The 64,897-nt window shown below is 56.9% G+C and overlaps 7 protein-coding genes across 7 annotated transcripts in view; 4 read left to right on the top strand and 3 right to left on the bottom strand.

Annotated features, from left to right (window-relative positions):
* Nucleotides 1–1,703: 1,703 nt before the first annotated feature.
* NCLIV_035910 (hypothetical protein) lies at nucleotides 1,704–4,040 on the top strand (the record flags this gene model as incomplete). The annotated part of the gene is made up of 1 exon (XM_003883793.1): nucleotides 1,704–4,040. The coding sequence occupies one exon, from the start codon at nucleotides 1,704–1,706 to the stop codon at nucleotides 4,038–4,040; it is 2,337 nt and encodes a 778-aa protein (XP_003883842.1).
* Nucleotides 4,041–7,522: 3,482 nt separating this feature from the next.
* On the top strand, nucleotides 7,523–12,539 carry NCLIV_035900 (putative RNA binding motif-containing protein; the record flags this gene model as incomplete). Its single annotated transcript, XM_003883792.1, has 4 exons — nucleotides 7,523–8,204; nucleotides 8,438–8,514; nucleotides 8,858–11,932; nucleotides 12,243–12,539. 4 exons carry the CDS (start codon nucleotides 7,523–7,525, stop codon nucleotides 12,537–12,539), a joined length of 4,131 nt encoding a protein of 1,376 aa, XP_003883841.1.
* Nucleotides 12,540–19,815: 7,276 nt separating this feature from the next.
* Nucleotides 19,816–22,047, top strand: NCLIV_035890 (conserved hypothetical protein; the record flags this gene model as incomplete). Its single annotated transcript, XM_003883791.1, has 2 exons — nucleotides 19,816–21,500; nucleotides 21,918–22,047. 2 exons carry the CDS (start codon nucleotides 19,816–19,818, stop codon nucleotides 22,045–22,047), a joined length of 1,815 nt encoding a protein of 604 aa, XP_003883840.1.
* Nucleotides 22,048–23,385: 1,338 nt separating this feature from the next.
* NCLIV_035880 (putative ATPase, AAA family domain-containing protein) lies at nucleotides 23,386–32,543 on the bottom strand (the record flags this gene model as incomplete). The annotated part of the gene is made up of 12 exons (XM_003883790.1): nucleotides 23,386–23,791; nucleotides 24,184–25,211; nucleotides 25,461–25,714; nucleotides 26,128–26,862; nucleotides 27,124–27,169; nucleotides 27,557–27,701; nucleotides 28,175–28,294; nucleotides 28,741–28,971; nucleotides 29,347–29,753; nucleotides 30,148–30,391; nucleotides 30,720–30,890; nucleotides 31,501–32,543. The coding sequence occupies 12 exons, from the start codon at nucleotides 32,541–32,543 to the stop codon at nucleotides 23,386–23,388; spliced, it is 4,830 nt and encodes a 1,609-aa protein (XP_003883839.1).
* A 2,549-nt stretch (nucleotides 32,544–35,092) lies between these two features.
* NCLIV_035870 (putative glycerol-3-phosphate acyltransferase) lies at nucleotides 35,093–38,943 on the bottom strand (the record flags this gene model as incomplete). Its single annotated transcript, XM_003883789.1, has 4 exons — nucleotides 35,093–35,260; nucleotides 36,238–36,613; nucleotides 36,889–37,224; nucleotides 37,772–38,943. 4 exons carry the CDS (start codon nucleotides 38,941–38,943, stop codon nucleotides 35,093–35,095), a joined length of 2,052 nt encoding a protein of 683 aa, XP_003883838.1.
* A 3,244-nt stretch (nucleotides 38,944–42,187) lies between these two features.
* NCLIV_035860 (uncharacterized protein) lies at nucleotides 42,188–43,942 on the bottom strand (the record flags this gene model as incomplete). Its single annotated transcript, XM_003883788.1, has 1 exon — nucleotides 42,188–43,942. One exon carries the CDS (start codon nucleotides 43,940–43,942, stop codon nucleotides 42,188–42,190), a length of 1,755 nt encoding a protein of 584 aa, XP_003883837.1.
* Nucleotides 43,943–48,462: 4,520 nt separating this feature from the next.
* Nucleotides 48,463–64,897, top strand: part of NCLIV_035850 (hypothetical protein) — a gene marked incomplete at both ends in the record, with an annotated part of 17,111 nt that continues 676 nt past the window's right edge. Inside the window, 20 exons of the mRNA XM_003883787.1 lie at nucleotides 48,463–48,726; nucleotides 49,348–50,452; nucleotides 50,670–50,929; nucleotides 51,247–51,510; nucleotides 52,035–52,207; nucleotides 52,645–52,964; nucleotides 53,298–53,829; nucleotides 54,287–54,463; nucleotides 54,738–55,518; nucleotides 56,129–56,299; nucleotides 56,645–57,048; nucleotides 57,600–57,924; nucleotides 58,498–58,689; nucleotides 59,191–59,596; nucleotides 59,871–60,046; nucleotides 60,782–60,916; nucleotides 61,286–62,052; nucleotides 62,242–62,462; nucleotides 62,739–62,908; nucleotides 63,234–64,897. The exon at nucleotides 63,234–64,897 is cut by the window's right edge and continues 676 nt beyond it. Coding sequence (XP_003883836.1) covers nucleotides 48,463–48,726; nucleotides 49,348–50,452; nucleotides 50,670–50,929; nucleotides 51,247–51,510; nucleotides 52,035–52,207; nucleotides 52,645–52,964; nucleotides 53,298–53,829; nucleotides 54,287–54,463; nucleotides 54,738–55,518; nucleotides 56,129–56,299; nucleotides 56,645–57,048; nucleotides 57,600–57,924; nucleotides 58,498–58,689; nucleotides 59,191–59,596; nucleotides 59,871–60,046; nucleotides 60,782–60,916; nucleotides 61,286–62,052; nucleotides 62,242–62,462; nucleotides 62,739–62,908; nucleotides 63,234–64,897 — 8,507 coding nt within the window. The remainder of the gene's footprint in view (nucleotides 48,727–49,347; nucleotides 50,453–50,669; nucleotides 50,930–51,246; nucleotides 51,511–52,034; nucleotides 52,208–52,644; nucleotides 52,965–53,297; nucleotides 53,830–54,286; nucleotides 54,464–54,737; nucleotides 55,519–56,128; nucleotides 56,300–56,644; nucleotides 57,049–57,599; nucleotides 57,925–58,497; nucleotides 58,690–59,190; nucleotides 59,597–59,870; nucleotides 60,047–60,781; nucleotides 60,917–61,285; nucleotides 62,053–62,241; nucleotides 62,463–62,738; nucleotides 62,909–63,233) is intronic.

The following is a 64,897-nucleotide window of genomic DNA, read 5'->3' as shown; positions in this document are numbered from 1 at the left end:
CAGGCAACGGTGGCTGATGTGTGAGTCTGTAAGAAAAACGGTCAGTCCGTCCGGTTAAGTAGCCAGAGTGACAGTCCGGCGCTGTCGCCAGCAGTCTGGAGTACTCTTTTCCGTGTTTGCTTGAAGCGGGCGTTACTTCTTTTTCCTCGCTTTTTGTGTCTTTCCGAGTTTCCGGCCCGCTCTCTAGCTTTGGGCGTGGAATCATCGCCCGTGTTGGGGTTTTACGTCGCCACAGACGTCCCTCAGCCAAGTGGGGGTAAACACGGCAGCAAAATCAGTCGCGATTCATCAGCTCTTTTTAAGCGAGCGAGACAACATGTAGCGGCCCTTCAGGGTGTTGGGTGCAGTTTTGTAACGAAAGATGTCATGTCGCCGGCTGCCTGTCTCGAGTTTCACGGTCGGTCTCCTTCCAGAGTCTGCTGATACGAAGGCATACACGGGGGTTTCAAACGGAGCACGGCTGAAACTCACTCAGTAGATACACACGGCATTTGACACATTTCACAAGTATATATATTGTATGCAGTTCACTCAGCCCCCTGCGACATCACTCATCATGAGAGAGGAGACCTGCTGTACTCTTTTCTTACGGCCCAGGACGTCGTCCGTGCCTTCGTCGAGATACACCTGACAAGTGAACTGCTGGTGATGGCGACGACTGATATTTTAAAAGCGTAACTTTTCGACGCCGCATGTGTACGAGTTTCCGAAGGACTGTGTAAGGCGAAGGGGGTGTGCACTCCCCCCACAACGTTTGTGGGCGGCGCCCCACCGGACTGACGACCGCGACGCGCTCTCGTCGCAATTCCACACGGAAGGCCAAACGTTGCAGACACTGCTCCCTACATCATCCGCGTCTGGAGTCCGCGAGATCGGCATCCCTGGTAGTAGCCCCTTGCGCATACCTAGGAAAGCAACCTGCTTCAGTCTGAGCGTTTCCTCTTTTACCCCACACAAATACTCCCGCAATGTTCACCGCGGTGACAGTCGGGTTGTGGATCTTGTTATGGCCTCACCCAGGACCGGGACGGCCTTCGATAGATCGGTTGGCTGTACTGGCAGGCAGCGCTCGATAACGGGGCTGGAACGGATAAGACAGAACAAGGATTTGACGATGGACTCAGTGACGAGAGGAAGAATCGTAGGACAGAAGGAAACCCGCACAAAATGTTGACATTTTTATGTTGTGGTTTTCTAGAGTTGCTTATTTTCCCCCGTGTCATATGTTTTCTTGTCACTTCGGGCCGTACCGCGAAGTCATCGTGCACATTGGCGATATATATACACTACACGTTGCCGTTCGCTGTCATTTGAGAGAGTCTAGTAATAAGACGAAAGGGGGGAGAAATGCACCCAATTTTAGGAGGCGGCGACTCTGTCTCCGCGTAGTAGTGCACTGCTGCCTCCTGAGGTGTCCGCCTAAAAAACACGGAGTCCAAACGCTTTACAAAGTACAGCCTTGGTGAACGTCAAACATCGGCGCCGTCTTGATGTAAACGAGCCTTGTCCCCCGGAGGATTTGGTAGTGTGGTGGTAGGGAGAACTGTGTCGCTGTGTGGTGTCCTCGCGTTGATGTCCCAGGCAGCAAAACAGTTGCCGGTCGTGTGTCTCTGTTAAGCGTATTTGTTCAACGGCTCAGTGAGATGGGAAGGCCTCCCGTCTTTTCTTCTGTGGGGTCTGATTAGCCGTCGTACGTAAAGAATATGGGGGATGATAATATGCATACCCGCAGGGTAGGGCACTCGCCCGGACAGCTGCGTCATCGTCTGGCTTTTTCGAGGGCCCTACTCAAGGAGTTGCTCCGCCATTCGCTTCTGGTGACGCTTCTTTGTTGCTGCGAGAGGCATTTCTCTCATGGCGGAATACAGGAAACATTCCACCGTTTTGTCTCCTGGCCTCACATGGACAGCAGCCGCAACGAATTCTACAGTAGCACTACTCAGACGGCTGAAGATGGGCTGCCGAATCTGCTGATGGTTCCGCCTGCAGAAGTGGAGCCTCAGCAGGCGCCGCTCGCCACAGTTGGTCGTTCTACTGTATGTGCGCTTCCAATGATGAGGCTTTGTCCTCAGTGCGACTGTCGTCGACTTCTCCAGGGTTTTGCAGAACTCCCTGACGGGGACACGACAAGGACTCACGGAGAAACAGCCATGAGGGGAAATGGTGCCACTGGATCAGAGTCACGTCCGGCACCAGGCACGGAGTCTCGCACAAACCCAGGTGCACGTCCTAGGGAACTCTCCACGCGGCAGTCTCCCTCTCCGAATTCGATAAGTGGAGCGGATGGGTCACCTCCTACCTCACCGCCGAGCACGCCTCTATTGGGCCGCCAGCGGCACAACAGCTCCGGCAGAGAGGCTGTTCCAGTGCCGCCCCGCACGGCCTCTTTTGGCAGCTGGTCTTCTGCCCTACCGCCGAGAGGACCTCTACTGGTCCGCCACTGGAGAAGCCTCTCCGCGAGAGGAGGCCGTCTGCGGGAAGAGGCCACTTTGAGCGTTTCCGCCGGATGGAGTGCGCGGTCAAGGCGTAGAGATACGTTGCATGACATCACGGGGTCCGCGCCGTCACACACAGCAGACGGCACTTCGCGAACCGCTTCGGTGGACACGGGAGTACCGCACTCGGAGAGTCGAAGACAGCAGTCAAGTACGGTTGGAGAGCGTCCCGACAGAAATGATGAGCAAGCGCCGACCCACGGCGGCAGATCGTCGCTGTTCTCCCGAATTAATGACGCTGTGCTATCATCAGCCAGAATGGCTGGGGCAATGCTTTCCCGGCGCCGGTCGTCCTCCATCTCACAAGCATCGGATACTGGGGGGGCTCGTCGCAGGGAGGCATCCGCGACTCGTCCTGTAGAAATTTCGAGCCCGATTATACCGTGGATAAACTCGGATAGAGAGAAAAAAGGTGAAACAGGTGTCAGTGGTCTTTCATCTCCAACGCGTCTGTCATCGCCGAACCCAGCAACCCCTCCTTCCGACCTCACGTATATGGTAATGTTACCCATTTCTGTCGATCCCCCTGAACCCCGCGATACCTCAGAGTATGTACCATTTGCACCTGGTGGCACACAGGAGACTGGCACGGTATTTGGTGCCTCAGGAGGAGGTGCTGAAGGTGCGCCAGCTGGCGAGCATGTGATGAAGGCGTCTTACGAACCCCAGGTAGATTTGTCGAAGACAACATACGGCGATAAACTGCACACGTGGCGAAGGCCCTTGAGCACTCTCAGAGAGAAGCCGCCACAACCAGAAGGCGCCGCTGATCTCGAACATCTGTATGAGGAGGTTGACGAACTCTTCGAAGATTCAGAGATGCGAGGATACGCCGCTGGGCGTCCAACGCCGCGATCGCGCGAGGGCTCTAGCAGCGGGGAGCTGCCACAAGCAGGAGCGACCCCTGATCCCGAACATCTGTATGAGGAGGTTGACGAACTCTTGGAAGATTTAGAGTTGCGAGGATACGCCGCTGGGCCTCCAACGCCGCGATCGCGCGAGGGCTCTCGCAGGGGGCGGTCATACTCATATCCAGGAAACGCACGTGGTCCCCAGCCTATTTATGACACGCCCCGCTCAACACCCGCGTTTTCAGTGGTGCCTAACCACTTCCCGCGCCGTCCAACGCCGCGATCGCATGTGGACTCTCGCAGGGGGGACCGGTCATTATCATATCCAGGAGGCGCACGTGGTCCCGAGTCTATTTATGACACGCCCCGCTCAACACCGGCAGTGCAACGGGTACCAGGACACAAGCCGCGCCGTCCAGTGCCGCAACCGCCATTGCGGTTTGGACGTGGTTCCCCTCTACGTGCGGGACCGTCCCCTCTTCCACATCCAAATCATCAGTTGCCCGGCGCAACACTGCCAGTGTCGCCGGTACAAGAACACATTCCAGGCCCTCCAGTGCCACATTTAGTCTCGGAGTTTCAACCTGATCCCGCCCCACCTCCACGACTTCCCCCTGTTGCAGAGGCAGTTGAGCCGCTGCCCGAGTCGCCCCGAGGATCCGCCGGTGATGGCGGAGACCGTCCAGCGTCGTGATGTGTTCGGGTCACCCTTGGCTTGTATTTGTGAGTTGCCTCCACCGGGGCCTGGCACCCGTCGTGAAACAAAAACTCGGTTGATATTTTTCGTACGGCCACAGTCGCTCCGGTCACCATAATTGTGGTATGGTCCTCCGGGTCCTCGCGGCTTCACGTTGAGCGAGGATATGTACGTTGATTCATGCTACACAACCAAGTTAGTTTCCGGCTTCGAGATCATGTGCTCATTTTCATACGTTGTGTAATTGAAAGCTGGAAGATGGCGTCGTTCTTCGGCGCGAGGGAGTCCTGGATACTGAATCCACGAGCCTGAACATCGTAGTTCTGTTGAATAGATTTCCACGATTTGTGCCTCACATTTCTTTGGTAGCGCCATCAGAAGCAAGGTTTTATCGAGGTTTCGGCGTATACCGTCGAACCGGGACGGCGCTCTTGGATCACCCCGTGCCCATAGGCTGCTCGCGGATGTAGAGTATCCGATGCTTTCCCCCGGAAGACAGCTTGTAGCTCTACCCGATCTGCAGGGGCGCGAGAAGTGCAAAAACCAAGACATTGTTTGTTTTGTTCATGTGCGTTTCAGGTGACTCGACACCTCAGTGTCTTATTTTTGCGATTTTGCAGTTACGGCTGCTGGCCCGTAAATGCGGTGCCATCCGCTCAAATGATGCTGCCCGTACGCACTGTGATACTGTCACCTTGTCCTTGCGACCTTTGTTTCTGACTGCGCTCACACGTGTTTCCCCGACAGAATGTGTCTGTGCGCGGAGCATGAAAGAAACCATACCATCGCTCCTCATATGTCCGGGCGGTTGAGCGCCGAAACCGGCGATCATCTGAAGCTGGGCGATTGTAGAACAAGGTGTCGGGCTATCGTGTGGCGGTGGTACCCCTCAGATGCGCGTTGCCCGAAACTCCAGTGTATGTGATGGTCCGACTACGCGCTTCTGAAAATCTGAACGATGCTCTACTAACACAATGGATTTTGAATCCGGTAAACAAAGGCATTCAAGATATAAACCAGCAGTCCAACGTGTACTATATACTTCCCAGAAAAAGCTTATAAATTGTCCTGACTCAGAGATTACCACTCCCAGTACGATGGTTCTGACCATACTAGCTTGTGCCCCTATTGTAGCAAACAATAGTCCGTGCATGATTTGTGAGAAGGAATGCGATGGTGCGACTATGCTTTTGTAAATCGTAAGACTTCCTCAGTAACTTACATTGACCTCCTTGGCGACGCCGCTGTTGCATTAGCTTCATAATCTTGTATTCTCCAAAGAAAGGCACAATTTGAACGTGGGCGCAACTGGTGGTGCTGTAGGAAGGAGTCCGGCCTCCTACTGAATCGACATCTGTTCAATGCCAAGTCAGAACCTAATTATGTTTCTACACTTGCGTCGCTGGTAACAGGGATGCGAAGTGATGGGTTTTCGGCAAGATTAGTTCGCCCTTTCTTCATCGGATGATTTGGCACGTGCGATCTGTTACCCGTTGTCAGGCGATTGATGGCGGTGGTTCATTCGAGCAGCTACTGTACGTGACCCTAGGCGCAGTAGAACACGCTGCACCCAAAACCAGCAGAGAATGCGAAGCGCAGGCCACCTGAAAAGTCTGTTACCTGAACTCTACGAACACCATATCTATAGAGGCCATATAGCGTCTACGTCGCATTCACACACATCGGCGCCAGGTTCATATGTTACTCGATACCAGGGAGAAACATACCCCTGTAGGCTTCAAACGCCTGCAGACATTGTCGCTGACGCGTGCTTCAAATTGAAAACCAGTATGACTATCTCTTTGTTCTCTCTGAAGCACAGAGTTCGGGCCATCTTCATGCCGAGAACTCTGTGGTTATGCTGACGCTTATTCCCACTACACTCGAAGTTTCGACGAATTGCAAGGTCGATGGGTATCAATGCCACCGCGTCTGACGCACAGATCCCTGGTGCACGCGCAGCGCTTAAGATGGTTTTATCCGTGGAGACTTGTTTCTGGAGTGGAATTCTGTCAATGTTGAGGGTCAAAGCTGTGGAACTGATGTAAGAAACCTCGTCGTTGTCTCTCGCTCGCTCTGAGCGCGCCCGTCTACCGATCTCTATACATCCTTGCAATCACACCATCTAAAGCGCCGTCATCTGTCTATTCACTTGGTCGCGTGAACCAATGAAAGAAGAATGAAATTTCGCCCGGCGGCCCTCAGCCAATTTTGGAAACCCAGTCACCGCCAACGCATGCCGTTGAATATTCGACCCGCAGGGGTATCATTAAGACGAAACACACGAGAAAAACAAGCGAAGATGAGGCACCCACACACTAGAAGCGTAATGTCCCATTCACGCTTGCATGAAGCACACGCCTTGTCGGTTGGACACAATCTCACTCATTCCCTCATGTTAGTATCGACCCTTTAAGGACAGACGGCAGGCGGTCCCCCCTTCAATTCGACTTGCGCCCACGAGACCACCTGCATGCAAGACTGGTTTTTGGACCGCCTCATTGGTTCATGCTTCAACTACACCGCCGTGCTGGCAACAGAGACAGCACCGGCGAGCGCCGAGAGAGCGAAGTACCGGGTGTAATCTCTGTTTCCTCGCTGAAATGTCTCTTTTTCTCGGGTCACCTAGAAGGTCGTCTTTTCCTATAGCATGAAAACCACGCCGGAACAACCATCGCGTCGTCCCAGCGGTGTGGGGGTTCATACGCCAGTGTGCGGGTTTCGTCTGCCACGTCTCTTAGTGCCCATCGTTCCGCTCCTGTCCTGTTTCACTTTACGTTGTCATTTAGTTGCCAGCTTTGTCAAGTCGCTTCCCAAGACTTGTTTGCACAAAAGGTGTCGGTGTCTGAAGCTGTATGCTCTACACGGGAAGGTTCCGGCGCCGTTTTCTTTCTGGACGCCCTCGTCGTGCCGCGTTGCCCACCGAAGTCGGTTGTGTTCGTGCGTTTGAGCCGGCATCCCATTCCTGATGGTTTTGACTTGGAAAAATTGCTGCTTTGTGGAGCCTGTCTAGAGCCGAAGCTTTCCTGCTTCAACGCTGTTCTCTTTGTGGTGCGTGCTCCGAACCGGACGCTGCGGGCCTCATGTCACATGCCGTGGACCGTGCGCACGCCGGGAGTCGCTGCCTTCTTTGGTGTGTGTGTGTTATCAGCCGTGTCTACGGAAAGGGAGGGAAGATAGCGGAAGCGTCGTCGCCTAGGCGAGGCGTCTGTCTTCTCGGCTCCAGGCGATAGGAACCCCTTGGCCGGTCTCACCGCACTTCTTCGCCATTCGAGGCCGTTCGGCCGCGTCATTCGGCGACTCCCACCAAATGAGGCAACTTTAGGAAGAGTGCTGGGAAGCGCACAAAGTCCAGATGGTAATGCATGCATCTGTCGCGTTTCAGAGGTAAACCCGTGCTTTTTTTGCGAGGTTTTTGGAGACAGCAAAGGCACGCGAACCTGGAGAGAGTTGACCCGGCCCGAGACATAGCTCAGGAAATGATTCGTGTCTCCGCCGCTGGGGCCACGAGTGCGGAGCACTGTGGTGACCCTCCAGAGGCGGAAGATGTGGCAGGCGGCGAAGAAGGCTTCTCGCATTTTGACGCGGCGCACGAGCACTCGAACTCGCGGAGCGATCCAGACGATGGTCTAAAGGGAGACGACGACGTGGCGTACGATGAAGAAGAACTAGGGTCGGGTCTCCCCCTGGAAGAGGACGGCGGTTTTCCAGCAGGAGACGAAGACCGACATGGCGAGGAAGTGGCCGACTACTTTGGAGACGGAGAAGGCTCGTGGGGCGCCGGGGACGATGTGGGTGTCGGCGGAGAAGGCGGAGACGAAGCGAGGCACGACGACTTTTCGAGTGTTGACGAACCCTGTTCTGCAGAGTGTGCAGACTCAGGCGAGGACTTCCAGCAGACAGCCGAAGACGACGAAACGGAAAAGGAAGGACAAAACGGCGGAGATGGACTTGGGGAGGCCAGCGAAAGCGCTCAGGAGCGCGAGGAACAAAGTGAAGCGCCGGGAAACGAAGAAGGAGACAGGGACGACGACCGGGACGGCGGGGACGAGGGAGCAGCAGGGAAGAGGAAGAAACGCAAGAAATCGAGCAAAAAGAAATATCCCTTTCCGTCAGGAGCGGCAACAGGCGGCCCATCCAGGGGACCTGTTGTTATCCAACGTAAGAGTGAAAACCGTCCCAACTTCGCCCGTGAGAGTCTAGCGTGTTTTGTGCGCCTGGGTTTGCACCCGTCCTGAGGAATGAGAACGACCGTTCACACATTTCACCTTTTCAGTTACGCTCTGCCACGTTTTCGCTTGTCCTTTACATGGATGCGGCATTCCTGTGATTCTCCGCGACCTGACACATCGCCTGTCTGCATGCGTTGGCCGTCTGGTGTCTCTGTCTCGCAGCTCCTCCTCCGCCGCCGGCGGGCAACACTGGGACGCCTGCTCCCCCTCCGATGCCTCGGGTGATTCATCCGAAGCGGGTAAGAAACTTCCGTGGTCGCTGCCGTGCACGTCCAGATCAGCTAGGTGTGTATCTGCAGCGCAGAGAAAACCGCCTTCTCCGCTGTGCATCTGGTGGTGTGAAGCGGGGGAAGAAATTGTGTGTGGTTCGGGTCCGTCCACACTTTGTCTCGCGGGGAGGAGCCAGGTGTATTCAGCCGGACCAGTCCGCGTGGCGGCGCCGTTGACGATGCGTTTACGCAGAGCCAGTCGGGCCTCTTGGGCGGTTGCAGAACCGAAAGGAGAGCTCTCGCTTTCAGGGATGGCGACACGGCACACTCTGTTTCCTTCCTTTGCCTCTTGATTTGTTCTTGTACGTCTCAGCACCCGCCGCCGCCTCCGTCGCCCCAGGTCGGCAGTCCCCCGCCTCCGGCAGGCCCGCAGATCTTGACGGCTCCGAGTTGTCGGCCGTCGCCCATGGCCCCTCGGCCGCCTTCGGGGAGGGCGACCGCGCCGTTCTTTGGAGGGCCCTCTGGTACGCCTCCCACCCGCGCGTCCACGCCCGCCTCCAGCGTGGCCTCGCATCCCGGGGCTCGAAGCAGTCCTGCGCCGGCCTTTTCTTCTCAGCAACAGCCGCCTCCTCCTCCCCCTGCTGCTGCTAGCGCACCCGCCGCCTTGGGTGCGTCTCCGTCGCCATCGCAGGTGCGCCAGGCGAACGGGCCAATGCCTGAACCCCCGCCGTTTCCCCGGCGACCGCAGTCGGTGCCCAGGCCGGGGGCGTCGGGCGTGGACGCGAGGGCGGGCGGTCCTGCTGCGCTGCGAGGCCTGGGGCCGCAAGGCGTTGGGCACGCCGTAGGAGGCGCTCCACCGCCTCCGCCTTCGGGGGCAGTCGGACCAGCTGCGCTTCCTACAATCATCAATCCGCCGCATTCTGTGTCTCCTCAAGCGCGGGTGGGGAATCGCGTAGGCGGCCCGATTGTGTTGAATCCCCCGATCTCGACAACGCAGCCGGACGGCGGCTCTCCGCTCCCCCCTTACGTGGGTGAGGCTCACGGGGGCGGCCTGTCGCCAGACGCACCCTCTGCGTCGAGTACCTTGACTGGAGGCCTAGGCCGAGGTCCACGTGGCGCGGCCGGAGCTCGATCAGGCTTTTACCGCTGTCAACACGAGGAGCCGATGGTGGCGGGTTACGCAGGGCCGAGTGCGGCGCCTCCAGCGGGCCAACCGTTGCCGGGGAGATTCGGCGACATTCGCATGACAGGCTGGACGGCTGGGGAGCCCCCAGCTGCGGCCGCATCAGCTTCGGAAGGCGGGTCGGGCGTCTCGCGGGGTCTCGAAGGCGCCAAGGGGAAGCCAACGGGGCCGTTTCTCGCGTCCCCCGCCCCTCCGTATCCACCGGCGCAGCGTCGCGAGGAAGGGCACGTGGGCGAACGACCGCCTTCTTACGGCTACGGCCGCGCGCGTTTAGATGACTCCGGTCAGAGCGCCCCCGGAGGCGGCCTGCAGAGGCCTGTCCGGCGCCCGGTCATTCTGTCGGCAGGCGCAGGCGGCAGGGCCGGAGGTCCAGGCGTGCCGCATGGTCGGGATTGTCAGATGCTGGCCGAGCAGCCAGGGTACCGAGGGGGCCAAGGTTGTGTACCTCAGGAAGCGGGCTCAGGAGTCTTCTACGAGTCGGCTCACGGGGCGTACGGATTTCCAGGCAGCCGCGGAAAGAGGGAGAGAGACTTGGCTGCGCCTGCGGGTCCGCCCAGATTCGAGACAGGCCCTGGCGGCAGACCTGGCGCGGAAGGAGTCAGTGGGGTGGAGACAGGCGCTGCGCCAGGCTTCCCGCGGCCACTGCCTGGACACGGTCGCGGTGCACCCGGAGACACGTCGGGCAGTGACTCTGTGTACGGCCCCATGGGTCGAGCGATGGGCTCAGCGTCCCGCCCCGACTTTGCGTCTCCGATGACCGACATCCGAGACATCCGAAGACGTCCAGGAGGCCTGCCTCTGCCTGGGCACCCCGTACACAGTGGGGCTACAGGCTCGCACCCTGGAGCTTCCGCGGGACCGCCCTTCGGTGAGTCGGGGCGAGCAGGCGGTCCGTGGGGCGGCGGGAGTCCGCGAGCAGGCGGTCCAGGCGTCAGTTCGCTCGACGGAAGGCCGCAAGGCTTCCGACGGGGCGTCCCCGACGATCGCGGAGGTGCGTATGGAGGCGAGGGTCCGGCTAGCGGCGGCGTTGCTGCCGGTCCGTGGGGAGGCCCAGTGGGTGGAGAGTCAGAGCGAGGCCGCGACTTCGCGTCAGCAGAGGCCTCGGCAGGTTTCTGGAGCAGGCCTCAGCACCCGGGCAGTGCCCAGCAGAGTGGGAGCGGACCTTTCTGTGGCGGACCTGAGAGTCCCGGACGCCCGCTCCAGGGTGGAGGCTGGCGCAACGAGGCCGCGATGGGGCCTCGCCCCGCCGACTCGATGCCGCCTCGGGGGGCGAATCAGCCAGGTACCGGGGGAAGTGGAGGCGCGTCTTGGTACCCGGCGAATCGCGAGTTCTCGGAGCAGTCGCATCCATCTCGCGGGGCCGGGGTGCACGCCCAGAGACACTTGCATCTCTCTGGGCCGTCGAACCTCGCCGCTTCGCAGGGCGAGCGAGGTCAGCCAGGCGTGACGGCGGACGGGGGCCGAGGGCCGCCTGGCCAGGCGCAGTTCGGGCCTTCGTACGTCTCGCCTCACACGCATGCAAGCTCACCACCTTCGGCGTGGCAGCAGGCGTCTCGGCCCCCGCAAAGCGAGGAAGCACACTTCCGGCACAGCGGCAGGCCAGCAAGAGGACAGCCTGGACAGGGCTACGCGCAGGGGGATTCCGTGTGGGGCGGCGGAAAGGAAGAAGTCTCCGAGTATGCCCCTTCGTGGGAGCCTTGGCAGGCGTCTCCGGCGGGTTCGAGTGGCGCTACACCTGGAGCGGACCAAGCGTGGTACGAGAGTGCGGATCTCCCTGCTTCTGCTCCGCAGGCGACAGGTCACCTGGGTCGGAGCCGAGACGTGGAGGGCGAAGCGAGCTCTCCGCCGGACCCTTCCCGTCGCCGCGAAGACGGAGACAGGGGCCAAAGGGAGTGGCAGCAGGCGGGACCGGGCTACTCTGCGGGCCGAGCCGGCGACGCTGGTCAGCGGCAGAGCCTTCGGCAGCAGAGCGTCAAGGGAAGTGAGCGAGAGACTGGCGGCTGGGTGCCAGGCGGCTCAGGTTACACCGAAAGAGACTCGAGCGGCAGGCGAGGGGACGGCGTGAATGGAGGGAGGGGCAGGGGACACGGGGCAGCAAGAGGAACGCAAAACCACGGGCGAGACGGAGAGTATGGACGGCCGGGAGGCAGAGGAGCTGCCGAAGGCTACGGGGGCGAGGCCGGTCTCCCAGCGACTCCACTTCGGGCGCATGCGACGCCTGGGGCAGAACCCGAGCAGAAAGGCTTCACTGTCATTGTCACAAATGTGAGTTGGAGAGAGGAGCAACTTTCCGAGAATCTCAGCGGACTGTGCTCGGCAGCGTGTCTCCAAATGCCTGTCGAGGCGATTTTGTCGGTGGCAGTCGCGCAGAACCTCTCTTTCTGAATTCCGTCTGTGTTCGGTAGAGGTGCGAGACGAGCACAGACACGCGCTGCCTCCCTGTGCGGAGGATTAGCGACGGTTTCAAGCAAGTGTGACCCCGCGCGTGTTCTCGTGTAGACTTCACTTTGGATCTCCAGGGTTGTTGAGACTGTCATGTGCGCTGGCCCCTGTCGTGCCTGTTTTTGTCGCTCAGGTTCCCGTCGACTTGTCGGCTGCAGATCTTCACCAGGCGTTCAGCGCCGTTGGGCCTTTGCTGCGGACGGATATTATGCTGAGTTCTTCGGTGCGTGGTTTTCTCACCTTGTCCTCGTCGATCGATGTGCAGAGTGGAAGCGTGAAAAGGCCTAGTGTAGCTGCTGTGAACGTGTGTGTCCCAGACCCGCAATGTGGAGGGCGAGAGAAGAGCGACACGCGTCTTGGCGTCTGTGGAGGTTGCTGTCTCGTCGTCCGGAATCTGCGTAGAACCGGATACCGCAGAGAGGTCTTTTAGCTCCGTTTTTCTGTTCTCGTGTGTGCATCGCGTTCTGCAAAGGTCGGCGTAGGAGCCTTACCACCAGAGGATAGACAACTGTGCAGGGAGATCGTCTTCTTGCGCCCTAAAGTGTCCGTGCCTAATGCACACAGCCTTACGCCGTCAGGGCACCGGCACGTCTCAATTTCTTTTTCGTTTCTGTAACGGTTTTTAGTTAGACAGGTAGTTAATGTCTCTTCCATCACTTCCTTCGAGCTAGGCGAGGCCGCTGGGGCTTCTGGGCAAGGCGGGCGGAGCCTATGTTTTGGCCCCGAATGTTTTTCCACATGAGAACACTTGACGGCAGGCCGACACACCCGCTTCCACTCCCTGTACGTATTTCTGTCATGTGCATATATCTTCATGTGTTTACACGCGCATCTATATATGTATCTGTATAGAAGTGAAGATGGTGAATAGAGAGCGACGAGCAGTCGAATTCGTTTTGCACATGCCAAGCGAGAGTGGGAATGCGTTTGCTTTAGTGACGTATACGGCCGCGATATGTGCCACCAAACTCTAGGTAATACCACACCCGCTCCGTATGTGGCGTGTCGATTGGTGACGGTCCAGAAAAAATGTTATGTGAATGGCTGGTCTTTCAGTGAGGCCGACCTAGCTTTCGTTGCGTTGTGGCGCGTAGTACACTGAACGAAAGAAAAGGCTGTAGAATGCGTCGCGCACACTCGTTAGGGTGGCGTACAAGGGTAACGGTTCTTCCTATCTGTTTCTGTGGCTCCGTCACGTGTAGTAGCCCCGCATGCCTCTCATGGGCAGTGGTTCTTCCCTCTTGGCCTGTTGGAGTCTCGCGACAGGATAGGCAAGGACACGAGCACTGGAGAGATCGTCTGCGGACTGTCTTAGTTGTGTGGAAGAGATGGCAGATCCGGGCTCCATACATTGGGGGGTGTTGTAGTGGAACAGGTGCCGAGCCCAGATTCGTGCGCGAATCCGCTGTTGTTCTCGTTAAGGAATTCTTGGGCAGGGGTGATGTCACGTCCATTCACCTCATGGAAAGGTGTACCCTGTGCGTGCATGTCTCGCGTGATATACTGACAGATATATATGTACCTCTGTGCATGCCGACGGCGCGCATCGAACTCGGAAGACCCGCATGCCAAAGGCGCCCACCGTGTGTTTTGTCGATACGCATGTTTCGCTTGCGAGGTGTTCCGTGAAATAGGAAGTCACGCCTAGTGGGTGACGCTTCTGTGGTGCTGTAGTGTGCCGGACTCACCGAACTGAGTCCTGTTTCGGCTGCTGCGACAGCGGGTGTCGACTGTGTGTGTTTGGTGGTTGTGTTCGCGATTCACATTCCTCGTGCGGCGAGCAGCCGCAATGTAGTTCTGGTTTGGACGTCCGATCTTCCGTGAGCGCAACACAGGCGCCTGTGGGTTACTGTTTTCTATCAAAAGAAGGCACTTCCTTTTGTGCTGGGACGTTTTTTTTTTTTGTGCGGTTCATCCCGCTTGTCCATCCGTTGCCACGCACAGGGTTCCTCAGAAGGTATTTGAGTCAGAGAATTGGGCGGCCGGCTTCGTGTATCCTGTGCTGGTGCGCAGGCACCGCGTCTCGCGCAGGTTCTTTTTTGTCTCCCGCCGCTTCTGAGGCTTCGTGTGTTCCCTGCCGTTTTGTCTGCTACCAGGGAGAGCGCACTGGGCGCGTCTGTTTCACCTTCTCAACGCGGCAAGCCGCCGAAGACGCTGTTTGTAAGCCAAGACAAAATTCTACAGGCACAGTCACTCCGTGTGGAAATCGGCATCGAAACACGCCTCTTGTTCGTGTCGCCGCGTAGCTTAGGCTTCTGTGTCTACCGCTTGCCATGTGCTTCGGGCCAGAGATGATTGTGGAGCTACGTTGGCGTGTGGCAGGGTCGAGGTAGGGATGTGTGATACGAACGAAATGCGGGAGTGCGTGGTCGTTGGGTGGCGTGCGTTATCTGAGAAAGGGAAACGGTACACGGAAAATCAGTGTTGCAGCGCAAGGTACCAGATGAGTCTCTTTAACGCAGGTTTCCTGACTTTATTTTCTATCAGTTAATTTGAAGGACAAACCGAACAGAAACAGGGAGAAATGGAGAGAAGTTTCGTCTGCCAACAGGCACGATTGCTGGATGGCGCAGCGTAGCTCACTCTCGGGAGACAGTTGTGGTCACTGTGTTACGTCGTGCTGCCGGTAGCCTAGCCACGCACATCTCTCCTCCGTGGTTTCCTGTCTATCGGCGCCTCAGTCGGCCGCTTTAGTTCTCTGTCGCAGTGGTTCATTTCGTGCAGTGGATAGTGCTCGTGGGGTTCTCTGCCGCTAGCAGCGGGCGCTCCTGGAGCAAATGCAGAAATGGGCAGGGTCCTTCGGCTGTACATGCACTGCAGGGCGTGTCCCTTCAGTATGGAACGATCGTAAATCATCTCTGCAGTTTGTGGCATGTATCTCCGGAGCGTTGTGGTGTTCACGAATGCGCCACTTGTGTCATGCGTGTCGCGCTTTCGAACACGTTGTGTGCGAGCATGTCAGTAATTAGTTCTCTTACATAGCTGGTGTGTACGTTGGATGGTTTATCCGGGAGGATCCGGGTTTTTTTGCTCCGCAATCGGTCCAAACTTCGTGGCAATTGCTTCTGTTTAGGCCGTGCGTGGTTGCAATCTCTGTGAGAAAGTGTTTCTCTCTGGTGCGTATGCTCGCTTCGAGAGAATCCAGCAAAGAACGCTGATTCGTACCGTCCTGTGTAGGGACAGAATCACGTTCGTTTTGCTCCTCAGACTCAGCCTGAGAACCCCAGGTGTATGTATGTTTCTTCTCCTGGGGCATCCCGTGCCTGCGCGTGTGCTCGCAGCTCGTTTCGATGGCGGGGATCTGAACGGCAGGTGCATTCGCGTCTTCATGGAGTAGTACATCCTCCGATGAATGCGTAGGGCGTTTTCGTGCAAGTTCCGTAAGGCCTCTCATTTCCCGCTTCCAGGCAGCGAAAAACGCGTTTCACGGACGTCTCCATCTCCCATGTTGGGCCGCGCTTCTCTCAAGGCCTTCCATCGTACCGGGTGGTTTGAGCATCCCCAGAGCCACCGAGTTGCTGGAGGGAAGACGGGAGAGGGAGTGCGAGAGAGTCTAAAGCGAACAGAGCCGGTCAGGCCAACACAAGGAAGAAAGAGGGAGTGCATGGGGGGAACAGCGTATTGACCGGCCTCTGACTGTTCGGAGCACATGAAGTCGACAGCTTTGTGTGCTGGACTACCCAGTGCTGTAATGTCTCAGTGAAACACACGTCGAGGACTGCCTGTGCCTTTTTTGTTTGGGGATGAGGCGTTTTCTACGGCGACCTATCCGATTTATCCGTTTGTGACGTGTCAGTCAGCATGTTTCTCTGGCGACTCGGGGAAAAATAAACGGACGACGTTCTGGCATATGCACTCTCGTGTTTGATGTTCCATTCCGGATGGTTGCCTGTGTAACGGACGAGAATGCACTTATTGCAAAGGCCGAAGTGTTTGGGGGTATCGAAATGGACAGGGAATGGAAACGGAAAAAACGTTATTTTGCCACTGCCATGTGAAGTTATGCAGATCTGATTGTGACGCTTGCATCAATGAACAATGTGCGGTAGCAGCCACACACAGCAGACAAAGGGGACTCCTCTCGTCTGCTATCTGGTCTTTTCTGGGATCGGCGGGAATACATAACCCAGGAGAGATTAGACTGTCGGCGTCTGTTTTCATGCGTTGCGTGCTAATCTCTCGGATCAAGTGATCTTGTAGCACGGGACAGCGACGACGATTGTGCAGCAAACGACGTGTACACATTCCCCTCTTGGCACTAGGGTGGAAGCTGTGCCGGGCACGCTACAGCCAGCAGCCTCGGGGCTGAGCGTTACACACGCATGCGAGAGGTCCATTTCTGCTGGCGTATGTGGGTATAGAGACGTTTGCATTAATGCTACGAGTCACCAGATACCTGTCAACTTCATACCCAATTCTTCTCTTTTGAAGTTTGAACTGGAAACACCGCACGTGTGGGTATCATGTTAACACTTCAATTCATCCCAGTGCTCACTGCAGCTGAAGACGAAACACTGACGCGCGTTCGCTGTGGCGTTCCGAGCCTCTGCGAATACTTTGCTTTTTTTCTGTTAGCTTATCATGGCGGGTAGCTCTACAGATTTCTTGCAATGCCGAGGCTATGACCAGTAGCAAGCGAACACGAGGATCTTTCTGGCAGTTGTTGAGTCGTTCAGCTGATGTGACGGCGCCTTGGGAGAAAGAGGCTCGTCTCCGCTAGTACCTGATCTCTCAGAAAGTCTCGTTACCCAATATTGTAGCGCTCAGCGAGACTGACGGTTTCCCCGTCGTTACGAAAGTCTTCAACGGGACTCCATTCTGTGTACACAGAGATCACAGAAAAGATCGGCCTGTCTTCGCGGTTCTTCTTGCAACAATTGTCAGCGCTGAACGGCAACACCTTCCAACGTCGCGCGAGCACGGCTGTTGTTTTCTCTACGCCTGCTCAACTGGTGTTCAAACAACCTTCGTTTTTCGCCACTTCAACCGAAAACCTTGTACAAACTGTGTTCAGCCCTCCTTGGAAGCACGCGGGACCAAGAACGGTGTCCCGCTTGAAAACTTCGGGCATGTGATACCCAGCACCTCACAGGCAACAGGCACGGTCTTCTTTGGAAAGTAGGAATTTGACGAGTCGGACATGTACAGAGAAAGCTTCTCACTAGGCGTCACTCTCGTTGTGTAGTTGAACTTTCTCAGCGTTTGAGTTTCTCGACCTGTGTCTGAAGCGGATCTGTCTGGAGCGCAACTGAACACAGCACGCTGCGTGCAAAAAGATTTGGTGCTGTCATGCTTGCGCAGCGGGCCGGGCAAACACTCACCCAACTTTCCAACCAAGAATGGCGTGAAGACCGGATGTAATCATTAACGATGCGTGGCAACTCCGCCTACCCGTGTGTGAATGCTTTTCCACGAATCCCAGTACACTGTCTTTTTCAAACAGTAACGCGATCATGCTGTTTCAGCGGACCGAGCACCGAAGACAGTATAAACGCGTCGGGCGTTTCGTTTTACGAGAAATGGTGCTCGGCGTGAACCCGTTGTCCTCCCCAGCTTTTCACATGGAAATACGCCATGTCGAGAATGTGTGGAACTTCTGGCCCCCCGCTGGCGAGCAGTTAGAATCAGGTTCCGCTGGAGCCACCTGGCGTATCGTTCGATGCACTCTGCCTGGCATCCCAGTTACTCTTCTTTTGGAACCCCCCACGGTCTCTCCCCGTTTGTCTTCGCGCTACTGTCCTGTTGTCCCCCGTGTAGTCTGTGCGGATTGTCGGTTCCGGCGGTATACTAACACGGGCCGATTTTCGCGGACAGCTGCAATTTTGTCTTCGAGGTTGTGCTGTGTACTGCAAACGAGAACGGACCAGTGCGAGTCGTGAGCACCCTCGGAGCCCATCTCTAGGTCACACGTTTGCATTCGACATCGCCGGAGCGTTTCCTTGCCATCGTGCCGAGGCACACATGGTCTCTGTTGTTGCCTGTATATATCAAGTCGAGGCACCCGTGTGTTCTCAGCGTCTGCGACGAAACCCCACCCGAAATCTTCAAACGGGTTTCCTAGGGTGACTAGCGGCGGCTACATTGTACCTAAATTCTCTTCATCCTAGGTGCGCCATCATTGTGGTACAAGGGACTGTAAAAAGACATCTGCAGTGACCTTCTGCAGAGGCCGGCGGCGCGGCCTCTCGGAAAGTGTCCGGGGCTGGTGGACACACACACCGATAAGGGACTCTTTCCGCGAGAGAGTGCCTTTCCTGGTGTTTCAGACGAAAAAGCTCGGCTTCATGCTTGGTCCTCGGATTTCCCTCTTTTGCCGTCGAAATGACGCGAGCAGCTGAGAGCCTGCGTGGTGTAGCCACCAAAGACTTGGACGAAACCCTCCAGCGCCGTCAGCTGTGTCGTCCGTGCCGCCTGGCGCGCGGTGCCGTTGGTGAAAAGTTGCGCTTCTTCATGTCAAACAACGAGCGAGTGCAGGTTCTACCTTGAGAAAACTACGTTCCTCGGTCCGTCTAACGCAAATTAGTGAGCAAACGGTTCTCTCTGGTGGCTCCTGGGTTCCTTGTAACCTGTCGCGTGCGCCTTTGTGGACACAAAGACGTCACTCGCGTGGCTAGCTTCTGCCCGTCTGCTACGGGTCAGGCAGCAGGCTTTTCCCTTTAGGCAGCCCTAAAAGCTTGCGGAACTTACTGTTGCTCTCATTGCCATTCCAGCCTGGAGTTGGCCAAGTTTCCTGGTCACAACTGAGTCCTCGGCTACAAACCCCCAAAACGGTGCAAGACAGGGGGGTGAGAGGACCGGAGCTTCGCAGGCGGGGAGATGTGCGGCCTCGCATGATTGCGATCTCTTTTCCGCAACGACTCCAGCGAGATCCTGCGCTGCGGCTCAGACCGTTGCTACACGATCGGCAGTTGTTCTTTTCTCGCTCTTCGAAAAAGGGATTGCCCGGGCAAGGCCCCCACAGGGAAGCATCTGAAGAGGTAAGGCCCAGCAATCCTCGGCTCCACTGGACTGGAGGCACTATCAACAGGAGCCGGCCGCCAAATATTCCCTTGCTAAGCAGCGCACCAACGATCCGTCCGTGCAAAAAAATCTCACTGCCCGTTTCTCTCCACCTCATTTGGAGGTGTAGAGTCGTTCGCCTGCTTACCAGGTTCTTTCCTGTTTTCCGTTTTCCGCCTTGCGCTGCAGGATCCGCATCCCACAGAAACCACTGACGATAGCGCTGTGAAGTGGCTGTGAAACCGTGTCTTGCGAGGCAGATGAACTGCTGTTATTTTAAGATCAGTTCTGCGCACATAGAGAGGTGAAATCTGGTGTGGCTCATCGTCGCACAGAGCACTGTGTCGCGTACAGCCTGTTGATTTCTGTATGCCTTGCTTCGGATTGCAGTTAATATCGCCTTTACGCTGCACAAAAAGTCCTACGTGACCTTGGATTCACCAGTCCGGGAGCGATCTACTGGTTTTTTCTCCAGTTCATATGTTTCATCTCTCCCCCGGAACTCCGGTCCTTTTGCGGAAGTACCGTCGCGCTCTTCTCCGGTCACTCTCCATTTTCTTCCCCTCTAGAGCTGGGCGTGTGGCATTATGGAGTTACTCCGTCCTTGGGATGGCCGATCGGGGACGCCTGTAACCTCTTCATCGTCGGAGGGGGTAGACTATGGCAGCGAAGCAACCTGCGACGCACCGACATGCGGATATGCTGAGATGCCAATGGATTCCCTTTCCGCATCAGAACTCTGTCCTTCTCCTGTGTCGGGGTTGCCTCATGCAGATGCATGTTATTCTGGGTCACTGCGAAAAACTGGAGAATCGCGGCCTGTTGACTGTGGCATCAGGGGAAGCGTCCCAGCTATGTTGCCATCTACCGAAGCGGCGTTTGGCGAAAGCCAGGGTTCGAACCCAGACTGCTGCGTTGTGCGAGAAGCGCCATCCACGGTGCACGATAGTGGCGATGACGGACCACGTTCAACTAAAGTGTCCGGGGACGACGTAGGTCAGTCAGACGAACAACTCCCCCGCCAAGGTCCGGAGGCGGTGGCTGCAGCGCAGAGCGCACAGCTATGCAGGGATGCCGCAGGATCGCCTGCCCGACCTTCGAGTTGTCATTCACAAAAGACGTCAAGTCAGTCCCCCGGTCACGTTGCGTCCAAATCTGCAACGGACCGCTGTTGTTCGTCGGGTACCCCTGTCGGATCCGACTGTTCACTGCCGTCTCCCCAAGAGAATCCCGTGGGTTACAGAAATCTCGCGCTCTTCGTTTCGACTGTGTTGGACCAATGCGGGGAAGCAGTGGCTCGGCAGCGTCGCGCCTCCGCAATGTGCCTGTTTTTTGCGCTCAAGCGCGCCATGTCTGCACACAACGCAAGCTTGCTCAACTGGGCTTACCTGCATTGGCGCGTTCATTTTGCCATGACGCCGTTGCCTCAGCAGAAAAACCGTGTGGAGACCCCGTCGAACGCGAGCTTTGGAGTTCCTCAGTGTTCTGATGCGTTGCAAACGTCGATGGATATCGCAGAAGACGGAGGACTTCTTCGTATGATCGGCGAAGGCAGTCTTTCCCGGTTTTTGCTCCAGTTGCGTCTTGATGGTGTTTCGTCCCCTAGCGATTCAGGACACCCGTCTGGGCGCCGACCAGCGGGACATCCTTCGCCGCCCTCAAGGTTCTCTGCTGGACGGTCTCTTCCCCGGTCCTCCTTCCTCGATTCCAGAGACGTTGCCGGTCCTTCCTGCGGAGCCGTAATCAAGACATGGCGAGGTGAGCGCGACGCGTCCGAAGCAGGCGCGTCCCTAGGTTCGCCTTCGGCGAGTCTGCCTTTGTCGGAAGCTCCACTGCCAGCCACAAAGAGTCTTCACGACCGGACGTTTTTGCTGAACAAGGCGTCTCCGCGACTGGATTCTGCGGCGTCTCGCGCAGGTAGGAGCACCACCACGTTCTCGAAGAACGCAGACGCGAATCCTGCACGAGGCGCGGGCTCCGTAACCTTGCGGTCGGCTCCACTTGGGCCACCCACAACGTCACCCGTCGATGAAGTGTCCTTGGGACTTTCTTCCAAACTGTTTGGACAAAAAGCTCGGAGACCCAGAGAGGACGGCACAGCTGCACAGGATCCTAGCTCCGGTGCCTCCCCACCGGCACACTCCGAGGCTGGCAAGCCTGGCCGGGAAGGCGCGACGCGAAGAGAGTGCGGCGGCGCGGGCGCTCCTGATGGCCGAGGGGGAGTAGCAAGCGACGGCGTCACGTCTCGAAATTCAATAAGCAGCCGCTGTCACAGCAGAGGCACAGATGAGAACGGAGCGAGAAGAGACGGTCGACGAGATGAGAAGGAGCCGAACCTTGAAGTGTCTCGCCGCGGAGGCTCCTCCCGAGTTGAGGAGGCTGAACCGGAAAGGCCGCTGCGGGTGGCTGCTGGAGGGTGAGCTGGCGGAACACGCGGGAGACTCTGGGAAGGAGGCCCAGCGACTGGGAATCTCAAGGACCCGAAATGTTCAGTGTTTTTTGTGGTGTTCACAAGACAGGAAGTGGGAAGTAGCTGACCGGCCTCAGACATCTCTAGCCACCTCTCTGACGGGTCACAGTGGCGCGTCCCATGTTTTTTACTTTGACTGTCTTAGGGCAGATGAGATGCAGAAACGTTTCGCTACACCTAGGTGGACGCGGTAGCAAATCACAGGTAGCCCGTCTCTCTGACGCTTTAAACCGTCAATCCATGAGGGAGGACAAAACCCGCGCGACTGGAGGCCGCGTATCTCAGTTTGAACCTGCTTTTGCGTTCCCCTGTTGCGCATTATGCGTCTGTCGACTTCAGGCTTCCGGCTGCTGCCGCGTCGTTGCTGTCCAAGGACTACGAGAGTCTCCTGGCGTCCGCCCTGTGTAGAGCTGTGGCGCCTCCCGGGGCGGCAGGCGTGATACCGGCTATCCCCTGGACTTCAAACTGATTTTCTCCACGCGTTTCTTGAACGTGCTCTCTCTGCCGTCCGAACGCATGCGAGCTTGCGTGTATTCTTTACTCCTTTCCACGGAGATTGGAAACACGTGCCCGCCTCGAAAGAGACAGCAGCCCCTCGGTTGCTGCGAGTCCGTTTAAACGAGAAATGTGTTTCATAACCGCGTGTGATGCGGCCTTCTGTGGCCTGTAGGCCATCTCGATTCCTGTTCTACAGTGAAGTCTGCATGAGACGCTCCGATGCGTGCAACTCTAAGTCTCTTCCACACGATATGCGAAAGCGTGGGGCGCCGTGATCGTCTAGGCTGAAAAGTTTCGAACAGTGAACCAGGGAGACGGCATGCAAAAGGCATCGCGCAGAAATGGAGGTTCAGAAGCCGAAGGCCACACCGCCGTACATACACGCCTTCCACTGTATACGCAAGGCAAAAAACAGCAAAACTGAAAATCCACCGCGTTGACCGATACGACCACATCAAAAGATACTGTACAGAAATATGACGCGATCAGTCTCTTTCAGAGTTTTCCGGGAATATCTCGTGAATCTGCTGGCTGTCCGACGCAACAGGTGGTGACCACAACCCGGAAAGCTAGCAGATGCGTCGTGGAGAGCCTCGATATCGGCGAGAAACTCCCAGAGTGTTTCTCTGAACACCGCAACAACTGGTTTCTGAGCGACTCGCTGCCATCGTTTTACAGGTTCACGTGACGAAATCCTGTTTTCGAGGACTCCAAAAGCATCGCGTGTACCCGGGCACTGCAAAGAGTACAGCCATATTGAGCCCGCGCTAGGTGTATGAATGCCTATGGTGCCGGATTTAAACTTCCGTGTGAACATCCCCAGCGTTCCTTCAGAACCATGGAGACGAAACGGTTGGCTCTGCTGACGCTTGGTTCTCGAAACAGAGAGACACCACGCATGTTGCGGTGCGGAAAGAGAAACGCGCCTAGTTTTCTTTTTGCTTTTTGATGCAAAATCTGAGTCCGGCTTAGCTTTTGAAGCAATACATCGTGAAATTAGCAAAAGGAAGGAAGAGGTGGACATTGTTCTCGTGGCGTCTCAACCTTGTTTTACGTCCCGTGGCCAGCCGCTCTCGTGACTCACTGCGTTACACGGAAGCCACGAACACATGGAGACGAGCTCCCCTGGTCTCCACTGCACGGTGTCGCGCAGAGAAGCATAAAAAGGGTAGAGGACATGCAGCTGAACGGCAAGGGACCCGGCCAAGAAGACAAAAACGAGGCCAGGAGAAAGGCCAACGTTCGAATCTCTCACGGCACACCTCCCGCAGCTTGGAAGAGTGTTGCGGTGCCGGTACTTGTGGGCGTTCTATAGAAACAGATCATCGGCAACTGCCTGGACGACGGCGTTGCAGCGGCCTTCCAGGAACTTGAAATAGCCATTCGTGCATGCGCGATACATATCCGCTATGTCGCGAATCACGCTGAAATTGTCCTGTTCTTTCCTCGAAACGCCGTCTTCTTTCGCCTCCTTGCCGCCTGGTCCCTGAATTCCCTCCAAGGGCTGTCCCGCGTTTCCATTTTCTTTCTCGTCCTGATCTTCACGCTCGGCGGTAGCGGCGCCATCTCCCTTCTCGCCCTTCTTCGCCTTCGCTCTCTGATGTCTCTGCAGGAGACACAAGACCAAGGACCGCGTTCCGAAGTTGCCGACAGCTCTCTCCTCGTCCTTGCCCGCCTTCTGTGAGGCTGGGAGTTGGTGAATGACGCAGCCGAACCTGCAGCGACAGGAGTGCAGAGGAGCGAGACACAGAGCCTCGGTGAAGTCGAACAGGAATCGCGAACCACCACAAAAATGAAGGAATCGATTGGCTATGTTTGCCAATTTTGCACTTTTTCCCTGTCGAAACCGGAACCCCGCATCTCGCACAGCCACCCTCGGGCCAGGGGAACAAGGGGAAGAGAAACGAAGGAGGCAACAGCGCATGTAAACTAGTCTTAAACACACCGCTCGTCACAGTGCCCCGCAAAGGTGGAGCCGGAAACGAACCGAGCCAGCGGGGATAAAACCACCGCGTTTGAAAAACCCGCAACTACGTCGGATTCACGCGCCGAGTGGAACTTCTCTTGCAGGCAGGATATTCTCGTGTCGTCGCGCCCTGTCTCTCACCTTTTGATCGCACGAGCCACTGCCGTCTGCTCTGCTAGAAAATCCTTGAAACTCATCCTCTGGAAGGACAGTCCAGATTCCTCTGCTTTGCCTGGGCTTTGCCGCAGCTTCGCGCCCTGCGCTCCAGCCATCTTGTTCTCTCCCTTCTTCGCCCCTTGCGAAAACGGTAGCAGCGAGGAGAGACGCGCTTTCTCATCTGACCCTGTCCCACCGGGGCTTCCGAGGCCGTCTTCCGCTTCACCAAGGACACAGTCCCCCTCGTGAGCCCCGCCCGAGAGGCCGTTTGCGCTCTCCCGACCTTGCTTTCTCGATACACCCGTCCCTTCTTTTTCTCCTGCTCGGGCCGGAAACGCAGGAAACCCAGCGGCGGCAAGTTTGCTGCTCCTCGCCGCGTCACGCATGAACGCGATCCACCCTATTTCTCGCACGAGAACGATCGCTGCCGCGAGAGTCGTCTTGGAGTCGCTTCGCCGCTTCTCGAGAAGAACAGAGAAGGCCGAGGACCCGTTCTTGCTGGCGGACGGCGCCTCGCGATCGCCGGCACTCTTCCTTCGGCCTCGCTCTTTGTGCTCGCCCTTGTGTGCGGACTTGCTTTTGTGCTCCTTCAATAGCACGCTTGGCGACGGCGAGGCGTCGGCATTCAGCAGACGCTTCGCCTCCATCAGGAGGCTGCAGGCTCGGTCGGAGAGCGAGGCAAGGGGGTGAACCACCGGGACGACAAACGCCGCGAGGAAGCAGTCCTCGGCGCTTTTGTTGGGCGCAGCCAGCGAACCGAAGGTGGAAGAACGTCCTCCTGAATGGCCCCCCAGACGCGCCTGCGAAGAAGGCGCACCCGCAGAGGCCGGAGAGAAAAGAGAGAGAGACGCCGCAGAGTGCGGAGGAAAAGCGGGCCCTCGCTGCCGGCTGCGATGCTGTGCCTGCTTGTAGTTCGTCTGCTGCATGCGGCAGTCGTCCAGAGCCAGCAGGAGATCCAGCGGCGGCTCCAGTCGATACGAGGACTGCAGTCGCTTCTGGGGGAAGTCGGCAGCCTGGTCGGGACAGGAAACGCCCACAAAAGTCGGCGTGGCAACGATATGAAACGGGGGCGACGGAAGCGTCGGACGCAAATCGAGAAACAAAGTGAAATCCTCGAACAAGGCGCTGCAGACGTTTCGGGAACGACAAACACTCGCGCACCAGCCCGGTCCGCGCGACCGTTTCCCTCTCTCCCCATCGTTTTTGGTCTGCCCGTCGCGGTGTCTGTTCGCTGGCGCGTGGAAACGTTCCGTCTTTCTCACTTTGCTTTCGCTTACGTCGTTTTCGTGGCGAACCTCGATGAACGAAAGGCCGTAGGCAGTCAGGAGAGCAGCCATGCGAGAGAGAACCCTCACGCCTAGGGGCATTTCCTCTTCACTCGCTGGCCTCGGCGGCTCCCTGCTGCCTGGAACCGACCCGTCCGCGGCCTCGCCCGCTGCGCCGACCGACCGCGAAGGATGAAGAGGGCCGAGGGCGACTCTCGGCAGCGGTTTGTCGGGGTGGTGCCTTTGCATATCTTGCGAAGAAGAGACACGCAGGGGGACAGTGGAAAACGCGCGTGAGAGGACCCGAGCGAGCAGGAAGGCTACTCATTTGTGCAGAGACACCATCTACGTATATGTGGGAATAACAACTCAAGGTCTAGCCTTGCTCTTTGGCGGCGGAGACCAGCACGGGAAAGAGCGACGCAGAGGCACGAACGCGCCGAGGTGCGACACTGAGTCAGGCGAGACGGCTACACAAACAAAACAAGTCGAGGACGAGGAAGGGAAAACACACACCGGGAACGGCGAAGCCCGGAGGCACAGCTCCGAGTGAAGAATGTGGCTGGAGACGTGAGCAAAAAAGGAGAGTGTTGATGCGTCGACGGTCGCGAGGCGAGCCCCTCGCCATTTGGGCTCTGCCGGAGTTTTTGTCTCTTTCCCGTACCTGTGAAAACGGAATCAACGATCTGCCGCTTGTGGTTCTCAGCCGCCCCGGCCCGGTTCCACACGGTCTTCGCCGCGTCCTTCTCGCCGTCTTCGCCTGCGTCCTTCTGTTTGCCGAAGGCCGGTTTCCCCGCGTCGCCCGCGTCGAACCGCCGACCACCAGAGGCGCTCCTCCCCGCCTCAGGGAGGGCGAAAGAAGCGAACGGCGGGAGGCGCGAGAAGTCCGTTCGGTGTCGCGGCGTTGGGACGGCTAGCCAGAGGAGCGCGCTGACTGTGTCTCGGACGAAAGAGAGCCGAAGGAAGTCCGCGCAGGCTGCCGCCGCCAGTGCAGAGGTCGAGGCGTCTACGCTAGTTCCGCCTTCACCTTCCGCCGAGGCCGCGGAGGCAGCGGAGGCCGGTCCGGCCGAAGCGGAAAGAGGGCGCCGCCGAGCGGCGAAGGACGCGACGGAGGCGATGGACGCCTGACAGGCTTGTTTCTTGTTGCGGAAGAATCGATAGAGACAGACGGAAGGGGAGACCAGCGGTCCGGCACCGTTGCCTTTCCCGAGAGAGTAGAAGAAGGACTGCGTTGAGGCCGACACGCAAAAGTGCGAGGCGAAGAGCGAGAAAGGCACCAGAGACCCCGCGCTGTGGGAAGAAGCCGCAGGGGCGTTTCCGCCTGTCGAGACTCCGCCGAAAGAAAACCGAGACGCCAAGAGCGAGGGACACGAACAGCAGTCGCTGAACGCGAGGAGCTCTGAAACAAAAAGGCAAAAACAGGCGAAAGGAAAGCTGTGCGTTTAAGCTCCAGAATAAAGCATTTCTAAGGCAATACATTGAGACTTGATGGCGGAGACCGCGGTGGAAGGAGTCGCGCTCAGCGGCCTCGGAAGAAACTGGGGAAGACAATTCACAGGCTCCTGGTGGAGGCCTCGTCCAAAACAGACACGGCGTGTGACCCACGCGAGGCACACGCCTCTCGAAAGCAAACGAACCCGGAAAAAACGCGAATGCTCACCTGTCCCATAAGCCACTTTGTCAAGCGTCCAGTCGCTGTGAACCACCTAGGAGAAAAAGATCGCGAAACGGCAGAGGGGAAAAAATCCAACCAGAACCGACGGAGTCTGCATCACCCAAGAGCTCGGCCCTCGTGGCGACCTCGATCACGACACCTCCACTTATGTGCACGCATACCCATATGCATAAAACTGGGAACTGAACATCCGGAAGGGGCCTTATCCACTTATATTTATGTAGATATATATTTATATATACCTTTTCATATATATTTATGTATATCTTGACCGCAATACAGGGAGGTAAGGGTGCGGCCCGACAGGTGCCCGTGATGTGTCATGGGCGTCTTTCTTTGCGTTGTCCGACTACGGCTGTCTGCAGTATGGACACGAGAAGCACGGAGGAGACAGGCACACACAGGGGACAAAGTTCACCTGAGTGAAGCTCTCTTGAAGAAGGGACGGCGCCAAGTGGGAGTCGACGGCGGGGGCGAGCGAATCGAACGTTTCGAGGAAAGAAGGGACCTTCGGTTTCGGCAAGAAGCCGTCGACGGCCGGTCCAAGAGGCGCCTGCGACCGCCTAAAGAACACACAGAAAACAGAAACAAAAGGAGGCTGCACACTCTAACGCAAAACGCAGAGAGGCGAGAACACCCCAGGAACAAAAAAAACCGGCTGTGTGCGGCAAAGGCCTCGCACAGCGCTCGGTTCGAGACGAGCTGGAGGGGACGCCAGCGAGTCCGGAGACAAGTGAGGGCGAGGTCGCGACGCTGCCGAGCAGCCACAGTCCGCGGGACAAGGCCAAACACTTTGGAGAGCATTCAAAGGAACGCAGATCTCTTCGCGCGCCTACTTCTAGGCTGGCACCACCAGCTGCGGGACGCCCGAATATACGAAGCCAGAACACAGGGAGAGAAGGAGGGACAAACGAAACAAAGGCAGAAGCGGAAAGGGAACAGGAAGCACCAACAAACGCCAAGGACAAAGAACGACGCAGAAACGAACGAAGAAGGTCCGAGCAGGACAGTCACAGGCACAAAATGGTGGACTTACGAAGGCGGAGTGAAGACAAAGCGGACAAAGTCTTGGACATGTTTCTCTCGGTCTTTTCCAATCGCACAGAGCTCGAGATCTTCTTGTCGCAATTCCCGAACGCCAGCGGTCAGCGACTTCCTGGGAAAAGACAAACAACGGCAACTCTTCTCTCCATAGCTGCCTCAAACGACTCCTCTGGCACATGACTTCATTCTCCACAGACGTTTCATCTTCCCCTCGCGCCGCCGCCTACTTCACCAGCACAAATAAAAACGTGTATATACATATACAGTGCACGAGACACCTTCAGCGTTTGTGAAGAGAGGGGAGCTCGCGACTCGTAGAGCAACACACAAGTCGACAAGTCCACATGCAATCCCTCTAGTCCTTGGCGAAAGATATGCCCCCATAGCTGTCTACCTTTACATATATATATATATATATATATATATTTGAGAAACGAGTGTCGCATCTCCCTCTACTTGATCCCTGCTGCCCTATCGGTCTAGTGGTGAAGGCGCTGTGTCGGGCCTCCCGACAGATGAGAGATCCAAAACTTTGGTCGTCGCTGTCCGTTTCCTGACCTCGACAGGAAGTCGAGCGCGTTGATGCAGGCTCGCACGTCTCCCTCGAAGATGTCAATGAGTTGCTCGAGGAGATGGCGGTCCGCGGTCAACTGGTTTTCCTTCAGAATCTCGGCCAGTCTCTCCGCAAGCACGTTGCGGGGGGGCGGATTCAAATTCAGGATCTGCGCAGCTTCTCGGAGCGGTCGAAGAACGCGAGCGTACAAGTCGATGCAGATGCAAATCACCGGCCTGTTCACAGACCGAAGGAAATCCAAACGCAAAACTGAGCAAGACGAAAGCGATGAAAACGACTCGGGGCTCTGCGCAAAGAGCAACCTAGCCCCCCGCACCTCTTTGTGTCTCGGTGCTAAATCTCTCAGAAGACACTACCCTTCGCACGCCTTTCGAAACCCCAACATGTAGACTGGTGCACAGACGTTCCCGTGTCCTATCGAATATATAACGCTCCGGGTTCAGTATGTCACGGTGTCGAGTGCTCCTTGTCGAGGTGTATGTCTTAACTTTGACTCGCTGTTCTGCATTCTTCGCTTCGTTCGGACCAACGAGAGGCGAGGCCAACGGAACGGCCTGCGAGCGTCGCCCACCTTGTGAAGCCCCGCTTACCTCTTGATGAAGGGTTTTCCTTTTGCGTCTTTTTTCTTGACGAGACGCGCAATCACCTCCACGACGGATTCCGCGCCTTCGCCGGATGCGGCGGCCGCTCCGTCGATCTCGTCTATTACGAGCAGAATCGGTTTCTTGCTTCTCTCGCACACGGCGCGCTCGGCTCCGTTGGTCTCCCGGCCCTTCTCGCCGCTCGACGACGCGCCGCGGGAAGTCGCCTTCTTGTCTTTTTTCGCGTGGAAGAAACTGTCCGCGCCCGTTACGCAATTCATCACGAGCGGCAGCAGCGTGGCCCGAGACCGGTCGTCGCTGCCGTTCACCTCGACCACGTCGAAGCCAAAGTGCCGGGCACAGACGTGAGCGAGCGTCGTCTTTCCGATGCCTGGGGCGCCGCCGATGAGAAGAATCTGCGATCACAAACCGAGAAAGGAAAGCGACTGAGGAGAAAAAGATAGAGGCGCGGGACGGGAACGCAGAGCGGATGAGCGAGAGCGAAAAGAGAGAGAAACAAGAAAGAAGAGGCAGCACACAGCAGACAAAGAAGTCCAGGAAGACACGAGGTGTACGCGAACTGAGGTTTTCGGTCGAGGCTTGTGGAGTGTGTCTACGTCTTGTCCATGTTCTGTCTCCCGGGTGCGCAGTTTCCATCATTTCCACTCGCTACACGTCGTTGCTCCACTGCCGGCTTCTCGCTCTGTCTTCCCGGCTTTCGAGTTGACGCTGAGTCGCGGAGGCGTTTCACGCAGAATGTCGCATGCAGTCTGGCGCCCCTCAGCAACGCGTGTTTTCGTCCTCGCTCACTCGAGGCAGGTTCTCGTCATCCTCCGTGCCCTCGAGCCTCCGCTTCGAGCCTCGTCCAGCGTCGCTTTCTTTGTTCCCCTTCAGCAACTTGCGGCGCCTCTCTGTCTCCTCGTTCTCGCCGCCTTCCTCGCCCCTCGTTCCGACCTTCTTGTCCTTTCCCCGCCTCTGGAGCCGCTGCTGCCACTGGTGCAGCCACACGAGGACGCTTCGGTTCGTCGCTGGCGGGCTGAGGAGATCAACTACCCTGCAGGACAAAGACGCAAGATCCACTGCATGCGCCGGTCGCCGAAAACCTGGCAGCAGTCCCAGCACAACCCCGCGACGGCGCCGCGCTCGCCGCCCCGATAAAGAGAGAACGCAGAGAAAAGAGAGAGGGAGACGGCGTCAGGGCGTTCTCACCCAGAGGCCGACCTGACAAAACCACGTGGAGACCCCGGAGGGGTGGGTTCCCCGGTCGCCTTTCTCTCTGTCTTGGCTCGTGTGTGCAGCGTGGCTTTGCTCTTTCGCGCCGTGTTCCTTCTCTCCCATTGCGCCCGTTGTTTTTCGTCCTTTTCGCCTGTCTCCGTTCTCACTTTCTCGCTCTGTACTTCTCCGTCCACTGCCGCACGCCGTCGCGCCGTCGACCTTGCTCGGCGTCGCGCCTCTTCGCAGTCCACGAAGGAAAGTCGGAAACGCCTGCCTCCTCTTCAGCCGCCTCTGCCGCCTTCTCTGCAGCCTCAGCGGCTTCTTCCTCCATGGCTTCTCTGGAGATCGAGAAAGGACAGTGGGAGAAAAGAGATTAGAGAAGGGGCGACCTACGGCGAACGTTGCGTATTTGGCGGGGTCCTCGCGCGCTGCAGGAACGGTGTTCACAAACGTGCGAACCAGGCACGACACTCCCCGCAGCGGTTCAGATCTCGTTCGCCTCTCTCCAAGTGTTTAACCCCCTCCGCAGGGGGTGGCCAGACGGTGGAGGTGTAACGCTTGCAGAGGGCGACAGGCCGGTCCTGGAGTGTTTTGAGATACACCTCTACTTGTTAGGCGTAGCGACATGAACTGTCGATTTACCAAAATCGCGACACAGACACCAGTGAGTAGAAACCAGGAGCCCCACAGGAAGACTCTCCGCGACTATGAGGCAAAGGCATGCAAAAAACGGGGCGAAAACGGTGGAGACACTCTTCTTCGGTGCACTGCGCAGGCGAGTGAAAGCGCGCGGCTCCTGAGGACGAAGACGGCTGCAAGGCGAACCTCCACCCAGGCGCACGAGGTTTCTGGATCTGCGTGAGTCCTAGGAGCGACATCGCGCCCTGTGTGTGTTTTCTTGGACATGTGAATTGCCGCGCACGCAGCGTTCCAGGGGTTTCCACTGACCTGAGGATCTCCTGTATCGGCCTGCGGAGGGTTCTTCTCCGGCTGTGCCTTGTTCTGTCGTTTTGCCCCGCCGTTTCGTCCTCGCCGTACGCGCCAGCTGAGCCGCAAGCTCGGGCCGTCGCGCGTTGCCTGCGTTGCTCCTCCTGCGGCGAGAAGACGGACAGGAAGAAAGGGATTCCGCCGCCGCGGACATCGACGGGAAAGACGCGAATCGACTCCTGCTGGCCATGGAGACTGCATGCAGCCGCGAAGGCCCTGGCGGCCGACGAGCCCGCTGCGGGGATTTCCCGCGCGGGTGCTGCTTCGCCGGATTCGGAGGACGAGGGCGCAGAGCGCGAAGCGAGAGAGGCGAGGCCGGACGGGGGCAGGAGAGACGAGAAGGAGAGCGCTGGCAGTGCAAGACGTTTAAGGTCGAGAGCGGAACGGTAGACACGGTCGCGCAAGTCGTGAGGACTCGCGAAGAACTCGGCGCTGCAGGCGGAAAGCGACGCCGCAGCGGGTTTACGGAGCCGGGCGGTGCGCTCGCTGGCCGACCAGTGAGTTATAGAGGGGACATCTCCCCAGTCGTCGAATCCGAAAGCAAGGGGGCCGTAGGACGAGGTCAGCAGCGCATCGACGTCTTCGGTCTCGGCTGGGTCTCTGCGCAGTTCCGAAGACGCGGAAGTGGCAGGCGCCGTGGATGCTTCCGTCCCCTCGTGGCCTCTGAAGCGTTTTGCAGGAGGGGAAGGAGCGGGTGAAAGCTGCTCTTCATCGCAGTCAATGACTTCCCGCGGCGCGTCCAGAGGCCGTAACACTGGATTTTCTCGGCGAAGTCGTTCGCGCTGGGCCCGCTCAAGGCGCTCTTCAGCCCCTCGCTTTTGACGCGCCGGAGAAGAATCGACATCGGCAGATGGCGCCACATGCGAATCGACAAGACGAGACGAAGAAGAGGAAGAAGAAGAAGAGACAAGGAAAGGCAGGTCCTCGTCTGGCTCTTCAAAGGCCTCGGCCTCGCGCAGAAGGGCGTCCACATCGTCAGGACCGAAGAAGTCGCCGTCCTCCATCGCGCACACAGAAAGAGGAGGCGCGGAAGAAACGAAAAACGGGAACGGAGAAGAAAAACAAGGGGAAAACGGAGAGAAAGCAGAGGACCGCGCGGAACATCTCGGGCGTTCCGTTCCCGACTTGGGCTGGCTAAGCGGGGAGAGAAGGAGGCGCTGAAGAGGCTCACAGCCACCCGCAGATTTTCACAGAGAATGCGAAAGCAAACCGCCTATCGATTCCACTGGCACGAAACGAGTAGAAAGAGCTCGAGAAATCGGCACACATCAGCCGGGCCGAAAGCGAACTGCCTCGGCGCCGTCTCGAGACCATGCGTTTGTGTCGATGGCGAGGCTTTTTCCGTTCCTTTTTCGTCAGCCCCTCTGTGAGGTGCCTGCAGCGAAAAGAGAGGGAGCGGTCGAAAGACGAAGGCAAGGTTCCGAGGGAAGACCGCTAAAAAGACATCAAAACGGAACGTCTGCCTGGAGGGAGGCCCTCTTGCTTGGGGGGTGTGTTTCTCTCGCCGCGTTTTCCAGGTAGGTGGCTGAAAGTGAGAAAAGACGGGCCAGCACACGAGCGATCGCGCGCCAAAACTCTGCATGCGCGATATTAGGCCGACACAACGGTGACGGTCGGGTGAACTTCCGGAAAAAGGCAAGCAGTCCAATACACACACGCTTGATTCGGCGAACAACTCACAGCCGAGCGACTGAGAGCAAGACAACCAAATGAGGTGAAGCAGAGAGCTGGAAACACGAGGCACAGTCGCCAGCCTCCGAGCAAACCACGGTCACATGTCTCTGCTCCTGCACATCCGTATCTGCTTACGGTAATCTGTACATATTGTATATATACGTTCATTCGTCAGATATCTGCACTTTTCATGTCTGACCTCATCTAGCAGTGCATTTGATTGCATACATTGTGCGGCAAGCCAACTAAGGAGACTCCCGAGGTGATCCGCCCGCGGCGGTGTTCATGTGCCTCGAGACACGAGCTACAGCACGTGCGCGCGCGACTGGATTAGGGTCGCGCGGCGGGCCGTGACGTCGCTTTTGCTTTTTCTCTTCTCAGTGCAGAGCAGCGATAGACGCTGAGAATGCTACTCTTCAAGAAGAGCCAAAAGGGATATCCTCAGATCTGTCTTTCTCGTCTACAAACTGCCCAGAACTAGACTGGCCCAGCCCGGACGTAGTTTGCGGGTTAGCCGCCCAGTAGACACAGTTCTCCCGTGATTCGTATGACTCAGACATTGACAGGCATTTTCTTGGTGCGCCGCATCTCTCGTCCACCCCATTTACTCTGCATATGGTATTTGCATGCATGCAGAGACAGGCTGATATGCGTCTACCTAATTCGGAGATTGTGTGACTAAGAGAACCACTGGCGGGCGCCCTGACACAGAAGTCTGTTCACAGATGGCAACAACGAAGTGGTAAAAAACCAGTTTAAGTGTCGCCCTGGTTCTGGGGATATGTGTGCGGACACGTGCAATAACGTTTTGCGTGGGTGCACTAGTCCCCCATCCTTGTGTTATCGCCGCGACAAAAATACACGTCTGAGTATCTTCAGTCCGGACTAGTATCCGAAACAGCGCTGATAAGACAGATCGAGAGAGGACGCATGAGACTGCTTTCCCCTGTCTTTCTACCCAGGCGCAGGTAACACCCCCGGCGGCAGGCAATTCACTTTCCGCCTTTTGCGCGGCATGGTGTCCCGGTCACCATTAGCCGTATTCCTGGCTCCTGAAAGAGTGTTTTTCTATAGCGGTTTAATCTTTTCTCCACGACCCTGAAATGCTTCAGGTCGCGGAGAGGTTCGAAGCTCCGTTCCCACCCTCCCAGGAACGCCCGGAACCAAGGCCAGGGTAGGTGTTTGTTCTTAACTGAACTCGTAGAATTCGCAAGTGGAACACCAGTCATTCTTAAACCCGTTCCGTGGCGCGAACAAGGCTGCATGCCTGCCGCGAGCGGCACAGGAGTCGACTGACAGGAGCGACTGAGAAAAGAGGACGCGATGCGAAAAAAGACCGATCGCCCTGTGGCTGTTCATCTAAAGAGGTACTTTCGAGGGTGGACCTGCAGAGAGAGAACTGGCCAGCGGGTCTCGGCAGGTGTAACTACACAGGGCTCATTGCTACCTTTGTGAATTGAGACTTGATGAAAAAGCCAGATTAGGTTTTTTCAGCTGCACACTCCTGGCGCACCGACGGTGAGCGAGAGGCACCTATTCCGTTTTCAATCTCAGCTTCTAGGTTGCGCGTGTGGACATGCAAGAACCTCTCTGTTTTTCTCTTCAGTCGCGTACCGCAAGAAGTGCACCGAGGTGGTTGGCACCTAGTTTCCGAGGTAGAGAAACACGCATAGTTTTTTCCGGGGGTTTTGAGTACGTTTTGAGATTCTGGTCCCACATGCAAAACGCGAAGCTGCAACGACAGGCTGTTTCGTCTCAGCTTGGGCTGTCTTGAATCGACTTGCACGTCGCCTGGTGAAAAGCGTCAGCGAGTTAGAACGATCGAACGGCCGGAGCAAATGCCTTGTTCTCTGCTTTTCCCGCCCGGCTCCATCAATGCCTATTCAAAACGCGGAGTGATCAGTTTATAGAGACGCTTGGTCTCGGCCTCCGCTTTTCGCGCGAAATCCTCGTGGCTCAGCGCCTCCTCGTCGGTTACCGATTCACCAATGGCAACACCTACGGGGCTGAAGGCGCACGAACGCGCTTCTCCCAATGACGTCTCCACCTGTATGCACGACACGAAGGAAAAAGGGAAACCTACTGAAAACAATTCAAAGGCAAAACTCGAGGACACGGCTGGCGGTGGCAAGGAAGACCCCAAACACAACACAGAACTACCCAGAACAGCCGAAAACGGAAACGCACGTCTCTCTCAAACTGCTGAGATACATGCTTCAGTTGCCATTCAAAATGCAGCGAGAAATCTTCGATTCACGAGCACGGCCCATTGCAGGGTTCTTGAAGCTCTAGGCTTCGTGTACAGTATGGAGACAAAAGCACAGCTGGAACCACAGAGCGGGCACGTTTCGCACGACGCTCTGGAAAGAGGAGAGAGTGGTGAAATGAAAACATGTCTGTTTCCTGCATGCTGCTAACCGACGGCGAGGACGCTGTGAAAGGAGCATTCCGATCCAGCCGTGTCCTGGACGCGCTCCACGCGTCCGCTCCCCGGTGGCGATGTCAACCAGATCAACTTGGAAGTGCACCAAGGGCAAAAGCCCTCCCTTTGTGCGGCACGAAGCACCACCACAGCCACCATACTCAATTTGATTTATACCAATGTGAACCCATAAGATCATCGAATATAACGCTATGCTCCTGGATGTACCGATACAAGCTATTCACTTTGGTAGTCTCCTTCCGGAAGTTAGTCTGTACGAAATACTTAATTCTATTTATTTATATTAACGAAAATGGATGTGGCAACGGTCTATTTATACTTCCTGCTAACCATTTCAGTCATGTCATTGTTGGTGCTACCTTGGGCAGAGTCAGAGTTTCCGTGCGTTCCTCGCTGTCTCTCACTTCCCCTCTCTTCTCTGCCTATGGCCAGTCTAGGTCCACGAAGACTCCGGCAAATCAGGGCTTGGCGGTGGCGTGCGCGAGGGCGGCCGCAGCCTGACCGATGTCGCCCCTGAACTGTCTCTTTCGATTCGCCGTCTTCCCTTTCTCTCTGCGCCGTCTCCGCCGGGGAAGACCTACCTGCTTGGGCGGAGGGCAAATCGGCGCAGTGAAGAGCGCCATCGGGATAAAGTGGGTAGTTGCTCCTCGAGGCCCCTGCCGAATTTTCTTCGCGAGCAACCTAAACATCTGGACGGTCTTCACGTCAAACGGGTCCGGCTGGCTGAACACTCCTTTCGCGTCTTGCCGGTCTCGGCCGCCGCTAGGGGCGACCCAAATCACGCTCCCTCCTTCTTCCAGCAGTTGCTGGAGAGCGCCCATGGCAGCGAGGTTCTCGCGCTGCTTCTCATGCTTCTCCTCAGCGGACAAATCGGGGTGCGTCAGGTGCTTTTTCGAGTGGACGCAAAGCAAGTTGCATGCCAAGGAAAAGGGTGTGGAGAGACGATCTTCACGCACTCTGACGCACAAAAGGACCCAAACATCAAGAGGCGAGACACTCGGAGAGAGCGGGGTCGAGCAATAACTCGCCGCAGCAATGGACGTACCTCTTACTCGGGATCGTCGAAACCGTTCTTCTCCGATTCAAGATCGGTACGTATATATCTGTATATATATATATATATGTATATGTAAATAAATAAATAAATATATGTATATATATATATATATGTATGTATATGTATATATATAAAGAGATATAAAGGCGAGGCAGCGCCTATGTGCGTTCCTTACTTGTGGCCTGCGACAAAGACAATTTTGTCAGCGAGGGCGCTTTCCCCGAGGTGTTCGAAGACCAGTTTGACCACTTGCGGATCAGGCTCGGTCTGGTGGTTCGAGAGGAAAACGACGTTTTCTCCTGCTGCGAGGCGTTCGTTGATGCTCCCGAGAGGCGAAGCGAACTCCGGGGAAGCCGAAGGCGGGGGAACGACGATTTTGCTCGTCGGCAAGAACACGAGAGGCCGCCAGAGCCGTGTGGACCACTCCGCAAAATTGAAGGGCGTCTCAAGTGCTGGGTGGTAGGGGGTAAACGGATAACCTGCGTATTTCCACGCTAACTGCCAGAGGCTTCTGAAGAGGCAGTAAGAACGCGACGGCGAACAAAGCACACACGACGGGTCAGGAGTTCGGTGTGTCAGCTGGAGGCGCGCGAGACGCCGCTTCGACGCCTCGAGAAGACTGCCGAGCCGGCAAGCCCAAACAAGCGATAGACGGTCACACCGAAGTATGCACGCAGCCACCAGCTTCGACAGAGAGCGCTGAACATGGTGGCTTCTTTCTCGAAACAACTACAAACCGAGGACGCAAGACACTGCTCCGGCATGCCACAGCCAAGAGAACAAAAAATGCTTTGGAGCTTCAAGAACGAACAAAGTGGTGGTCCGACTGCCTGGTCCACGAACGGGCTCGCCCCAGGTTGTCACCTCGCTGTCAGGTTCTGCAATCATCTGGTGCTTCCCACTAGCATTCTCTCTGTCTCTCCCTGCATTTATATGCCGGTTAGTGTATGTGTGCATAGAGACGCGTGTGTAAGTATACACATATATATAATGTATGGAAGGCGATTGGCAGCGTACGGATACGCGAGGACACTTATTTGTCTCCAACTCGGCCTTACGAGAGGATGTCGACGTATTCCTGGGCCGTCAGTTGTCCGGATTTCGCTGCTTCTCGCGCGTAGATTTCCGCAAAGTTCGAAAAGATGCGTGTATGCTTTTCAGTCAAGCGCGGCGAAGAAGCGACTTCCGACGTTTGTCCGCTTCCCTCGGGCTCTCGTGACCGTTCGTCGGAGGCTGGCGTTAGTTCGCCTCCCTCCAGCAATCCTAGGAAATGTTCCTTTGCCTTCTGGAGGGCCTCCACACTCGAGCTTCGCCCCAGCGGCTCGGGCAGACGCTCCGGGAGGCCATACGGTAGCCACGCCGGCGCGGCTCCAGAAGAAGAACGCAAGGAAGACGAAACTGAAGACGAAGACGGCGGAGAAAGAGACACCTCAGGAGACAGAGAGACTGGTGAAGAGAAAGGAAGGTCCAGCGTACGCCTTGAGCGGCCTGGGAAGGGTGCATTCGAAAGGCGAGGAGCGGAAGGGGAGACGAACGCGAGAGGAGCGTGGAAGGCCTGCGGCGAGCCAGGGGGAGGAGGGACTGCCGAGAAGAGGGCCGAGGAGGTTACAGACAAAGAAGCACCACGGGGAGACAGCGGAAGCGAGAGGTGGCGTGAGCGGAAATTGCGTTTCAGTTCCTGCTCGTTCGAGAGGTGCACGAACGCTGAGGGTCGACGGCCGCTCTGGAGAGAAAGACAGGAAAAGGAAGTAGACGGAGAAGCAACAAAAACAGACGAGACAGAGTTCGCATGTGGTGTAGTCAGATCGGCGTGGGGCAGTACAGACGCGTGGCGAGACCCACGAGCAAATTGCACTGGGGAAGGCCTGGGGTGGACAGAAGAAGGGTACAGCGACGGGTTTCGTGCCGTTGGTGTCCAGGCAGAGACATGGGAGAGAGACGACCTAGTCGGTTTGAGGCGGCCGTTCTCCAGAGGAGCGGCGACGGCTTCGGCATGGAGAGGCGCCGAATAAAAGGAAGGAAAAGGAGAAGGAAAAACGAAAAAAAAGAGAGAGAAAGGGAGAACACCTATTTGGAAAAGAGGGACAACTGGAGAGGGGGGGCAGTGGGTTGAGCACTCTGCATGTCTCAGAAGTGCCAGAAACGAAAAAACGAGAAGAACACTACGACGACAACCACGATAACGCGGTCTATAAGGTGAGCGCAGTGTGGGCACGGTGAGAGGCTTCATGTGTGTTTGTCCCAGTCGGTCAACCGTGCGCCCCACCACCCGAGAATCGTCTCTCTTCGAGAGACACGGGTGCGCATGCGTGGGAAAGAGAGAGAGAACTCGAAAGAGTCTTTCGACCGTAGCGCCACCACGAGAATCTGATCTGGAAACGTGTCTGAGAAACACGGAGTCGTGAGGCCCGAGGCACGCTGTATCTACACCCCCCTCCTCACAAGGTCTCCTGTTTGGACACACCTCCCCCGGCGCGCGGCCACAGGCAGTGCTGTTTCTCATCCTGGGTCTTGGCTGTCGACGGTTGGACGTTTAGATGCCCGAGTTGTTCGCAGATGAGTACGCCTCTTCGAGACTGCTCCACAACCGATGCAAAGGGAGGTACGCACAACACTGCGAGGGACGCCAGGAGAGAACAATTACGTTGGCACCTGAGAGCCGGCGTACCGAAAAAGAAGCACCAGACGAAAGAAAACCCAGCTGCAAACAAGTCTCTTCAAGAACAAGAGGCGTGTAGGAAATACAAGGGAGACCGTTTGAAAAGAGACAAGCAGACGGGTACAGCAACGGCCGTTGCCCGGAAATGCTTCGAGCAGGCGATATCAACAGAGTCTCGGACGGAGGGACAGAAACGAGAGACACGCCCAGCAACTCAAACGATTCCTTGTAACGCCTTCGTCCCCTTCATTGAAATGCGAAAGGGGTCAGAGAAGGGCGAACATGACGTTGCCGGCGAGACGCATTGTTTCCCGTCTCCAATACAGCATTCTTCTGGTGCAGCGAAACGCGTGACAAGATCTGCGCCGAGAAGCGTAGAAGAGGTCGGTCGACGCATCCCGGTCACAGAAGAAGTCGGCCACTAGAGGAAAAGCGACATCCCTCTGAACCGAGGGAAAACAGCGCCGAAGGTTTCAAGAATCGTATGGCCTCCAGCAGTGCGTTCGCAGCCCTCTGTGCCGGGTTGCAAGACATACGATCCCGAAGCACGGCCTCTGTGTCTCGCTTGCTACGGGTCACAGATGAGGAGGTGGGATACGGTTTTGACACGCACACCCCCTGGCAAGAGAGAGGACACACACAAAAATGAATGAAAAAGGGGGAAATTGCCTCACACACCCACAGGGACGATGAACGACACACGCCGGAGACAGCGCACAGACGGGCGGGTTCGCGCGTGCAGTCCCAAAAATGGCCAGAAGAAACGGGGCCTCAGCGGCGTGAAACCCTGTGTGTTACGCGAACCGCCTCCACGCGTTAAACTGCTTGAAAGCGCCGAGACGCAGAGATCTTCTTCGTTGACCTCGACCAAGGAAGAGAACGGTACGCAACTCCCGTGCACCCGTGACAACCGCGCGGCGAATGACCCGGCAACCAAACCGGCGTAGAAGCAACAATTTTTGCATGTGGACGGGCAAACTCGGTGGCTGCCTCTTTCCTGTACACGGGCTGTCACTTTTCAGCTTCGCTGTGAAGAAGAAAAGACAACGCATTGCAGTCTGCAGGAAAGAGAGTAATGCAACATATTTGTAGACGCAGTCACCATCTTTTTTCGCTCTCTCCGTGCAGGATGCAACGTCACCCGGTCCGCAAAACCTGCTCTCGGCAGTCGAGAGAGGGGGGAAGCAAATGGAGTGCGCCTGTGGCTCTTCAATTCACGCACATAGCACAGTAACTTTAGCCTCCAGGTACGACACACCGAAGCAGCGATGCGCCGACGCACTCGCGTCTACTTTGTGAAGATTTTCCTATCCCCTGCGACCACTCCAGTGTCGGTCGCGCGTTCGCTGGAACGCGACAAAAGCAAGGGCCTCGAAAAAAAGTACTGGTTTCCGTTGGGAGTTTCGTATGCTGAGACTGACCTGACTACATGACGAGGTCAGAACAGCATCGCCAGACACACAGCATGAGGTATGGCAGGAGGATTCGTTTGAAGCCCAGAGGCAACAGGACCCATCCAGTCTATGAAGGCGAATTCCAGCTGGGTTTGTTTTGCAGAAATTGCGAAACAGGCGTACTGCTGCGCCGCTTCTGGAGTGCCCAGTTCAACTGTGGTGCTCTCTCTGCTACGAAATGACGCAGCTTGGCAGTTTCTGGCTACACCCATGAACTTTAAAAGACCGTCACTCGATCTCAGGGTAGTTCCACGCTAGGGCTATCTCGGTAGTCCGATGCCTCCATGGTAATTCGGCGCCCCAACCAACGGGGTTTCTGTACGTTTTCGCGCTGAGGAAATCTGTGGAACACATCGGAACCTCATGCCTAGGCTCTGTCCCAAGGTACGGTCATGAAACTGCCGCCCGAACGTTCTCGCGATGTGGAGAGTGGATGTCGGCCTGGTGGAGCAAACTGTCTTCTCTTTGTGGGGCGTTTCTGCGAAGTTGCCGATATGGACTTCACGACAAAACACGCGTGCAAATACTCCTGCACCAGTTTTTTCTCTGTTCGAAACGCTCTGTGCCCTCAAAGCACGCGCCCAGTCTTCCGGGCCAGGAACCGATACGGAACGACTTTCAAAACAAGAACGAAATACAAGTATCTCCGAACGTACATCACCCCGAACGTCACAACCACTGTCTCGGGTACGAGCCGCGGCTCTCGAATCCCCCACAAATCCTGGATGCTATAATACATCGTTTAACGGCCACCGCTCTCTTCGCAGTGTCGCTGCAACCGCTTCCTCTGTTACCCGAACTCTGCATGACTGCGTGGATCAGTAGCCTCTTACTGGCGAAACCCCGCCGCCCAAAATCAACGGTGACTAAACAGGTTTACATGTGCCTCGTCAAATGCGCACGTACGCGACAAGTTGCTGGGCGCTCGAGGCAAGGGACGACGGGGACTGTTTTTCCCTCTCTGTGCGTCTACAAAAGAAAACACGTTCATGCTGGTTCCTAACGCAAAAGCGCCACTCACCTGCTAGCATGTGTCACGCTGGCCCATGCTTGCAAGAGTGTGGAGAAAATCCAGAATATGCTTCTCGGAATGTTCATCTGCCCCTGGAGAAATTCTCGTCCTTGTTTGAAAATGAATCAAGGACTTTCATCACCGAGGAAAGCCTAGTTAGCTTTCTCATCCAGACATTGTGCCCGAACTGTAGGAGAACCGCTTCATTTGGTTAGGAGTACTGCTACAGAAAAGCTTCGCCTATAACGTTCCGTCGGCCCCTGTGGAGACAACACTGTTTGACCCCGCAGATTTCCCGAAAGAACGCTATGTAGGGAAATCCACTGTTCATACGACGCGGTTTCTCTTTTCATCTGGACAGCGCTTCGGGTTGCGTTTCAGATGCTGGGCTGGACGTCGCAGTGACAAGATTTCCATGGACACCAAGGTCCACGTCCACGTCGTTCTTCTCGCGGGGTACGCGATGGAAAAGGGGCGATTTTTCGACGAGACTCAGTGGCGCCTCCCGACTGTATCGGTCATAGTAGAGCAGGGCAGTAATCAAATCCTTCACATCTTCTGGCATGTGTTCCGTTCCCCGGCAGCTGGCGAAATCGGGGACCAAACCATCCCGTTCAATGGTGGCCAGCTGGTTCATGAACCGTGGCATGTCAGATCGACTGAGTTGCAGTCCAAAGGGTAACCGATGGCACCAGAGTTTGAAAAAAACAACTCCGAGGCACCAGCTGTCTCGACTTGCCAAGAGGTCTAATCGACGGTCTGGGTCAGCAAAATAACATGCCGCTCGGGCAGGCTCGTGGAGTGAGGGAGTGCCTCCACCTCGTGGACCACATGGCGCAGTCTGCCCGTGTCCAAAAAGTTGGGACTGCTCGAAATCTCCGAGGAAGACGCGTCCGTTCCTGTCCAGGAAGAAGTTTTCCCACTTAACGTCGCCATGGAGAATGCCGTAGCTATGGAGATGAGCCACGCGATCCACCATTTGCTTTGTCAGCTCGAGTTTGACTCGATCAGGGAGACAATGGGCTCCAAACAGTTGCCCCACGCTACACGCCACCTTATGAAATCCCACGACAACGCCTGTGGCGCCGAAATCGTCCGTTAAGGGAGTCACGCGAGGCTTCCCGGCGAGGACACCCTGAAACAAAGGGAGGACAAAACCTTCTTCATACAACTGCTCCGGCGTTTTGTCAGGCGGAAAGAAGCTGAGGATTTTCATCTCCTTGCGGAGAGCCCTGGAGAATACCCACTCCTCTTCGCGCCTCCAGGCCTCCTCGCCCATATCTCCTACGGCCTCCAGAAAAGAGTTCATACGAATGAGAAGGAGTTTCAAGGCGTATACATGTCCATCAGTGTCACGCGCCTCGAAAACTAGGCCATTTCCTCCCACACCGAGAAGAGGACCTCTCACAAATTCCCTCGGTTCAGATGCGTCAGAGAGCGATTCTACAAAGAACCGTTCGCCAACTGGAAGGTACACATTGAATGCGTCGACCAAGTCTTTCTTTCGCGAATGAGAGACAATGTCATGCGTATTTGTTGTAGCCACCATCTCGACAAGTGTCTTCACAGCTTCCGAATCTGACAAAGATTCAGTAGCTTGCTCTGGATACTCAGCGGAGCGTTGGTGCTCGCTGACCAGTTCGTCGTCACGTGCACCACGACCCTCGCTTTGACTGTCCTCTCCAGGAAGATCCTCTTCGCGGTCAAGCCTTTCGGCTGCATCTCCGTCTACGTTTACTAGACCACTTCGCAGTAGATATCGATCCGGATCCCGTACAGTGTGATTTGGGTTAATGGTGTGACGCGACGGACTGTTGGAGGCGCTCCTCAGACCAGGCGACTTCGTTGTCACCGCCCGCTGGCGATGCCGAAGAGTGGACGACAGCGGCTCTTCAGAAGCGGCTGCCGGCGAAAGCTTGTCAGCGCCCGTTAGATCAACATTTGATTCACTGTGACTGTCAACTGACTCGAACGACCCGGGACTATCTATTTCGGTATAGGGACGAAAAACACTAGGCGATGAGTGACTCACCCGCCGGCGCGTAGGAGAGCCACCTGATGCCCATACCGCAGTATTCGTCAGCAATGTCCTTGAAATGTACATAAATAGCCCCACAGCGTAGCAACGTAGGAGGAATCTCGACGATACAAAATACGATAGGAGGCCTCGGCAAACGACCGCCATCTTCTTCAAATTGCGGAGACGCCTTCATTCAGCTGATGCGGAAGTGACATGGACCTGTCGATCAAGGAGAGCACACTGTCATGCGCCGTGCGCCTACATACAAAGGTATGTATAGTGACCCTATACGCGGCTGCATATATATTTTCTGCCACGCGTGCCTAGTCGTAGAGTTAAAAATGCCAGGAGCGGCACTATTTGTTATGTCGCCCTCTCTTGTGCCATATCACCCGGCAGCCAACAGTGAGCTTGCGAACCCAAAAACACGGAAATTGTTCCATGCCTTCGGTCTCGGATTTTTTTTCGGCTGGAGTCAGGACCAGCTCGAGGAAACTCTGGAACATAACAGCGGAAAGGAATGATCTAATGACTTAAATGCCGTGGGGATACGTCACAGAATCAATCCACGCTTGCGCAGGCAAACTGAAAGAGCAGGCTCATGCGCCTCAACTCGGGCGACGATCAGACGGCTTCGAACCTGGCAAGTGTGTCCGGTAGACCACTCCAAAATCGAGTACGACTCTTCTAAATAACCGGTTGCTACACTTCCGCATCGCCGCACCAAGGTCAAAAAGCACGTGCAAATGCAAAGAAGTCGACTGGAGAGAAACTCCGCTACGTCGTTCACGTTAGAAAATCCGGCACTTGCACTCTCTTTCGCTTTGAAACATCGCGCGGGCCCAGCTGCTCATGAGCACCGCCTAGAAGAAAACAGAGCAACGGTGACTCGAGACGGCTGTGCAAAAAGCGCTTAGGGGACCAAAATCTATTGCCACTGACACGAGTTAAAATTTTGGCGGTCATAACTGTGTTTTTATAAACAGAGCGACCGTAGCGCCGCTCCAATCGCCCCAAAACGGTGGAAGAAGAGTCACCGTTACAAATGCGCTTACCCGTCCCAGTACAACAAACACAGCGAGACACTTCCACGGTTGACGGTTAAGGGGGGGGGGGGGGGGGAACGTGAAGAAAAGGCTTTTTCAGTTTTTGTATCGCCCCTCCCGGTACGGACTAACCTTCAACAGTGCTGGCAAAAGCCTGTACTGCGGGATTAGCCCCATACTGTTCCGCGTTTCCAACGCTGCAAAATATAATTCTAGCATTAACGAGTAACAAGACTGTGGATCAGGGGCTTATACAAACGAGACGGTTTACATAAAAGGGACACTCCAATCGGTGGACGTACCGGGACTGACACACGGTCACGATGACAGCTAGGTTCCATTACATCCTCATGAGCATATATGCGTTCAAACAATTTGTGTAAATATGGTGGACTGTTTCCGTTGAACGATCGAAACACAATGCCACTTAACATCGGGGGTCATGAATCATGTTCGAGACCGCAGAAGCGGAATGCCCTTGGTCCTAGTTAGATGGATCCCCAAAACAGAGAATCTGCAGTTGCTGGTATCTTCGTAAAGGCACATATTCCCAGTTCGGTTTTTCAGTCGCATTCCGACTACAGAAGCGAAACCAACACGCTGCTACAGACGCGAACACAGCGAACGTAGAATTCCTCCTGCCCTTTAACAGTTTTTGCCATTGAAGATCCCTCAATTTTGATTCGTGACGAGTACTCTGCACGGGACGCGATTCCGTAGCTTGATGCGAGATTCTCTAAGGGCTCGAAGAACTGAACACGTCTGCTGAGGCTGCGACCAGCAGGAAAATCGCTTCAAGAACTGGGTGCAATTCGTAAGACAAGTCGGGGCAGCTGCAACACTGGTCGGCGCAATGTGTTAGCTCCGCCAATTCGTATTGGGTCCCAGAACCAATTAGATTGCCTTAGGTGTTATGTCCTTGTGAAGCTTCCGGTCATACCGTAGGATGCACTGCTTCTTTGGAGATGCAGGGTAGAGATATATTCGGATTACGAATAATTTTGGATTTAAGAAAAAAATGCACGTGACCACATTGGCACATTTAGCTTCAAAGGGCGACAAAACTTTCGTAGACAAACTGTTGACTCAACACCAATGCCACGCCCCTTAACGGTGGCGTACGACAGACCGGTCTGCGAAACCGATGAAGGACTGAATTTGCACCCGGTGAAGTGGATTTACGTTTGGAGCGCAAGCGATGTTCTGTTTTCAGTCGTTACACGCGTGAGGCTGAGCGCTGACTGGTTAAAGTGTCTGTGGCAAAACCACATTTGTGGCTGTCTCATAAACACGTCGTTGTCCAGTGGCAGCATTGCTTGTGGACGGGAAAAGAGGGAAGCGCTAGCTTCTTCATGACACCGTATCGAAAAACTTCCGTCCTCCACGGATCCGTGCACTGAGGTGTCGAGTACTGCATTTCAAACACAAAGAACAAACTGTCCTCCTTAGTCCCGTGGGTAATTCTCTGTATATCAGCTATGCTTCGATTCTTTATCATTCCTGTGTGTAAGGCCTGCAGCAGAACGTGTGCCATCAGGCCCCAACAATGCAAGAACCTCGTACGAGATCCCCCGAAGCCCAGATATAGCTACGGCAGCTCTGTCTACCACGTTCTGGCTTCTCCAAGATATGCTTGATAGATGCCGCCACGCAAGAATTACAATGTCCAACAAGTGAAAAGAATGCGTACTCCTGCCAGCATGCCTGGGTATTCTCTCGGTTCCGTATCAGAGGAATGAGACGGGATTGCACAGATGTGCGGCCACGGGCAGCGCCATAGTCGTGAAACACCGACTCGTTCGTATATTCTCAGGGTGGGTATGGAGTCGCGTGCTTGGCGCAGGGAAGAAAAATGTCCAGTATTCTCAAAAGCTCTGTGAGGAGGGACATACGAATTCAAAAGGCGGTAGCTGGCGAGGAGAGACTTCGTCGCCGTCGATCCTGCATGTCGCCGCTGCTTGGTATGCGGCTCGCAGGAGTGAGAAATTCACGCAGACAGTGTACCCTCGTTGCTGGCTTTTCTCCCGCAGATGAAGGAAGAGATTAAGAATCTCTAAGCAGGGAATCCCTCTGTCAAGTTTATCGACGGGGCTTCTTTCCTCTTTTCCGCTGTGGCGACAGCATGCGCGCATCCTCAAATTTTCGTAACTCGATTTCACCGTGTAGAGGGTGCCAAGGGGGTGTGCTGAGCTGAGAGAGCTTGCTTGACAAAAAAGAAGGCAACCGAATTTCCGTGGAAGTTAGGGATGCCTGTTTTCCTTCTAGCGAGAACATCGCCTGGGTGCGTCGCGCCATCTTGGGAAGCTGCTTAACATTCACTTTGGCGCCGCCCTTCTTTTCGTGTCTCTTTCTGACGACCCTTTCCCAAACGCTGTTGCCGTGCCTCGGGCGGTGCATGCCTTTTTCTGATTCAAGAAAGCGGGTTCCCGCGGCTGTTTCCGCAGAGGAAGGACTGGAATTCCCTGTTTTGGCCCTTTGCACTTCAGGAAACTCTGGCAATCTTTTCCCAGCAAATGGTCCAGGACGCTCGCCAGTGTTCCTCTTGCCTCTGCGTTCTTTCGGAGTCCCCAAGGGTGAAGGCCACGCCCTGTTCCCCGTTCTTTTTTCTTGCTTTGTCTCGCGCGGTGTATGCGCCTCTTTCCCCTTTAAATACTCCCTCTTGCCTCTCCACTCTGTGCTGGACACCTTGGAAAGGCGGGAGACTGACATCCCGTCGAACCAGAGCGATTTTCCTTGCGTGAATTTCCTCGTGTAGTGTTTCCGCCGAGCCTCGAATTCGCCGTCTGTTCCCCGTGTACAGTTGCGTTCTTTCCTGGAAAGCAATGGACGTCTCCTCTGGGCCTGGCGTCTTCTTGGCCACCCATCACTTTGGTGGGAGTTTTTGCGTTCCTTTCTCGTTGAATATTTGAATGGAGGAGACACGACTCCGCGGGTTTGCCCAGCGGATGTGTAGGGGAAGGAAACCCTTGCACGGACGAGGTTCGTAACGACTTCCGCTATCAAGGAAGTCGGCGACCTGAGCTCTCTCCTATGCTACGGGCCGTGACCGTCTGCTCGGCACTGCAAACTGCGTGCGGGTGGGGTGTTATCCCCGAAATTCTCCACTCCCTCGCGCTTTGGAACTACAACGCCGTTTTTTGTCTGCGGCTTTGTCTTCTGTTTCTTGGTCTCTTTTCCCTTCTTAGAATTTCCCCCTCTTCCCCTCCTTCCTTCCTTCCTCCCTCTGTTCAGCTTTCGTCGCTCCCCGTCTGGAAATATTAGCGCAGGCAGGGAAGAGAGAAGGCGAACAGCCAATAGAAGAATGCCGAAAGGCAGCAGAAAGGAACTGTTTGTGTTTCGCTATGAAACAGGACAGGAGGTTTCGGGGACCAACCGCATGCGTGAGGAGGCTACCGTCAGGTGCCTAGTTCCTAGAAATTTCACAACAAAGCCCCAGATTTTTCAAACGAATTAAGAACCGATCATCGTCCCCGCGATCCTCACCTTGCCTTTCTTTTGCCGTTTTCTTTCGCTCTTGTCTACCTTTTCCCATCCTTGAAATCAACGCCGCGTATCATCATGCGGCCTCCAGCCTCTTCTCCGCCGGCACTGCCGCTGGACACTCTCTCACCGGTCTTTCTCTCTCCTGCATTTTCAAAGTTGAATCGCATCTTCACAGCACCTGCGATCTTGGCCGCCCCCCCCACCGATGGGGCAAGAAGTGTCTCCACTGTCTCTGGCCCCCCTCCGGCCGTGGGCAGTGCCACACTCGCCCAAGCCGAGGCCCGAGACATCGCCCGCGCCGAGGAAGCTTTCCGGGAGGCTCTCGACGAGCGGTTAAAGGTGCGGTGCTGAGAAAAAGACGGATGCGTGGAGGCGTACCTACGCATACGTAGATGTGGCCACAGATGTGTACAGACGTTTCCATTCGAAATGATGTGAATCCCATCACTTTCGCCTTCGGGAAGAGGGTTTGCATCTCCCCCCGCTCCTTTTAGCCTTTTGAGTTTTTCCGCTTTCGCCTCCCTTTTTTGACTTGCTGGATGCGCAGAGCGTCCGAGACGCTCACGTGAGAGCTGCCTGCATTTGCCATCTGTCTGGTCCCAGGTCTGCGTGCGGGTTGCGGGTCTCTCGCCTCCGCCCGTTAAGCCGCTTCTTCCGCTGTGGCCGCGCAGCGCCTTCCTTTTGCATGGTCCATCCACTGGATAATCCACCAAAAAAGACGGCTTCGTGGAGTTTTGGGACAGTGCCGTCGTGCGCCTCTCACACACTCTTCGCAGAGACGTGTTTCTGTCGCCGTGATCTTTTCTCCGCCCTCCTAGCTCCTGGTCTTTTCACAGAGCTCTGCATGCAGGTTGCCGGTCCTACGGCCTTCGTGCCTCTGTCTCGCGCAGATGCATCTCGGTGCGCGTTAAACTTCAAACGTCCTTCCTTTTTTTGCTGTGTTGCCTTCTGTCCGTGCAGCTTTGGCGCGAAAGATGTCTCCCGTTCATCGGGTTACTCATGACCCAGGCTGACAAGACGGTCTCGACGCCGACTTCATCCGCCAGTCTGGGCACTGTCTCTCGGTCCCCGTCGCCGCCCCACTTGGCCTCCGTTGCACCGTTGTCTTCTCCGTCCTCTGCGCCTGCCGAGGCTGCTGTCTTTCCCGAGTCTCTGCTGTCTCCATACCTCGCTCCCTGTTTGTCAACGTTTTCCGTGCTGAGTGCGTCCTTCCTGCGGCCGGCCGACGAGAAGATCTCTGCGCTGTTTTTCGAGTTGTGCGTCGCCGTGGCCAGCGGCGGCTTCTCCTATTCGAAGGCGACGGACTTCCTCGTCAAAAAGGCGCTGCCCAACGCGCTGTTCCACTTTGTCCTCATCGCTGCAGACCTCCGCAGAGCTGCCGCCCTGACGCATGCGGCTGCGCAACGCGCCTCGGCCAGTGCGCCGGGGAGGCCGCTCGCTCTCGACAGTCCTTCGGCGGAAACCGAGTCCCCTGAGGGAGCAGGGGCTGGTGCCCCGCCTGCAGGGCCGAGCGAAGAAGCCGGGGCACACGTTTCGACGCCCAAGGGAAAGGCCGACGGCGGGTTTGAACTGGGAATGGGGACTCCCTCGGCTGCCGCGTCCGCGCCGTCTCCTCTGTCGGGCACGGGGGCCCCGAACGGGCACGAGACAGAAGCGACAGAACACGGAGCTCGTCTCGCCCCCGAGGTCGTTGCGTTGGAAGCGGCTCTGCGCAGGTGTTTCTTCAAAACCCCGTGCTCGCCAGAAACCGTAGACGTTCCGGCCGCGCTGGAGTTCATTGCCTCGACCTTCTTCCCTCGGGCGTCTGCAAAATCTGAGACAGAGGACGCCAAGGGCGGCGGCAGCTCACGGCCAGACTCAAGGGAAAAGAGTCAACGAGCGCTCTCCGTCTCTGGGGTGTTCGCGCCCCACACCAATGTCCACCTTCCCGCGTGTTCGCTCCAGTCGCTTCTGCCCCTACCTTTCCGCGCGCTTCTCCTCGACGCCGTCACCGTCACCACCGAAATGTGTGTACACGCGGACCCGGTGCGAGTGGAGTTCCGCCGCGCACAGAGCAATCTCGGAGGTCAGCGGCTGTATCCTGTGCGAAAGGGAGAACTCCGTTTTTTCTCCGCCTCGGGCCGGTCTACGTTTTTCTCCTGGGTGTCGAGGGGTTTTCGGAGTCGTTCATGCTCTCGCTTTTCCCGCCTGAGTTCCTTCCCGAGTTTCGTTGTTTCCTCTCCCGTCTTGCAAAGGCTTGACGCTGCGGCCTCAGTCGGTTTTTTTGTCTTGCTTCCGCGCAGCGTTTCTGCGGCTCCTCGAGACGGGGCACGTGGTGACCCCCGTAGATATTTGCGCGTTTGGAAGCAGTATTCGTTTGGACGATCTCGCCTGGCCTCGACTCGCGCCGTCGGTCGGCGGAGGCAGAAAACGCGTCCACGAACTTCTCATCAAGGAAAGGACGAAGCGAAAGTTCACGTTGACCGTCTACAACCTGTGCAGGGAGAACATCGGCCTCTATGCCAGACTCCACGCCGCTCTTCTCGCCTACGTGGAGAGCCCGGTAGGTGGACCGGAACGCACGCTGCCCCCGTTTGCCCGGAAGTCCCTCGAGCAGGTCGCGCGTGCATGCGTGTGTGTGCCAGCATACGGATCCTCCTCGTTTTGCTCTGGACAGTCGCTCGAGAATCGCCAGTCACCCTGAAATGCAGATGCATGCACCTGTAGAAATCTCCAGCGATCCCGACCGATGTGTAGGCGTCAAAAACCCTGTGCAGGTAGGTGGAAGCTTGTGGCGCGAGGTGTAACCAGGAGAGGCAGCGGGCATGGTCCGTTTGGAACATCGTGTGTGCGGGTTGCGTGTGGGAGTTTTGCGTGCAGGTGCGGATTTCTTCGAGGATCTGTTTGAAGGCTGTGGCTGCAATTGTGGGTGAAGGCAGCTTGTGCCCGAGCCGGACTCTGGCGACGATTTTATCCGTCTACGAAGACCACCTGTTTAGTCACAATCAACTTCTGCCTCTCGTTTCCCTCTTCTCGCCCGAAAAGCTGCTCGAAGTCATTGTTTTCGAGTTGCATCTATACGCCGAGTTGCGGCGACAGAGAGACGTCGCGGACGAAGACGCTGCGCTGACGATTTTGCATGCGGTGAGGGAGGGAAGTCGGGACGAAAGTGGAGCGGCGAAAGTTTTTTCGAAGCGAACGTCTATTTTCGAAATCGTAAAAGACGGAAGGGAAATGCAGAGACGAAAGGAACTGGGAAAGCTTCCAGAAGAACAGCAGCTGTTCCTGAAAGAAATCGAGTGAGAGAGGTCTTGGTTTTTCTGCAAAGTGCGCCTCGTGTCCCTAGGCCTTGGACGTGTACTCTGCCGCGGCAAGGAGTCAAAACACACATGCTGGGGCGTCAATATATTTACATGCAGACGTCCAAATATCTCTGCCTGTATGTATAAGTTACATGCGTACTGCGCATGCATGCGTATATACGTGTCTCCCTCAGATGCACATCTCTATACCGCGGCGTGTAGGGGTATTGGTACATCTTGAATGAGCATGTAGGTGTCGCGAGTTGCGAGAGATCGCTGGCAGGTCTGTCCTTGCCTTCACCCAGGGTTAAACGCGCTTTGTTTGGGGCATGTTTCTCCTCGCTTTTCCGTGCTTGCCACATGCAGCAGACTCTTCCAGCGACATCGGCAGGCGTCACAAGCGTGCCTGGAGGCACGGTGCACCATTCCTCGTCCTCGCCTGCGGAGATGGGGACGGTTGCGCGGAGCGTTCAGAACCGAGCGGCCGAGGGTCCCTCCCCGAATTTTTATCGGATGCTGGCTCTCTTCGTGATGAAAGGGTAAGCAGAGGCGTTTGAAGTGGACGCAAACGATGCATGCCGAGTTTTTTGACGATCGCCGCTGGTGCCGTCGGGCTGTGTTGCGACACCCGAACGCGGGATATATCGCGAGCATCTGCGCGTGCGGGGCTGCAAAACATGCGAGAGAAAGAGGACGGGAGACGCCAAACAACGAGGACGACCTGCATTGGGGAAAAGCTGAGATATAAGCGAAGCTGGAGGAACGACGTATCCGGCAACGGTGTAAACGCGACGACGTCGCAGACTCGCAGAAGGGAAGACGGGATGCGCGTCTCTGCCCCCCCCCCTCCCCCTGGGCCGGCCGGTGTCGGTGCTGTGCGATCCTCTCCTCGCTCCCACGAAAAACGCCTCACGAGGCACGTGACTGCATGCGTCGTTGTTTGTGTCCTGGTTTTTGGGATCGCGTGGGCTCTCAGAATCATCTCCCTTGAGGCCCTCTACCCGCACCTTCTGCCGGCGGACGCGCTGCTCTCAGCGCTCTTTGCTCGGACGGCCTCTCGGTACCAAGCGGCGTTGCGCGACGCCAAGGGCGGCGTGCTGCCTGCGCCTCCAAAGCCGGAGCTCTCCGTTCAGGCGCAATTCGATCAAGCCCTACCGGGCGTTCTCGCCGCGTGTGGGGTGGCCGGAGACTCTGCAGGAGACGGCAGGCGGGACGGCGCCACGTCGGGGCCCGCGGCTCTGGGGGCGAACGGACCGGCAGGAACCAATCCAGGAGCTGGGCCGGGAAGCGGCGGAGGTAAGCCTCTTTGTCCCTTTGTGAAGCGATGGACGGAGAGAGTAAGCACTGTGTCCTGTGGTGTCCCTCTCTCTCGAGTTCCTTGCCTCGATGCCAAACCAAGCCTCAGCGCCTCTGTATGGCTGTTCCCGTAGTCCACCTCCTTCCTCGTGTCGCGTTTGAGGTGTCGAAACCGTCGCGGGCTTTCCCGTGAACCTTCAGTGAGTTGTCCTCTCGCTTCTCCGTTTTTGCACGCGTTTCCCACACGCCTTCGCCTTTCATGCCCCGCTTGCTTTGAAGACTCTTACGGGACGTTCTTCGCCGACCCTCCGTCTCCTCGCTTTCCTTTCGCAGGCCCCAACATGCCTCATCCGCCGTCGTCGACGCCGTTTGGCTATTACGGCCGCGCGCCGATGCACTCGCCCTCTGGGGTGAACCATCAGGGCGGTCCGCCGGGGTGGACAGGCAGTCCTGGAGCCATGATGAGCGGCGGATCTTCCTTCGGCGCGCCGTTCTCGTCCTTGTACGGCTACCCGCCTCCTCTTCACGGATCAGGTAACGCTCTCGCTTCTCGGAACGTGAATTCGAACTCGCCCCACTATGGCCCGACGGGCGCGGACGGGGCGGGCTTCTTCGCTTCGGGCGCGGGCTTCGGGGCGAACGGGGCGCCGGGGCTGCACGGCGCGGCTGGCGGGGCTGGGACGCAGGGTCGCGCGAATCCCGAGCGGGAGCGCGAGGCGAGAGAGAAGATTGAGAAAGAGAAAAAGGCGCTGGAGAAGAAGCTAGTTGAGAAGGAAAAGGAGCTCCGAGACAAAGACGCCGGCAATCCACTGCTCAACCTCCCGGGGGCAAGAGAGTATCTGCTGTACGACGAACAGGGCGTCAGGTGAGGGGAAGGGAGACAGGAACAAAAGGAGAGAAGAAAGCGCCTTTGCCTGTGAAAAGAAGAAACCTCAAAAACGCCTTCAGTCCGCAAACGACCGGTATCACAGATGCTTCTGTGTGGGGAATATACATATTTATATATATTTATATATATATTTATATGTATATATATATATTTATATATATTTATATATATATGGAGAGATAGATAAATATACAATTGCAAGTGCACCCCGTTGGAGGTGTTGTAAGAATGAGTGTTTGGGGAATGCGACCGCACGGCTCGATAGGTGTAGGTGAAGATGGAAGTGGGGTAAGTGAAGGTCTTTTGCGTTTTCTTTTGATGATCGCGAGAGAGACAGGTGCTCACTTCCGACTCGCTTTGCGCCAGTCTGGGCCGTTTCTTCATTCAGAAAGGTTTCGATGCGAAAGGTTGCATGTGCGCCTGCGTGTTTCAGATTTGCTCTGGAAAAGATCTACGGCATGGAGATTGGGAAGTTCCGCCTCCTCGCAGCGTTCCTCGACTTCAACGGCACAGCATTCGCACACCAGCTTCTTCTTCATTTTACCGCGAAGCTCCACGTGAATCCCTGCCTGAATGGGGCCGTGCAAAAGAGCCTGGCGAGATACATCAAGTAAGCGCTTCATCGCCCGCGTCGCGTCGGTTCGTGTGTTCGCCGCCGTTTCTATGCTTTCGGTGCGCTTTCTGCCTCACGCCTGGCCTCGGGGCGTGCGCCGCACGTGTACAGGCCGCACGGGCTGTCCTGGCTGTGGGCCTTCGCCGCGGTGTATGCCTTCTCTCGATTAGCGCCGACTCTGCTCTCCCTTTCGTGCCTGCGTCGCTTGCCGTTTCCCCGCGTCCTGGGTCCTTTTCTCATCGCAGCGTCGTCCGTTTCGCGCTTCCTGCAGCTGGCTCCTCGGCCCTCTCTGCGCGCGCCGCCCGAAGGATTCCTTGGCGCTCTACCTCGCGACGGCGCGACCGAAATCCGGTTCCCCGCGAGAGTCTCCACTTTTTTCGCAAGCGGAGGCGCTCCGCGCGCTGCGGCCTCTCTGCAGAGACGCGCGAGGGTGCAATCCCTCGCTGTGTGCGCACGAGCCGTACTGGTTGGGCGCAGTCTTGCGGCGAGAGGACGAGAAGGCCGAAGTGGACGGCGAGAAAGAAAGGCCCTTGGTGACAGACGCCGAAAGACAGCGAGCGAAGGAAAGCGGAGTGAAGCACGAGGGGGACGAGACGGAACCGACGTCTTCAGGAGACCCCGCCAGCGAGGCACAGAGGCCCGTAAAACGCGTGAAGACAGAGAGAGAAGAGAACGGAGCAGACACAGACAAAGCAGTCCTCGAAGCCGACAGCAGGCGCGCAGCGGCCGAGCCGCACCAGGCGCGCTCAGGGGGTGTCTCGTCGCCGTCGGAGACAGCGAGAGCGAGGCGAGAGACGGGCGCGAGTGACGAGGCGGATGGCGCGAGAAGGCAGGATGGAAACGAACGCTTCATCGGCCTCGCTCCCGCTGAAGCCTACGAGGACTTCTTCGTTCACATTCTGCCGCTGCTTCGGTACATGGGGGCGTCGCTCGCGTTCGACACCAATCTCTTCTCCAGTGTCTTGTGTGTTCTGACTGGCGTGGCTGAGGAAGAGCGAGAGAGCCGTAAACGGAGGGGCGCCGGAAAAGCACAGACGTGCAGGACACAGCTGGTGAGGCCCTCGCAAGCTAACACAGAAACACAGACGGCTCAGAAGCGGAAATGGCGCTTTTTAGTTCCTCGATTTTTACACTGTCAAACCCACAACCCCAATCGCCACAAGGCCTTGCACATCTGCAGTGCCTCTGTTTGAGCCCGCGCCGTTTTCGGGAGGGTGCCGCGGTTCCGTTTATCCTTTCGCCCTCGGCTGCGCTCGCGTCTCTCTGGCCTTTCCCGGGGAGGTTCCGGAGCTCGTTTGGCTTCGGATGCAGGCTTGCCGAGAGGCAGGAAAAGGTTCGAACACGCGGGGGACTGAGCGGCTAACCGGAAGAAGAGACGTAGGGGCGAATTGCTTTCGGTCACAAGCTAAAGTGGGAAACGTAGGCTACTTTGTTTTGGGAAACAGTTTTTTTGGTTTTTAGGTTTCGGGGACAGCCACTTGGTCTTGCCTTCCGCTCGGGGTTGTCGATGCGTCTCCGAATCTTTTTTGCACGTTTCAAGACACTTGTGCGCTGTTTTCCTCGGGCCGTTGGACGGTGTGTCGAGACGGTCAGCGCTTCCAGCGCCGAGGCGAAAGGCATAGGCCTCGCAAACTGTCCCGGTGTTTTCCGCTGTCTCTCCAGGACGACGTGCTGGTCGAGCTGATCTTTCCCGCTCTGTCGCAAGTGCCGTTCGGCGCGAGCGTCTTGAGCGCGAAGGTCTGGGGCGTTTTGGAGCTGCTTCCGGCCTCTCGGCGCTACGCGATCTACACGCGAGTCATGGATGCTTGGCTCTCGGAAACGTCCCATCCGATGGTGAGTTTCCCCTCGAGCGGGACTTTCTGTAGCCTCTCTTGCCCCCTGGCAGGTCTGCCGAGGCATCGGCCCTCCGAGCTCCCAGATATATACACATGTATGTACACGTGTATATATATATATATATATATGCGGAAAGGTATTTGTGTGGATGTTATCTTTAGAGCTCGGTCCGTGGTTATGTGGATGGGTAGATGCGTGCGTGGTTGTGGGTTATCTGGTGATCCTCTCACTTTCTCGCCGTGCTTGTGCGTGTCGGCGTTCGCGTTTCTGGTGTGCTGCCTGTGCGGCTGCACGGGTGCATGCTCTCGCTCGCTCACGCGCTGTCTCGTCTCCGCGCGGCAGACTCTGAACTACGAGGTGGTACGCGTGAGGCTGCGCAAGTTGCTGAAGCGTCTGACGTCGACGATTTTCGAGGACCGCCTCAAGGCGAAGGAGAGAACGCTGCTGTCGGAAATCAGCGCTCTGTCGCGGATCGCACCTGGCCCCGTCGCGGACCTTTTCCTCCACCAAACAGATTTGTTCGACGATAACATGGTGAAGACGCTGGCCGAGGCGGCGCGTTCGCTCGCGCCGCTCTCCGCAGATATTTTCCTCTCGCGCTTCATTCACCGGCAACTGTGCCGAGACGCCGGCGACGTGAGCTCTGCGCCGAACGGGAAAGGCCGAGGCGGCGCAGGCGCCGACATATGCGGCCCTCCAAAGCAACTGGTCAACCGCGCGGCTCTTACCGGGCGTTTCTTGAAAATGTAGGTCGTGCGCAACGACGCAAAAAAGAAGCGAGCGAAGAAGGAGTGGAGACACCGCATGGGGCGTAGATGGGAGTGGGACGGGTGGTGCATGCGTTCTTTTGCGGATCGACACACGTCCGGCGCCAGGTGGAGATGCTCAGGACACTCTCTGGCGGTTTGTCTCCATTTGGGAGGACGCAGAAATCGAGGCCGGTGCGCGTCCGGCGAACGCGCGCTTCTCGCCGGTTTTTGTTTGAGCTTTCTTGCGACGGCGGGATCCTCGGGAAGCAGAGGACACAGGGAGTGCCGCGCATAACGGGGGACGAGTCCTGGCCGCGAGCCTCTTCCTGAGTTTGGTGAACGCGTAGAGTCTCCCGCCGTTGATGGTATGTCGGCGTCGCTCGGTTACGACTGTGTGTGTGTGTGCGTCCTGTCTCAATCGTCGCGTTTCTTTGCGAATTTGCTTCCTCTCTCTGCGTTGTCAACGTCGCTCGACACAACTGCCGCGCGGTCCTCGCTCTCTACACGGTTCGGTTTGCTTTGCCCTCTTCTCCGGACGTGTCCTGCAGCCACTACACCACCGATCTGCAGCCGCTTCTGGTCTCAACCATTCTCCGCCTGTGGCGAGACTTCGACGCCTCGCAGGTTCTGTCTCCTGCGAAGGCTGTCGCAGCCGAGGAAGGCGAGAGAGAGACCGATGCAAGCGCCGAGGGAGCGAGGGCGAAGAGGGACGGCCTCGCACCCAGGCTGGTCGGCGAAAACCGCTACTACCCGGCGGATCTTCTCGGATTCTGGCGGGATAAAGAGTACATCGAAAAGCTGATCGAACTCATGGGAGACTGCCCCAAGCTGCCAGAGGCGGGCGCCTTGACCGCTGACCAAATCTACGCTCAGGTCCGGCTCGACAAGTTCTTGTGACTTCAAGCAGCGCACCGTTGGGGCGCGCAAGTCCCCTGTTTCAAATCGCTCTTTTCCGCGGATGTTCTGCTTTCTCGTTCGCCAAAGGAACACCGTTTGGCCAGTGCGGTGGCGTCCCGTCCGGCTTGCCTTTGTTTAAAGAACACACACGCCGCGATACACACGCTCTCGTGACTTGGGCGGTGTACATATCCCTTTTTCGCTTGGCGCTCGCGCACAAACCGAACACGCGGACTCGATATCCGGACCTATTCGTATCAATGCATAAATAGATCTGTATACACGTACATATATATATATATATATATATGCGTATGTGGACATCACGGATTTGTCACTTTTTAGTGTGGATCGGTTTCCAGATCATATACATCTAAATATATATATATATATATATATATAAATACATATATATATATATATATATACATATATATACATATGTATATATATATATATATATATATATATATATATATATGCGCCTTTTGTGCATATGGAGACGCTGTGTGCCCGTGTGTGTTTCTGTCTGCGTGGATTCTCCTGCAGGGTGGCGGTCCGTTGCTGAAGGCGGAAGTGATGTTGGCGGCTGAAGATGACTCACCGTGTCCTCTGCCTCGAAGCGGAGAAGACGAAGACCCTGCGGCATCAGATCGTCGAGGCGCGGCGGCCTTCGCTCTTCGTGAGGCTCTGAGCAAGCGCGACATCTTTACGCCGCTTCTCTTCATTCTGGCAAAACAGGTGACGCAACACAACAGTGGATACGCGAACAACGGAGAAGGGACACGCACAAAGGCGGGACGGAGGCGCATGCAGACTACCCACACAAAATCCTAGCGTATATATATATATATATATACATACATAATTATATATATGTAGGTGCCCGCGAATGTAGGTGTTTTCTATTTGAGGTCTGAATGCTTTTTGATTTTTGCTTTTTTTCGTCGTGTCTCTCTTTTCCTCCCTTTCGAGTATCTCGTGGATGTGCAGTCTCGCGCCGCGTATCTCTCTCTTCTCTTTCGGGCAGGTTTCGTTTTCACCACACTCTCGCTCGATTTGCTTCACGTGTCTGCGTCGTGTCGCTTTCGGTCGTCCACACGGTTCCGCTGCTGCACTCTGTCCGTGCTCGCTCGTCTTTTCTGGCGTTCCGCCGCGTCTCCGTTTTCCAGCTGCGGTTTTGTTTCTTCTCGCCGCTCATCGGCTTCTCTCCTTCCGCCTTTTGGGACCGCGTTTTTGCAGCGTGTGGAGGTCTTCTACGACGGCGACTTTACGCGATCCCTCCGCAGCTTCGGCTCCACATTCGACGACTTACAAACTTACCATCTGCAGGTGGTGGACTTTCTCTCGCGCTACGCGTCTCCGTCTGCGACTGCGTATGCGTCGTTGCTTCCGCCCGTCCGCGAAATCTTTGCCCGCTTCGAGCCCGCGATGGCGTGGACCATCATCCGCCCTGGACTCGCGGATTTCCTCGAGACCTTTCCGGCCGGAGCTGCGATCGAGTGCGAGGAGAAAAAGCGGACGGAGAGAGACAAAGACGCGCAAGACCCGCCTGCAGCTCCCGAGAGGGGCAGTGAGAGAGACAGGGCCAACTCTGGACAACGCGACAGAAAAACAGAAAAGGAACAACGAGTTGTTCGCCTCACGTGTAAGCCGAGACACACAGGCAACGGCCTCGGAGTCGGTCCCCGGTTCAGCGGGGTACACCCGTACGCCGTTGACCGGGTCACATATATATATATATATATATATAGGTGTGTGCACGTATGTGCGTACGTTGTGTTCTCATCGTGTTTGTATCCGTGCAGCTGTATCTCAGTGCGTTTGGTTTTCTCGGAAGGGGTTCCTGTGAGCGCCTGCGGTTTCGCCGGAGCGTGGATCGTTTTGTGGTGCTTTCTCCTTGACCTTTCCTCGCCTGGCAGCTACCTGGCAAACGCGCGTGCGGCCGACTGTCGAAGAGTATTTGGCCGAGAAGCAGTTGAACGGGCTGTCGATGGATTTCTTCCTGCTCTTTTGGAGGCTCTCGCTTAGCGACATCTACGTCCCCGACCGTCAGTATGAGGCGTGCCTCGCCCGCCTCGACGCCGGCGTTAAGCAGGTAAAAAGAAAAAAGAAACGGGATCTGCCGCTGAGCGACGAGTCCGTCGAAGGAAGATGGCGAGAGACGAGGGAGCAAAGGCGGTTGAGAGCAGATAAGGTGGGAACACGAACACGAGAGGGGCGCTGAAGGAAAACACGAAGAAAACCGGAACGAAAACGGGTTAAGAAGGGTGTCGGAGTCGTCGTTTGCAACCGAGAAGCTGGAGACGATGAGTGAAACCTGCGATGGAAAGGAAGGAAGAGCAGAAGAAGAGAGAACGTGAAAGGGAGCTCACAGAGGCCGAACAAGACGCCCCGCAAGGTAGCCTGTGCGAAGATGCGTTGACACACGCCATCTTAGTTGCATTCACAGCGGACGGGGCGACGCTTCTCTCCCGTTCGGCCCCGTTTGCTGTAACCGGCGCCTGGACGAACGTGGCTTTTTTTGTTCGCGCCTGTGCCTGTGTCGCGTTTTTGCGTGCGCGCAACTCGTTGGCCCGCCACGTCGCATTAGGGGCGCGGCTCCTCGGACCTGCGCGCTTGGGTCTTCGCCCACCCAGGCGTCCGCAGGTGCTCTTCCCGAGATAGTGTCTCTCTGTGTACCCGCCCAGAGGCGTTGCGCGTCTTCGTAGACTTCGGCGGTGTGTGCTTGGTTTTCTTCTTCTCCCACGTCCTTTCGTTGGCGCGTAGCGAGTCGCGAAGACACGGATCGAAAGGCGCAAGCGCGTGTTGTCCGTTCGAATTGGTTATGCAGAGTTTGCGGGCCTTGGAAGACCTCGAGAAGCAGCGGCGGTCGACAGCGTCGTGGGCCGCCGAGCAGCAGAAGGGCGCCGAGGAGCCGCTGAAGGCGCGCCTCAGCCGCCTCCAGCGGAGACACAGGGCCCTCCAAGTAAGCCGAGTGGCGGGGGTGCGCGATGCAGCGTTCGCGTGCTGCAGAAAAGGCCGTTTTCTCCCCCGAGAGGATCTCTCGAGACCCGTTCTCGAGCGCAAGGCGGGAGAAAGAAACAAGGCGGGGACGCGCGTTTGAGGGAGCAGAAAAGGGGCGAAAGGGGAGACTGGGGAAACACAATAAAGACGACCGAAAACTTGGGAGACCAAGGGAGAGAGAGGGATTGGAGAAGGCACGAAGGAGGGACCTCTCACGAGGAGGCGTCCCAGCTGGAACGTCGGCGCCGCGGTGCATGCTGAGTTCCTTCGTCGCTCGGGAATGTTATGTAGGAACTTGTCGTTTTTTGGTTTTTTCGCCGTCATTTGCCAGGCTGAGTGGCATGAACACAAACGCCGCTTCGACGCGGTTCGGCGTGCACTCCGGTCCCTCGACTCTCTCGACTGGTTCGGCAGTCTCGGGCCTTCTTCATTTTCCTCTTCTCCTTCTTCCTCGCCTTCGTCTCCTGCCGCGTCGCCTGTCTCTTCGCCTCTGCCTTCTCCCTCGTCTGGTGGCGTGCGCGACACGGCGCAAAATGGAGAGACTGCAGAGACAGGAGAAGCTGCTTCTGCGGCGCGGGCGCTGGACGAGAAAGAGAATCGCGAGGACGAGAACGCGAAAGATGGCGGCGCGCGAGAAGGCGCCGACGCGACGAAGGGAGGCGCCGAAGTCGCAAAGACGGAGCTGAGCAACGCCGCTGGAGGGTTGCAGGAAAGCAGCGTGGACGGGAGGCGCGCCGAAGCGCTCAGGGGCCAGACTGACAAGGCGCCCGACGAGGATGCCGAGATGGAGGACGACGCCTTGGGCGCGGACCCCAGCTCGGATGCAGTTTCACCAGGGCTTCGAACGGGCGTGGCGGGAGTGAAGAAAGAGGGGACTGCCGGACCGGCCTTGGCCTCGACGCCGTGCGCGCGGAAAGGTGGACCGCTGGCGATTCAGGCATTTGTGAAATTCTTGTTGGCGCCGCGTCTCTTGAACGCGGAAGTCGACGCGCTCTTCTGCTCCCACTTCGTCATGCTTCTTCTCGAGCTCAGGACGCCGCGATTCAACTACCTGGCCTTCACCAATGTGTGGACCAAAATGCTTACGCCTCTCGTCAGGTAGAATACAGAAACGGAGACAGCCCTGCGGCATCTCTCTCGCTGGGGGATGTGGGGGCATGCACGCCCGTCGCGGGATCGCCTCGCGTCCGTTATTCTGCTTGTGAACGCGTGCGTTTCCCGCGCAGGCGTCCCGAGGCGCGCCGCCACGTCTCCTCTGTCGGACTTTTGGCCGGCGCTTGTTTGCAGGTGTAGCACTGTGCGAGAAGCGCAGCTGCTGGGTCTGTTTGTGAACGAGATGCTGGCGCCTCTTTCCCGGTGGCTGAAGAACCAGAAGGCGTTCGAAAAAGATACCGGCGGCAACAGCTGCTTCGGCCGGACGTTCCGCGAAAGCGAGAGCATCCCTGCGGCGCAACTCGAGAAGGGCGCGAAGAAGTGGGAGTCACGAATCTTCGAGAGCCTCGTCCAAGGTGCGAACCCGCCCCCATGTCGGAAACACACCGTGCGCAGGAAAAGAAGCACGCCCTGCCGCAAAGGGTGTCCACTAGAAGGCTTCGACCGAAGGACAGAAACCAAGCAACCTTGCTTGCTCGTGCATATATATATATATATATAGATAGACAGATAGATAGATAAACAGATAGATAGATAGATATGTGGATATATGTTGGTGCATGCTAAGGGTCGTTTTCGTGTGTCTGCGTAGGAGTAGCACAGAACAGTCAGGTTTTTTATTTTCTTCGCAGGCCTTCCGGAGCCGTCCGCCTCGGCTGAGTCGTCGGCCTCGCCTTCGCAGTGGATGGCAGCGAAGGCGGTTGTGGTGTTCCTCTCCCGGTGTCACGCGAACTTTCCTCTCTCCTACACGCGCGGGGTTGAATTGATGACGCGTCTGGAGCACGTCGTCGAACTCGCCCAGGTGAGAGGCGCGCAGCAGCAGAGCCCTCGGAGACACGGGAGGCGTAGACGCACTGAGAGAACAGCTTCGGTGGCAGACGTTTTCTTGAGCACGGGACGACGTCGCGGCGTGTGCGGGGCCAACGTGGCCCGTCGAGAGAAAACAGAGAAGGCCGGTGCGAAACGAAGCGTCGGAGGGCAGGGGTCTTCTTTCAAGTGCACTGTGAGGTGCGTGCTGGGGCGCCGCGCATCGTGCACGTCAAAACGCTTCGGGAGTGTGCTTGCCGGTGAGGCCAAGAAGAAGACCTGCGGTAAACGATTTGTCCCTTCTTCTCTTCTCCGTTTAGGCGTGGGGCTGGAAGGACGTGAGCTTGTCGGCGAGCAGCATCTTGAAGACGCTGGACAAGTATCGCCGCGAGCGCAGCTGGTACCAGTCGCCGCCGGAGAGCGAGGAGAAAGCTGCGTCCCATTCTTCTGGAGCTTCTTCTGGGGCGACGTCGAGTGCCTCGAAATCTGCCTCGTCTTCTTTGCCGCCAAAGGGCGGCGCGAAGAATGCGCTCACGTCTGTCTCGATGTCGGGCGCGAGCAGCCACGGCCCCGCGTCTCCGCCTTCGTCTTCCTCGGGGAAGAAAGATGCTTCTGCGGGTGCCCCAGCCGCTGCGACAGCAAGTCCTCGAGGAGCGACCAAATCGCCTTCTGTTTCTCGGGAAGCCGCGTCGTCGAAGCCGGCCCCGGCGGGCCGACCAAAGGCGAGCGCGTCCGCGCCTGCGCCTCCTTCCGGCGCCGCTTCGGGGAGTCCGCGGCCGAAAGGGACCGCGCCGGCTTCCTCGCTCGCTTCTTCGCGGCCGAATCCGCGCGTTCCGGAACCGCTGAAGAAGGCGGGTTCGGCCTCTGCCGGAAAGGGGACGGAGGCGGAGACAGGTGTCTCCGCGGCTTCGGGCCGCAGTGCGTCGGAAGGCGAGGGCAACGTGGAGCCCAAGGGAGGCGCGTCGGACGCGCGGAGCAGAGAGCACAGCGAGGAACAGCGAAGGCGCGAGACAAGCGAGAAGGTGGGCCAGGCTGGACAGGGTGGCCACTGCGAAGACCGGAAAGACGCGGAGCGGAGGGAGCGCGAAGAGAAAGCCGCGAGGGCCCCGGGCGACGATACGAATGCAAGAGGCAAGGACACTCCGAGTCGCCCGTCCAGAAGCCGAAGCAAGAGTCCAGGCGACCGCGAGTCCAAGCGGCAACGGCGCGAAAACGAGAAGGAAAGTGAGAAAGCACCGCTGGCATCGGCCGAGGCAAAAGGCAACAGAGGGCGAAGTGCTTCGGTGTCAGGGCGAGACGCGGAAACGAAGGAGTCAGTGCGATCTGAGGGCGCGAAACCACGAGGGACAGGCCCCCCTGCCACGGCTCCGGCGTCCGCTGCGAAGAAATGCGGGAAGGAGGCAGACGCCAGTGAACAGCCCCGGGGACCGAAGAGTGCAGTGGCCGAGAAGCTGGAGGCCAGCGAGAAGAGAACGGGCGGAAAAGACGAGAGGCAGACAGGAGTTTCATCGCCTCCGGTCGGGCCCCGGGAAGACGCACTGACGCACAAGGACGACGACGGCCGAGAAAAGAGAGGCTCTGCGGCAAGGAAGAGGAGACAGGACGAGACAGAGCCTCCGGCTTCGGCCTCTTCCTCGTTCACAAACGACGAAGGGGGAAAGGAGAAAGCGACGTCTGATGCAGCTGAGCACGCCAGTTCAGCTTCTTCTCGCGGTCCACCGACGGGGAAGAGCAGCGGGGCGGGCGAGGCGAGAAAAGTGGGGGAAGAAAGGCCAGGCTCGAAGGGCGAGCCGAGCGTACCTTCGGGCGAGAGCGGCGCTGAGAAGAAGAAGGCCGCGCCACGACCCAGCGCCGGCGCGCCGCGGGACGACCGCACGGACAGTTGCCCGCCAAAATATCCGGGCAAGAAGGAGGAGACGCAGCGGAAACCAGGCGCCTCGCATCCTGCCTCGTTCTCCGCGTCTCGTGGAGGTTCAGCGGGCGG

This window comes from Neospora caninum, chromosome VIII (assembly GCF_000208865.1).
Source record: "Neospora caninum Liverpool complete genome, chromosome VIII".
NCBI lineage: Eukaryota > Apicomplexa > Conoidasida > Eucoccidiorida > Sarcocystidae > Neospora > Neospora caninum.
The sequence above is the reverse complement of the archived record's forward strand: the minus strand, read 5'-3'. Positions and strand labels throughout refer to the sequence as shown.